General features: G+C 37.4%; 1 long non-coding RNA gene across 2 annotated transcripts; it reads left to right on the top strand.

Annotated features, from left to right (window-relative positions):
- The first annotated feature begins 16469 nt into the window (after positions 1-16469).
- LOC128138236 (uncharacterized) lies at positions 16470-71712 on the top strand. 2 transcript variants are annotated; one of them, XR_008233978.1, is made up of 5 exons: positions 16470-16562; positions 27053-27110; positions 38219-38300; positions 68157-68469; positions 71354-71712. It is a non-coding gene; the product is annotated as an uncharacterized LOC128138236 (long non-coding RNA). The 2 variants fall into 2 exon arrangements; XR_008233979.1 differs by lacking the exons at positions 68157-68469; positions 71354-71712 and adding an exon at positions 64152-64209.
- The last annotated feature ends 377 nt before the right edge of the window (positions 71713-72089 follow it).

The following is a 72089-nucleotide window of genomic DNA, read 5'->3' as shown; positions in this document are numbered from 1 at the left end:
TCAGGATATTTTTTTTCCCCACTTAGCTAAACCCTTCTGCAAAGAGTAATGTTCATGTAAGAAAAGTGCTTAATCTGAAACACTAAGAAGAAACCTTTTTCTGGACTTCCAAATTTGATTCTTTAAAAATTCTTTTCCACTGTCCTTATGAATACTTATAATTCTGGTTATAGCATAGTGATGCCTCAAAAGCCTTCTTTAATACCAGCTCCCTGCACAAATGCAAGTCATCATTTTACTTCACACATTCAGCTGTAGTAAGACAGATGAATTTTATGAAGACTACGCTCATTCATCTTAAAAGCACAGTTCAGCCCATTATTGTTATAAAGAGAAATAAACAGTACTTAGCATTTTTGTTATGGCTTATGAGCAGAACCTCTTTCTTGTTTTGGTAATTAGACAAAATCATCTTGCTTTATATTTGAAGCTTAAGCACATACAAATGTCTAGATTTTTATACCACAAAGAAATGCAGCACAATTAGCATTGCCATACCACCACTCTCTTCAAATAACAAACACAAGTAAGTTTTTAGTGAACTAAAAAATTCTGTAGTTTCAGGTTAAACAGTTGGATAAAGAATGAATCTAGGAGTTCTATGAATATTCATAAGAATATTAAATAGGGAAAAATGTACAGAAAAGGACAGCTGGCCATTTAATTTACTCTGTTCATCACTTTGACAACAACTATGTTGGCACCATGAGAAAAATCAGTACACACAGATGCAGAAAGCCAAGGAGCTTTTAAGACTTAAAGACTTTTAAGACTAATAAAAATATATTAGTGGTAACAGAGCAAATGTTCGTATTAAATCAGGTAAGATACGCTACTGCATGTGCCATGACTGAGAATTGACTGGAGATATATTTTCACCCCCACATATACCTTTTTGAAATACAGAAGGCATTCATTACTCACTGTGTTTTGGCAAGGGGGACACACATTAGCATGGAGTTTAGATTTACACCTTCTTTTCAGTGTATTTTTTTTTAAAAGTACTTGTGTTAATTGCTTAGAGGCCTTTGATAGGACTGCCACTATACAGGCTCCCAAACACAATCTCCATTTTCTTCCTTTTTATTAGCAGCTTGCTAAACATTACCATTTGACAATAAAACAGTACAGAAAACTTTCCCCAATGTTTTTGCTAGTAAGATATAGTTGTTTGATCTACATCGTTGGTTGAACCCTAGAATTCCATTCAAGTTCTCTGTCAAAGTTCTCTGCTAGCCAAAATTATAACTGTGACACTCTCTAACTTATTAAATAAAAAGACATTTGTTTTTTGTAAAGTGTCTAAGAATATTGTGATAATAGAAAGGTGCCTTATATACTTCAGTAAACTTATTTCTAAAGCTATTCATTCTTCATGTACAATAGTTGACATTCGCTAACAATGCCTAAATGCCAGATCTTTTATATCCAGTTCTGACACTGAATGCCTGTGTGTCTACAACCTTAGTGATCAACAGCTTTAAAACTTTATTGAGTTGAGACCCGGATTCTAGTTCCTGCTCATAGGATTTAATCTATTTACCCAATAACTATGTAGTGGGAAAAAAAAGCAAAAGCAATCTAGTGGCACACCCATGACCGCCTCTCATATTCACTCCATCTCAGAGTAATGCTCTTTGGTTATTTCTACTTCTCTCTCAAAATTACTAGTTGCAGTAATAAACTAATCTGCTGTTTCTCTAGGACACAGGAGTCATTAATTGAAGTCCCTTCAAAAGATGGCTGACTGAATGATTGGTGTTTCCACTGTCTGCAACTGCCCTAAGCACTAAGAGGTGCCTGCAATCACTATTACTGTCCTTTTAAAGAGAATAAGCTCCTCACTTAGGTGTTTACTCCTATAAAAAGAATGCCAGATTTCTGGCTCCTGAATGAAGAGATACTTCTAATGAGTCAGTCTTTCAAGCCCTAAAGAGATGTGAGATTTCAGACAGAACACTGTACACCTGGCATTTTCTATTGACCAGCTTGCTGCAGCCTCTCAATGAGCATGTAGTCATCTGACCATGCCTCAAAAGACAGTTTCTACATGAAGCACCGAAAGCTGAAGTGCTCTAATGAGGCAGACTAGATCATTCTCCTTAATTGCCCTGAATTAAAATGTGTGCCTGACCATACTTGGTATATCCAGAAAAATCCAGACCATATATAGCAAAGGCAGCCACTGACAAATACATATTTATTAGGAAAGAGCATCTTCAGGTCATTTGCACACTGGCTTCAGCACAGTATTGGATAAGGGGAGCAAAGACAGACAGGAAGAAAAATATCTTGTAAATCAGTATTAAAAGTGACACTATAAAGGGATAAAGGGTACCTAGTAAACAACAAAGCCATTCAGATTGTAAAGCAGATTAAATTAGTTTCCCAAACCAACATAGCAATACTTCTACCATTAATCCACAGAGTAAGTATCAATGACAGGTGGAGAGGACTACCTGACTACAGTCTATGAGCTTTTTATGTGGATATCAAGAAATTGATTCACCACATTGCTGGATTTCAACCAAACAACTGGCCTACCTAAGAAAATTCCTCACAATCAAGCATCTTTATATAAGTGAGCTACAAGATAAGATATATGTCTATTACATAAAGTGATTATTGACTATGAGAAGCTTTCAATGCAGTAGAAAATTACTTTCTATAAGAGCTCTCCAGAGCCAGTGACAAAGGTTACATTTAGCTCTTTTAACACATAGTAAAAGAGAATGAGGCTTCCACTGGCCTCCTGTATATCAAATCATCAAACAATGGAAAGAAAATTAAGTAAATACAAAACTCTTTCCATAGCTTTTCACATTCTGTCCAAAAGATAATTTCCCCCCCAAAAAAGTGCACTGGAAATAAAATTACTTGAATCTGAAATTCTCAGGCAGTATTACTTTTCTCACCAGCTACACACGTACTTCAAAGCATGAAGATTTAATGTTAGTGAAGATGCAAAATTCACTGAAGTAGTAAGAAATTAATACACCAATATCTGCTAAGTTAACTGCAAAAATAAATCAGAAGTAAAATTATTTCAATTAAAACTACAAAAAAAAAGAGATCCTTCACCAATTTAAAGACCATTATAAATTATTTACTTGAAATTTTTACCAACTTTATTACAGGAAATTAAAATATGGAGCATAAATGGGACAATAGGACAATCAGATAATTGAATCTAAAAAAACAGGTTTCAAGGTACTTATCACCTTGAACTATACAAAGGTTTTGAATTTAAATCCAAATTGGACCAAGCAGCAGGAAACCATAGATATGCTTCACAAAAAACAGACAAGACTAAAGTGTCAAAGTCCTCTTATAAGAATAGTGAATTCTTCAGCATTTAAGAACATACATGCTAACAAATGAGGAAATTCAGCTGAGCAACATTCACGTTTTACCAGCTATTCTTGCATTTTAAGGTCTCACATAAATTTTATAATTTTTTGTAGTTGCAAAGAATAGAGATATAACTCTTCAGTGTTCAGTGGGTTATATTATATACTCAAAAGTGCACACCTTAGAGCCACTTTTCAATGGAAAACTAGAGTGTTACTATTTTCCAAGTCGCTCTTTATATAAAGGGTCTTCAAGTAGAGAGTGATTTTCACTTTTTCTGATTTGCCAGCTAGTATTTTCAAAATGTTTGCATCATTTATTTGCACATACAGAGCAGGTTATAATTTCTGCATGGACAAGATAACACTCAAAGCCAGAAATAAATATGAAGGATCTTAAATTAAATTTATTCAAATATGTGGTAAGAAATATTTTACACTGGAAGGGAACCACATGATAATCTTAGTTTTAACAGCAAACCCATGGGTACTATCAAAAGAGGTGAGAATGAACTGATGTAAAAGAAAACAAGTATTAGCATCATGCCATTTTTTCCAAATACCTGATTTTTCAGACCCCTGAAAGTGATGTATTTTTAGATTGATACTGAAGCTACAGCACTGAAAGTTATTGTATGCATGCTCTCATTTACATGTTTTTAACTGTAGCTTGAACATGCATGAATATTAGCAAGATTGGGTCCTAGGATTTTTTTTTTTTTAAATCAGCTTGATACTGACAAGTGACACAAAATAAACAAGTAGAATTGAAGAATGTCCATCTTGTAAGCCACTACGTAAAATCTGAAATATCAGATTTTTATTTCAAAAGGATAGAATGCTTTTTGTGCAAAAGAAACTGATGTATTGTGCAGCTGCTAATCTTTAAATTAATACAGTTCTTTCAACTGGGAGTTGAGTTTACAAAAACATTATAGCTTACAAAAATTTACAGAAAAGTTTCATGCAAATTTTAACAAGAAAGCATTAAATTTTCCACTTAAAGAACATCTTAACGTCTTTTATTTATTTACATTTGAATACCTTAAGAGAAAATGTGAAAAAATAAAAGTTCACAAGATTAAAATAATGAAGAAAAATTATTGGTCCAGCAGAAACCCAAAACTTTAGCTTCCAGTCTGATGTAGTTTAGCATTCAGCATTTTCATAATGGATTTCAGGTCCAATATGCTAATAAAATATGTAGATATAGATAGCAACTTTTTTTAAAAAAGAGACAAATGGGCTTTTTTGTTTTCTGGGTTTGTTTTGATTTAATTATGATATACTGTTAGAAGAGAAGGATTACATATCTGGAGTAAATGTGGCATTTTTTTAACTAGAGATGGTTTCATGAAGAAGAGTCCTGAGAAAGAAACTGAAAAGAGCAAGGCATGTGATAATTATGTCAAATGTGAAGAAAAGATGTTTTCAACATAGTTTTTCACCAGCAGGCATAGCCAAAGTCCATGTCGTACACATTGACAACCCTCAAATTATATAAACCCTTAAGTTATCAGTGAGTTAAAATTAATTTATCATAAAAAGCTACTTGTGTTTAGCCATTTTCACAGCAATGACAACTATAAAATACTAAATATAGAGGACCTAACACTGTAATATTTACAATATGCAGTATATTTGGTAGCGTTTGTCAGAGTTCTGAGGAACAGAGCAAGCTGCAGTAGCAAAATCACAGAAAGTAAAGTATGTACAATTTTTACTTTGCAGTGTGTCACACACTGTCCTTGTATTTCCTTGCAAAAATTATTATACTGGATAACAGACTGATTCTTGATTTCAAGGAACTGCACGTATAATACGGTATATTATTTCTGCACACCACATAGCATAACACCTTCGAACATTTAAAAGATAGTTAATGCAGAATTTAGCCAGACAGGTTTGGTATTGTTCTCTGAAGATGGCACAAAGTGCTGTCTTCACTGAATGATGAAAGCTTTTGTTTTGTTTTGTAAAAATGAAGTTCATGATAGCAGTTTGAATGCATGATTCCCGAAACATCTTGCTTATGACATGCATTTTTCTTCCCATGAAGCAGTATTTCTCCTGTGGTTATTCAGGGCATGTAAACAAAAATTTCCTACTGACTTTTAAACTTCTATTGTGGGTCCCCTCAGAGTCCAGACTCAGCAGGCTTTAAACATGTAAAGACATTCACTGATCATCTTGTACTGAAGGAGTATTAGGGAAATGTAGGATAACTTCAGAAGTGGTTTTTTTGTTTTACTAGGGCTGAAATTGCTGGCAGTTCGGTATGCAGTATTATTTTCTACAGCTTACATTTTACTATGTATGTTTTGTCACTGTAGATATTTTACAAACATGATAGGCATTTCAAAAATGCTGTCATGTAATAAGTAAGGATATCTTCACTGCAGTGAAGAAATAGAAACAAGGTATTCAGTGAAATGTAAATTGACATTAAACTTAGAAGTAGCCTCTCAAAAGTAAGATTGAGATGGATTACGACAACAGTCATGAAATAGAGCCTTATACCTATGTACCCAGTGTGCATCTTTTCTTGGGGTAGGTTGACAAGCTTTTCACGCAGCTAACACTTCTCTTTCACTAGCTTGAAATTGGCTTTCAGAAAAGCCCCAAGCAATATGCTTCTTGTGTTATTCTGAGCAAGTGTGACCACTGAGCACAACTCTCAAGCAGATCATAATTTGTGCACTAATGAAGAAACAATTTGGGGCAATAGATTCTATTTTTAATCTTAAAAACACTGTCTAGTTACCACATCTTTTCCTCATTTCTATGCTTTCCTCTTTCTATGAGAAACATAAGAAAGAAGGGCTGATATACACAGATTTCAGAATAGATCTTTTTCCAGGCTTACAGGTTATTCACAAAAAGGATTGTCTGAGACTCAGATTTGGCTCCAAAAATATCAACTTAGGAGCATTTCTGTAAGGAGGTAAAGGACAATGAGACAGTCAGATAAAGACTCAGAGAAAAGGATAGCCACTCACAAAGCTCAGGATACAGCAGCCAGGGCTGACAACAGTGAATTCAATGCCAACTTGTAAAGGCAGGTAACTACAGTAATAGCAGAAATACAGTCACACCTGAGAAACAGATGAGACCAAAGTAGAAGAACAAGAGGGAAGACTTGCTGGGTGGGTGGAGAAAGTCATTGTAGTTGAATAAACAAAAGCAGCAATAGAAAATTTCCTTAGCAAAGAATTATTTACAATAGATAGCGGTGCACTACTAATGCTATACCAAGAGTTACTAATACATAAATAGCAAATAGGATCTTCAGTATGTGATATGGAAGCCATGAAATTCTCCATAAGGAATAGATGGTAGAATGGTGCATGCGTGAGTGGGAAAAAAAAAAATCAATAGAAAAATGAGTAAGCTTAAAGTTTAACTACATTTTCTAAAGTTCTACATAGAAATAAATATTCTTACATTAGATGTGCTGCATATGCAAGTGCATAAATCTTGACAAGACAGTGGAATTTTATGTCCATTACAAGGATAAAACAGAATCTGTACTCATTAAATGCACATGCTATCTAGCACAAGAGAATCCTGTCCTGCTCTCTAGCTGTTATGGCAGAACACGGAAGATTAAAGGTGATAATGAAACCATCACAAAACCTTCTGATTACAGAGTATGGATGATACCAAGCATGAAGCAGAAGTTCTACAAATTTTTCTTCTGGTGACGAGGCTGGCTAACGCAGATCCCACCTCCTCTTCCCTCACAGGAGGTAATCCTACCCTTACTCTGCACCCTCATTTGCACCAGCAAAACTATTTGGGGGCATTCAGGTGATTCAATATGGTTAAGAAATCTTGCCTTTTTTTTTTTTTTTTCACCACAGAATTACTCAGTTGAGATTGGTTGTGTATATAGTCCTCTAAATAATTCAACTGAGAAGGTTATTAGACAGTAGAAATGAATAGCCAAAGAGTTGGAACAATTTAACTTTTCCATCAAGAAAAATATGTGTGGAACCAAGGCTTCAAATGTCGTGTTCAGTTTTTGAAAATCAGCTGCAGATATTCAGTCAGGAAATGAAAAGATTCTATGTGAAAGCTTTATAATGAGGAAAAAAAGAAAGCTTCAGAGAAAATATCAGTTTTCCTTTCTCTAATAAAGTTTCTCATTCACTGACTGAAGATAGTGATTCTCCCTGTGATTCTTTACCATTACGACAACTAGCAGCTGAACCAAAAATTGACAGAATCCTTCACAATATTACTCTACATGACACTAGCAGCAGTGTGAAATTGAGTGTGATCACAGCCTCAGTCAATTCTACTGGTTCAGGGAATTTTCAGTTTAGGTCAATTTTATCTTCAGATCCTCATGCTCTTGAATCACAGAAGTAAAGAAAACAAAGATAGAGGAAAAGATAGTGGGACGAAAGTCTATAAAAAGGAAACAAGGGCAAAAAAAATTTAGAAATTGCTAAAAGCTCTTCCTGTCCTCCAAGAACACGAGTCCACACAGCACGCAGTAAACTCTGTGCATATAAAGAATAGTTCTCCCCCACAGGGCTTAAACCCAAAGAATCCACGTACTGTTTGAGATTCAGACACTCACTCCATGTCCTCTACCGCACATTACAAGCTCTTCAAGAAAAAACTTCACACGCAACTTAATAATTCTTACTCAAAAAAAAATTAGGGGAGTTTTTCATTAAAAAAAAAATCTTTTTTGCCCCTTGTTGACTAACTTCTTTGTCCCACGAACTTCTGACAAGGTAGTATTTTAAAGCTTTCTTTAGCTTCTCTCTTCTCATCACTCCTCCTTTTACTTCTTTATGTTAAATCCAATCCTCACTCCTTCAGTTCCTACTAAAGAATAACTACTCGTCGTCCCCCTTGATTGTTGTAACAGCTGTTGCTAGTTTGCCAATCAGTCCCATGCAATCTCCTCTCATTCTCTTTTTGTAGTTTCTTCCCCATTTTTTGCATGAGAAATCAAAGAGCATATCTGAGCAAATACTCACTAAGCTACAAGTATTGACTGGTGAATCTAAGGAAGGGTGGTAAAACCTAACCCTTATTCTACCTGTGCCTCCGTGTTGCTAATCCTAGCGATTGCTGAAGTAAGCCCTAACTAGTCAATCTTTATTTAAAAAAAAATTAAAAATCTTCATTCTAGAGCACTTGCCAACCATCTACAATTCTTTTTCGCCTGGACACATAAGCCACAATAAATCTTTTGCAAAGTGAAGTAAAATTAATTAGTCTTGCAGTTGCAAATGAACGTATTTTACTTCCTACTGCAATGGACTAGGAATACATGTGCAGTTTAGTCTGAAAAGCAGCTAAAAATCCAATTAAATTAACAGCAGCTTTTAAGTGAATGGACAGTACCTTCTTACCCATGGTACCTAATTCACAGGCTATCCTCTGCCCACACCCTAAATTAGCAGCAGATTTGCTGAAATAAAAAAAAAGGATGAATCTCTATTCACTATCACCTCTTCTCTCCAAAGCTTGATTGCCCTTTAGACCCTTAGCTAGTCCATTTTGATTCTCATCCCTGTATTTTATCCCCTTCACTGTAGCAAATAGTTAGAAATATTTAAAAATTACCTTGACGAGACTTGTATGTTCCTTGAATGTGGCCTTTTATTTCAGTGTAACATAAAATTAGGTTTAGTAATCTCTGCTGTCCAAGAACAAGTTATACCCCAATGATTCACAGGAGTTAGCACAGAACTGAAGCTGTACTATATACAGTTGCTGAGGTATGACTCGTTGCCAGCCAGAGATCCACCAAAATGAAAATTAAAGTTTTTAGTTTCCAAAAAGAAAAGTATTAAACACTTTGCTTCCATTAAAAGATTATGCTTCATATCTCCTGTTATATCAAGTTGTAGTCCTAAAAATACAAGCAGGACTCATCATCAGATTAAACATGTATGTAGTGTCTGCAGGAACAGGGCTTGAATGGGTTTTATCACTCGTAATGTTAGATGGTTGTCACTGCATAAATCAGTCCAATTTCAGAAAAATTTGTTAGCAGTTCAAATGCTTTCATCTGAAATCATACATATAATGGTCAGTCTACCATAAAGTGGAATTAGCTGCCAAGATAATGTCTCTCAGAGCTGAGTTGGAGGTGTTTCAGTCCAAACTTCAACAAGCTTCAGTCCTGCCGTGACCTAGGGGCACTGTCCACTGTCAATTAGCACACGCTTCATCCTTCCTTCTTCCTCACCCCACTTGCTCCAAAAGTGGATAAATACGAGCTCAGTCCTTGCTGGCTGGCTGCCTTTCCCCGACTGTGCCCTGCTCCCTGCCCTTGGAAATGGCTGACGTTCTTTTGAACATCATTATGGCTACATCTCAATGTTACCCTGTCCCAAGGAAGAGCAGGTTTACAATAAAAAGGTAGAGATCAGTGTGGGAACAGTACTTCAGCCAGAATGATTTGTCACATGTTTCTTCAGAGACTAAATCAATGTGATTTTTAACACTACTTTAAAGACACAATGACTCCTGAATAAACAGAAGAACTGTCAATGCATAGGTGTCTATCAGAAGGGAAAAGCAGCTTGACCGCTTCCCTTTTTGTGTTCAAAAAGCTCCTACTCCAAATATTCCATATGGGTCAAGATCACACACAGTGGCATGGCTGCGAGTCTGCCCCCTGCAGTTCTGCACTGTCAAACAGTCATCAAGATGGCATATCCTGGAATACAGCTAACCTATCTTGCTTTCTCTTCCCCTTGGAGGAAGTAAAATTTTCAGCTAGCAGAAGTCTTGGGTATTGGTGCAGACGAGGACTGGAGTAGAGAACCACCATGAGTGTGACCCTACAGATTTCTGTAAACTGTCCCTGCATTCAACTAATGAAGGGAAAGCGATGCTGCTCTCATTACAATAGAAACATGACGAACAGATTTCTCTGTGGGGGATTATTTAAGGCTTTTGCAGAAACACTTCCTATTGAACAGACAATGCTGAAATATGCTTGTTTTCTGAAAGTGTGTCTGCTTAGCCATGGAACTTATATTCAACAGGAGACCATTACGCTGTCATAACATTCGATTCCACTTACATTACCTCTTAATTAACACTGGAACATTTAGCAGCTATTAGAAGAGACATTCTCAAGAGTTCTAGATTTCAGTGGAGCTCACAGGCAGACTGCCTTTAGTGCAATAGTTTAAGATTAGAGATGCAATTTGAATTAACAAAACTAACATCATCTTTGACTCATTCGTGTTTCTAGAGGAAAAGTATTTGCAAATACTCCATCCTGATCTTTCTACGTGCTACAGTTAAAACACTTCCCATGCTTTAAAAGAGCCTTTGCAAATTATGTCTTACTTTATAATAGATGTATTGTTTGGGGTATGAGGTACTAGATAAACTAAATCTCTAAAGCAGTTTGTAAGCCAGATAGATTATCTCCATCTTGATTTTATTAAATAAAAGACCGATTTTCAGATAGAAAGCATATATAGGCACATATTAAGGTATGTAATGATGCATGTGTGTGTGCTAAACCAAGAACAGTCTTCTCTGTTTGACAAAATGTTAAACATCGAAAAACCCTAGCGCATCATTAAATTGCTAAATTCATAGCCCAGAAGTAACAGGTCCACATGTAAAACTTAGTTTCTTTACAGACCTGAAGGAACGCAATTTCAGAAGTAAGAACATATAACATAACAGAGCTGCAAGTCAAGTCTTGTATGAAATTATCTCTAGTGCACAAATAAAAGTGTAATTTAATGCTTTAGTCATTCTGATAATTTGCAGACCATGACTCTGCTAAGCCTATAGAATGTATTAGTTTATAACTTCAGTTGCTATCTTTAATACAGTAAAACACTATTATAATGTAAAAAAAAATTCTCAGCATCTATGAAGCCAACATATTTTTTTAAAAAACAAGTATTGGCTTCCAGAAGTCTTATTCAAGTATCTACCACAGGTAATAATTATTACTAGCTACACTAGAAATATCACATACTGAATTTCATAGCCTGTTCACTTCAATGCATTAACAAATATTTTGCAACTGTTTCTTAAATATTTGTTTTACCTGGAATGATTTGTAACGTATGCTGTAGCTTCAAAGTCAACCATAGGGTATTTTACTGTTATGACAGAGGCATGTGCCCAGAAGCTGACATTCCCTCATTTACCAAGCAACATGAGTATGGTAATTATACAGGATTTAAGAACTTCTTTCCCTCCTTCCCCCCCAATATTAAAATTGCATTTTCCAAGTGTAAAGTTTTTGGGTTTATCCATATTGAGCTGTGAGTTTAGTAAACACATTTCTAGATATACTACGTGTAAAACATTGGTATGTATCTTTTGGAAGTGTCAGAAGAGGAGAAAGTTACTTTCAACCTAGCAAGGACATTAAGTTTAACATTAGTATTGCAAATATTAGGGTGAAAGAAAGACTTCAAGAGGTACAATTTGGAAGCAATACAGAAGAATATGCTTAATAATGCTGGGGATTCTTCTTGCATGGATTTACCAATAAAGAGTTGGGAAAGATCAGGGGAAAAAATATGTAGATGTTATAGAAGAAAAGTATCTGTGTTGCATCAGAAGGATTTTTCAAGCAGAGTTCATTTTCTTGTAAAACTTCTGCTGGTATCATTTTGATAAAATATATGGAAAATATACAAACACAGCTCCCCAAAGCAGCTTTATACAATCCAGTATGTCATGAAAAACATTTTTCAATACTCCTTCTATTTTGGGGTTGGGGTTTTTTCCCCTCAAAAAACCCTGTATGGCATTTTATCACACTCCATGTTTTATCGAAGACACTCCACAAATCTAGATGTCAAGACATCAATGTTTTGTAAATGTTTGATAACACATTCAGCTATCTATTTATCAGCTGTGTGGAAAGTCATACTTTTGTTTTGGAGGAAATCTAATCTTAACATTAACCCCCATCTTCATTCATGCTAACATTTTTAGAGGAACCGAGGATGTCGTGGTTTAACCCCAGCCAGCAACTAAACACCACGCAGCCGCTCACTCACTCCCTCCCACCCAGTGGGATGGGGGAGAAAATCGGGAAAAGAAGCAAAACCCGTGGGTTGAGATAAGAACGGTTTAATAGAACAGAAAAAGAAGAAACTAATAATGATAATGATAACACTAATAAAATGACAACAGCAATAATGAAAGGATTGGAATGTACAAATGATGCGCAGTGCAATTGCTCACCACCCGCCGCCGACCGACACCCCGCCAGTCCCCGAGCGGCGAATCCCTGCCCCCCACTTCCCCGTTCCTATACTAGATGGGACGTCACATGGTATGGAATACACCGTTGGCCAGTTTGGGTCAGGTGCCCTGGCTGTGTCCTGTGCCAACTCCTTGTGCCCCTCCAGCTTTCTCACTGGCTGGGCATGAGAAGCTGAAAAATCCTTGACATTAGTCTAAACACTACTGAGCAACAACTGAAAACATCAGTGTGTTACCAACATTCTTCGCATACTGAACTCAAAACATAGCACTGTACCAGCTACTAGGAAGACAGTTAACTCTATCCCAGCTGAAACCAGGACAAAAAACAAAAGCTCCCTTTTTCTGATTTTTAGGAACCCTGATTTGGGAAGGCATAGAATGGAGTTCAGGTTCAGAAGTCAGCAGTAATGCTCATAAGAAATATATGAATACTTTGGCATGCAAGAATAAAGAAAGTGTTTGAGAAAGATTGGGATACAACACAAAAAGATTCCTAAGTGACAACAGTAGCATCCAACACAAGAAGAAAATAGACTAGTTTTACAATTGTGAATATAACTTTTGTGAAGCTCAGCATTTTCACTGACCTGGGAGACACACACTCCAAGCCCTTTCAGTATTTAGACCAGCATTTCAGGAGTTTATTTATTTCTGTATTTTTTTACTGCAAAGGAAGACAAAACTATGTTGATGACAAAACTTAAGATTGACTCAATAAAGCATAGGTATTTAAGAGCCCATACATACTTTACAATTTTAATTATGTGTTATTCTCTACAGTAGTTCTTAAAATAGAATATCCTATTTAATTTGTTAAATTTAATCTTTTATTTAATTACATTTCTGGCATTTTCCTTAAGTATATATCTTTGATGAAAATAGTGGGAAACATTTTCTCTGTGGAAAAAAAATACAGCAAGCGTAAGATTACATTGTTTTGCTTCTTGTTATGCCAACTTTATTATACATTACACTGAGAAGACTTTTAAAACAAAACACAAGTTTATGCAGTTACTCTACGAGTTTCTCATAGAAAATCTTCAAGTTATGCAAGAAACATGAAGGATGTGGAAAATAAAGTTTAGGAAAAAAGTTTAACCATGCAGAAGTTGATTTGTTTATCACTTTGTTATTGAAGTACAGTGTTTAAACTGGTATGTTATTACTACCAAAAAAAAAAAAAACCCAAAAAACACCTTAGCTGTTTAGTTTTTAAAGGATGACAAGAGGAGTGTTGTTACACCAACACTGATCCAGTCTTCACAATATTAAACAGTAACTATTTCCAATCAGAGTAAGTGGCATAAAGTGGCATAAAACTCAACTAGTAAGTGGTAAGTGACATAAAACTCAAGTTCAATTATCAATTCAGGCAAATGATGTCAGTAATAGATGGAAGAAGATTTCACTGGACAATATGTAAAATATTGCCTCCCCTGCGATTTGGCTTCACACAAATTTCTAAGTGTTTAGCTATATTTACCTATCAAAGGAAAAGTGACGAAAATCCAGCCTTCTCTTAGCCGATGCTCTAAAACTGTGCAAAGTCCGTCCCAGTGCTGCTGGCCAAGCTAACAAGTTAATTACCACAGCCCTTTCAGAAGTGTTACCATCATTGCAATATAATTATTAAATACTCCAACACCCTATTCGGTTCCCTGGAAGAGTGGAGCTTACTATTTTAAGAAAGCCTGCCTATTTAAATGTCATTAACTATCCAATTAGTACAGTCTGCTCCTTGCAAGCTGCAGAGTACTGGGATAATCTTTTAATTGTTAACCACTATTGAATAATTTTAGCAATTACGCTTTTATGCATTCCGTGATAATTAAGACAGACTACCCCGAGAATCTCATCTTTTTTTTTAGTGACAAACAGAACGACAATCACTGCTAGAAGAATACGTGTGTGACCAGGGGTAACGCTAACACCGAAGCACGCCGTCTCCACCTGCCTCCCGCCGCCCTCACGGGAGGGCGCGCACCCGCCAGCCGCCCGCCGCAGCCCCGCTCACCGCATCCAACTTCAGGACACGTTCCGCCCGCCCAGGCGCGGGCGCCGGGACCCCGGGGCCGCTTCGCACCCCGACTACGGGGCTCCGCTGCCAACGCTGCTTAAGCCGAGATAAATCGCCGCCGCCGCCGCTCCCCACGGCTCCACCTGCCGGGCGCCCGCGCCCCGCCGCGCAGCCTCCTCCCGCCCCGCGGGGCGCCCCCACAGCGGGGAGGGCAGAGCCGCCCGGCGCCCCAACGCGCATCTTCCGCGCAGCCGGCGGAAAACACCCCATCCGCCCCTCGTGGGGAGGCGGCAAGTTTCTCTCCTTCTGAGGAGCCGGCGTGCCTCCGGGGGCAGCTGCTAGGCACCCGCAAGGAGCCGCGCTCCACGGGCTCCCGGCAAGGCAAATCCTTGGAGGTGTTGGAAGCAAAGCGAAATTACCTGAAAGGCCAGGGGTCCGCTCGGGGACGCCGGGCGCCCCACGCCGGCGGGCGAGGCGCCCGGCCGCCCTCCCTTCCTTCCTCCCTCCCTCCGCAGGACGGTGCCTGTTGCGCGGGCCCCGCGGGCTCCCTCCAGGGCAAAAAAAAAAAACAACCCCAACACCAACTTCGCTCCGCCGGGCGCCCGCGCCGCCTCCGCGCCCGCGTTGCCAACTCTGGCGGGGGGCGAGGGGCGCCGGGAGGCGGCCCCAGGCGGCAGGAGGGGCGCACGGCTCGGACAAGCCCCCTCCCCCGAGGAGGGCTGAACTGCGCTCTGCAGAGCGGGACCCCTCCTTCCCCCCCCCCCCCCCCCAGCCGGCTTCCCTCTGCGCAAAACCAATTAACCCCGAGCACTCGCCCTCCCGCAAAAGGCAAGGCGGGGGGTGCGGGAGCCAACAGGAGTCAAAGTTTGATAAACGAGCAGTCCCGCGGTGACAGATAACTACGGAGCGGAGGCAGCCTCCGCGCCGTGCTGGGCAGAAGTGCGGAAAGGAGGCACTCACCTGTCCGTTGCCCCTCCGGCAGCCGCGGAGGGGAAGGCGGGCAGGCGAGAGACGCAGCCCCGCGCTCCTCTCCCGTCCTTCGGCCCCAGCGGCGGGGACGATGCCGGGCAGAGGGCCCGCGCCGGGCAGGCACCCCGTCAGCGGAGCAGGTGAAGTGGGGCGGTCGCAGCCGCCGGCGGCGGAAAGCAACACGTTTAGCTCTGAACTTTGCAGCTCCAGTCACAAACAAACAAATACAGCCCAGGAAGGACCTCTCGCATCCGATCCCAGCCTGCTCGGCAGCCGCTGCCTCTCTTATTGGTGCGGAGGTTATTTATTTATTTGATTTCCCCCCCCTCCCCCTCCACACGCACACGCACACCCCCCGTCCCTTCCCTTCCCTTTTCCTTCCCTTTCCCTCCCCCCTCCCCTCCCGCACGCCGCCCAGCCAGCCCCGGTCCCTCCGCGCCGCGCAGCGTGGCCGCGGCTGCTCTGCGGCCGGCGGCAGCGCCGGGTGCCGGGTGAGGGGCGGGCGCGCCGCGGGGAGGCGGGAGCGGAGGCGGGCGGGAGCGGGGTAGCGGGCGCGTCGCTGCCGGGTGAGAGTAGAGAGCGGGCGGGAGGTGCCCCCGGACGCCCCGTCCTCCGCACCGGGGTGCGGAGGCGGGAGGGCGATCCGCGCCTTGGCCCTGGCCGCCGCAGGGACGGGGCGGCCGGGCAGGGGGACGTTTGGTGACTGGAGCCGGGAAGGACGGTGGCCGGCGCGTACCGGGCGGCTGCTGCGAGGAGCCCGGGGGGCCCCGCGGCGGCGTCTTGCGGCCCCCGCCCGTGGGGAGCCCCCGCCCGTGGGGAGCCCCCGCCCGTGGGGGGCCCCGGCGGCCGCGGTGCGGCGGGAGCAGGCTTCGCCGCGGTGCGGCAGCGGCGGCGCCGGGGACGTGCGCCCGGCAGCCCCGGGCGGGAGCGGGCGGGCGTGCACAGGAGAGTATGCCTCTCTCGCCGGGTGCGCATACGGGCACGACCGTGTGTATGTAAGTGCCTCTGTCTGTGTTTACGTACGTGTGTCTCCGGTAACGTTGCACGAAGCTTGTTTTCAAGGAGACTCCAGGCTCGCTAGCCGCAGTGTACTTTGTGTGCATCGCTTTTACGTTTGGCTATAGCTTATGCGTGACCAGTGCAGAGCAAGCTTTATTTCACCTCTGTGTTACCGGCTGCTGAACGTTTGTTTGCTGTTTTTATTGCCCTTTTTCTCCCCCCGTCCCCCAATTCCATATGCAGCTCGAGCAGCACAGCAGGTCTCACCTGTCCATTCCTTAGGGCCAAGTACATCACTGCGATTATCGCAAGGAAAGGGAACATAAGTTAAAAGCTGCGGAGGTGAGACTGCATGAAGGATTCCCTTCACTGCTCCTGCAGTATCCGTCCTAGCTCAGCTTCTCATTGCAGCTGTCAGTGGAAAAAAACGTTTCTGTCCCACAGTGGCTGTTTTTATCTCGCTGTACACACACGTGACAGACAGAATATTGACATTCTTGTCTTCTCTCCCATCCCTCCCCCTTTAGAAATTAGGGTTCAAATTAGATGTCCCAGTGGTAACAGACAGAAGTGTAAAATCTGCGAAGTTCGTACAAACTCTTCCAGCTGTTATGGTGGGGGGTGGGGTGTTATTGGCTTAATTGTTTTTTCCTGGATAAAATTTCCACCCTTCTGCCCTGGCAGTAAATAGACGTTCTGGATGTTCTTTTTCACTTCCAGGGAAAAAAAAATTCTCAGAGCTCTACGATAAACAAACAAGGAAATCACAAATGTGCTTAGAGAATAAACAGTTATTCAACAGTATTACTAGGCAATAAAGCATAAATTATATCCCTATTTCTCTTCAGGTGACAAGACATAGAGATGTAAAGATTGCTTTTATCCTAAGTCGGTCAATGAATTTATGTAGATTTGTCATTTCAAACAGAGGGTACAAATCTTTCTTTGTGCAGCAACTCTGTAATTCTACCTTTGTCAACTGAAGACAATAAACCAGAAAGATTAATGTACGTTTTGTCTTCAGTAGTAAATCCTATTGTCAAATGGGGAGAACTTTTTATTCAAAGAATTGGATCAATAGTTGACTTTGTTTTGAAGCATTTATTTAAGAAGCTATTTAAAAAGAATGAAGTTCATGCTCTTAACATCCTTAAAGAAATCTCTCAAAGGCAATTATTCTATTTGCCAGTCTAGCGGTCACTGCCATGTAGCAACAAAAAGCATGAAAGCTAGATGTGGAAATCCCTTTGGGTTCAGGCAGTGCTTTCTCAATGGAAGAAGAACAGTAGGAAATTAAAAAGTGAAATGCACTTTAAAAATTCTATTTGAATGTTTTAAACAGCTTGCTTTGAATAGGTGAAGTTTCACCTCTAACCAGTAAGCTTGAAGGTCAATGAAATGCAAATGACAGATGTGTTCCATGCCTGAAAGAATGCCACCAACTTTACGTAATGTTTAGTGAGCAATATTTAAAAAGTTGACTGTCTGACTGTTATTTTAATCTGTAAACTCTCAGCATTCAGCAAGTATTTGTTCAGAAGAGCACAGAGTGTCTTCCACTGGAATAAACTACTATATTTTCAAAATATGGGAGGTTAATGTGTATACATACTTGCTAATGGTGGGTCTATAACAACACTTGTCAAAGTCAGTGAAAAGACCCTCAGTGATTTCGGTTAAACTTAGTTTGACCCTTATGCTGTAATACACTATTTCAAATTTCAACTCTTTCACAGATCTTAAAAATCAATTTATTTATGAGTAAACTGAGAGTCTCTTATTTTTATATGGATTCTAAGAAAAGGAAGCACTATCTAAAAACAGCAAAGCCCCTAAAAAGACTGATCATATACTAGCATATTATATCTGCTTCCATCAAAATTAATTCCTTAGGCAGGTAGATACACCTCAAGAGGACTTTGACTTGACTAGGTCAAGCTAATAATGAATTTAGTGGCTACTTAATATATTGACTGTTCACCTGAGTTACACAAGCAGAATATTATTCAGTGTTCTGGAGACATAGCTGAGAATTATACAGAAGGCTAGGAATAAATAGCTAAAATTAAGAAAACCAGGAGAAAAAAAAGGCATAAAACAGAAAAGAAAAAGAAAGAGAAAGCAAGGCTATGTTTTCTAAAATTTCATCTTGTGTTGTTTACTTGCCTTCATTTGGCTTCTTTCATCACTTAAATCCCTGTGATCCCACACTTGGCATTTTGGTGTTCTAAAGTGTTTCAAATTGAGATTGCTAAATAAAAAAAGTGCACCGCCCGCCCCACCCCCCACCCCACTACCACCCCTCACTCACCAGCACTGATAACAACCTTAAAACTAGCTTTCTTTTTTCTAATACAATGGTCTGTTTTCTGTCTGGACTCTTAAAATCCTACTTCTAAGGGCTTAAAGAGCTGCTAATATTACATGTAGCTGCTGATACACATCCTGTGCACTTGTACTTCAGAAATCCATCTAATGATCTCAGCAGAAAATTAAATGTATGTGTTAATATGTCCAATATTGAATGTTTCCAATATTCAAATCAGTCAAATCTGAGCAAGTTCTGTTTAAATATCAAGAGAGACAGCTCATCAGTAAGAAGTTTCTCCAAAACAAACACTGTTTTCTACCCCCAGCCATTTTATCTGTGCAGGAGGCTTTTTACAAAAAAGATGGATTTTTCTTCCACAGCTGAACAGGCAAGTTTCCACTCCTTTTTCAATTTCTTTTCAGGTAACTGAAATGCTTTTGATCACAATTTATAAATATGTCAAGCACAGCTATGAGTAAACTAGCAAGAATATATCGGACAGTTTGAGTTTTAAAATTGTGTCAAAGATCATATGCTGGTGTATGTTATAAAGAATCAATAATTCTACACGAGTGCACGTTAAATTTATGGGTGGAAAACATTTAATATATTATGAAATCTTACCTAATTATTACAGGCTTATAAAGATTCAATGAAAAGGTTTTTCAGCTCTCCAGGATTCGGAATATTTTACTACTGTGAGCATTTCAAAGGCAAGAAAAGGTAGGATTTCTCCCTGTTTTCAGACTCAATAAACAAAGCATTGCATTTACCTTAGCCTGTCCAAGGGCTACTAGAGAATTCAGTCTTTGGCCTGTTCTCCAGTTTCTGTAAACAAAGATGAATATATATAACCGACTAGGAGATGTGTGCTAATGTTGCATATTTTAAAACAAATGCATGTCAATAAACAGATCTGAAAGAGGGAAAAACCATCGTAGAGACTGGAAAAGAGAAAGAAAATCTGTAGCTTTTTACGACAGTGTTGGTACTCTCAGGCTGCTGTGTTGGAGGAAGATGATTTGCTTCCCTGTAAATTAAACCTTTATGTTGAGGTGATAGGAATACATTTGAATAATAAGTCCTGGGTCTGACCACCACTTACTTTTCCTGTTTGGTTAGGGGAAAATGATTTCTTCTAAGGAAACATACAACCACAGGCGAGGTCGATATTTTCTGGATAAAAGAGAAAGAGCAGCTGCCTTTGGTAGTGGGAGTTGTTTACAGTCGGTCTCTATTCTGGTAACTAAGAAGATCTGCATCTTCTGACCTCATCACAGTCTACAGCTTCCTGAAGGGGGGCAGCGGAGCAGAAGGTGCTGATCTCCTTTCTCTGGTGACCAGTGATAAGGCACGAGGAAATGGAATGAAGCTGCATCAGGGGAAGTTCAGGTTGGGCATTAGGAACAGGTTCTTCACTGAGAGCGTAGTTGGTCACTGGAACAGGCTCCCCAGGAAAGTAGTCACGGCACCAAGCCTGTCAGAGTTCGAGGAGCATCTGGATGATGCTCTTAGTCATGGTTTAGATTTAGGTAGTCCTACGAAGAGCAGGGAATTGGACTTGATGATCCTTATGGGTCCCTTCAAATGTGAGATAGTCTATGATTCTATTCTATGAAAGACAGGGATGTCACATGGACCGTTATCGTTACTGTAACTCTAAAACGTTCACGTATGGTCCCATGTCACCTGTGTCCCTCAGCAGCCAGGAAGAGCTTCTTCATTCATCTGTGTCAGATGCATTGGTAAATTTTTGTGTATGTCATAAAGGGAGCTGAAAAGAGTACTTTTTTGTATATTTTGAGGATGCCTGAATAGCATTCACTGCAGTGGTGTGTTGTAATTGTCATGATTCTCTGGCATTTGTTCAGAGAATAGCCCTGCCCAGGTCAGAGCTGTAGAGCTGAACCAAAAAGCTTCCGAAGTGATGTGTTTATGAGCGTGTTGATGGGTGGCCTACTGCTGCAAAACATGTCTGAAGTGCTGAAGTTCAAACTGATGTGAGCTGAATTAGAAATGTTCTGCTGATCCTGAGCAGTGTGCTTTTCCTGATTTGGAGTGAATCAATGCTTATAATCCTCTCTGTAACAGAACACCTTTCTTTTTTTTTTTTTTTTAGAGACATATTTTATTGGGAATCAAGTGTATTAAGCAATTTCCTGTCATGACTTGCTTCTGATTGGGCAGTCATGCATAACGGCAGATATTTATACTGTGTCTTGCCAGTTGAGCCTTTTCCACCATACATTGTCTTTTAAAAATATTTGGTACCATAAATGTTAAGAATAACCATATCTTCTCGTAGTGGTACTTTTTATTCAGCACTCAGGTACTTCCTGCTGGCTATGTAAATATTGACATAAAGGTATACACTTTATTAAGCAAGGCACAAAAAACATCTTGCACCTGGAAATATTAATTGATACAAAGGTCTAAGAGAAGATGAAGATAACCTTTCTAATTCCCTGGAGTAGAGAAATAACCAAAAGTGAAAGACATTTGCTATAGTTTCCAGGTTAGTCGATACAATACAATAGGACATGGTGAATGCTGACAGTTTAACTGTACTTAAATGTTTTGGGGAAGAATACAGTGAAGGGTGTAAAAACATAGACAACATCTTTGACTCGAGCTCTGTTTTGAGCCATGTAGTACCAGATGTTGGGAGAGTTTTCAAGGAAATCATCACTGTATGCTTGTCTGTGCTTAGACATCACCATACACAGCAAACAGCCTTTTGACAAGGAGGGGTATTGGGTGAGAAGCGCCTCTGACTTGGTCCAGTCTGTCTGCTCTTACATGGTTTTGGAACCTCTTCTACAGCTCATACTGGAATAAGTGATGCTCTTTCATTGTAATAGTCCTACTGAGTGCATTATAATAATATATACACCTCAGGAAAAAAAAAAAAAACCAAACCATATCTAGAAAAAGTTAGTTTCAAGGCTTCACAGGATTATGAACTTAGGAAATCAAGCAGTTGCGATGGAAACTCACTGTAATAGTAAGAACTGATGTTAACAAGCAAAATTTAAAGATGAAAGCTCATATATAATAGAGATGTCTGAAAGAGAGCTTAATTTAAAATTACTTGACTGAAGTAATACATTTCACAACTGGAATTTTGATATAATCATAGAATCATAGAATCATTTCAGTTGGAAAAGACCTTCAAGATCATCGAGTCCATCCATTAACCATGCCCCCTAAACCATGCCCTGGAGTACCCTGTCCACTCGCTTTTTGAATACCTCCAGGGATGGTGACTCAACCACTTCCCTGGGCAGCCCATTCCAATGTTTGACAACCCTCTCAGTAAAAAAATTTTTCCTAATATCTAACCTAAATCTCCCTTGCCTCAACTTGAGGCCATTTCCTCTTGTCCTATCTCCAGACACCTGACAGAAGAGACCAACACCCACCTCACTACAACCCCCTTTCAGGTAGTTGTAGAGAGCGATAAGGTCTCCCCTCAGCCTCCTCTTTTCTAGACTGAACAACCCCAGCTCCCTCAGCCGCTCCTCATAAGACTTGTGCTCCAGGCCCCTCACCAACTTGGTTGCCCTTCTCTGGACACGCTCTAGCAGCTCAATGTCTTTCCTGTAGTGAGGGGCCCAAAACTGAACACAGTACTCGAGGTGCGGCCTCACCAGTGCCGAGTACAGGGGATGATCACCTCCCTGCTCCTGCTGGCCACACTATTTCTGATACAGGCCAGGATGCTGTTGGCCACTTTGGAAACCTGGGCACACTGCTGGCTCATATTCAGCCGGCTGTCAACCACCACCCCCAGGTCTTTTTCTGCCGGGCAGCTTTCCAGCCACTCTTCCCCAAGCCTGTAGCGCTGCATGGGGTTGCCGTGACCAAAGTGCAGGACCCGGCACTTGGCCTTGTTGAACCTCATACAGTTGGCCTCAGCCCATCGATCCAGCCTGTCCAGATCTCTCTGTAGAGCCTCCCTACCCTCAAGCAGATCGACCCTGCCTCCCAACTTGGTGTCGTCTGCAAACTTTTCAAATGGATGTTATAATTTTCATTTTACTTTATTTTGTTTTGCCTTCTGAAATTATTGTACCTATTGGCTTCATATCAAGGAATTAAACCACTTCTTACACTTTTTTACATTCAGCATTCTTGATCTGAAACTAGTAAGTTTTGCAGACTTGTGGTGTGTATTGCTCCAGTGTACACAGCCAAATAGCTGCTGAACTGTTTGCAGAATTATATATGTACACAGGACCCATGTATAGAGCGAAGTTTTAAAAAACTAGATTGCCACAGAGAGGAACTACATTCTGTAATGTTCATAATGTCGACATTTAAAACCACTTTGTTTTTCAATTGCTAGTAAGCCTTTCCTTGCTTGTGGACTTCCTAGTCTGAAAGCATTTATGTACATGCTCAATTTTTTTACCTGAAATTTGATATTTAGACAATTCATTTATAGCTGTGGGGAAAAAAGATGGTTAGAATATTTACTCTTCCAAACCTGAAATGTATGATTTTTAATTTTTTTTTTTTTAAATTTCCTTCTTCCCTTCTTAAGAAAAAATGGAATTGCTATTTGGGAATTCAGTTTAGGAGATGTATAGCTAGATAGTCTACATGCACTCATTCCACTTTGGACTTTTCTGGGCTAGATAAAGATGAATTAATCATTGTAATGGAAGTTTACAGTTGCCTAGGGACCAGTGGTTTTAAGTTGCTTGTTCTTACTGTTGGTAAACAGAGGAAGGTCCTTAGCAATAATGTGGAGAACTGATACCTCAGAGAAGCTAATTTCTCAAAGTTAAACATGTTCTGAATGACATTCTTTGGAGATAAATGTGTAAGTAGATATGATATTGTGACTGAAAGGTAAATTAAAGAAGCAGCTGCTTAGTAGCTAGCCAAACAGCCACTCTACCATGATTGAGAAAAGCACCTTCTAAAAATCTAGCTTTGTTTGGTGACAATATGAGGACACCAGTTAGTTAGAAAAAACTGTATATAATATCACAGTGTAAAAAGTGGGAAGGCAAATATAGTTTGTTATGAACTAGAAGCTATGAAGTATAGTGGAAGTGAGACCAAGAACATTCCTTGGCTTCACTAAGGACAATAGAATATATATTACATTATATCATGGGAAAAAAGGAATTTCTCCTTAGATGTATATAAATGGCACTATTAAAAGTTCGAGAAAATCGAATTGCTAGTAATGACAGAAAAAAAGAAAGTGTTCAATATCTATTTCTTTTCTGTTTCTGGAAAGAAATAGGAGAGTGCACTTGTATTCCATAATGATGGTGAAGTATTTTCCAAGCAATTAGTTTCTAAGGAAAGCATTAAGCAGTATTTTTATGATGAATATTTGAAAGCAGCTGATTCAGATGAACTGAATTCAGAACTAGATATATACTGTATTCATTTTAGAGGAATCTTGGAATAATCTAGAAACTCCTGGAAGCAGTGAATGTAATGTTAAAGCTTAAAAAAAATAAAATAGAAACCCAAGCAATGTGACCTATGTTGTAAAAGAGAAGCTAATAGAATGGTGAGGTGGGTTTCTATACATAACGGTTCAAAAGCTTTGAATACAGAGTATTACTGCTAGAATTCAAGGCAGAAGGTTTTTGGAAGATAAAGTCTTGTCAAACAAATGTGAATTCTTTCTTTGAGAATGTTAAAAGTTTGGCTGATAAAAGTAAGTGCTTTTGTACAGCTGCCTGGATAGTTGTATGCTTAGAAATTAAATACATAAAGCAACACTTTCAAAATTGGGATTGTACCCTTGAAAATAATTACTCTGAAAATAATTAATAGGTCATAAAATAGATAGTTAAGTCGATATCATACACACACACACTACCGTGTTGCATCTAAAAGGGGTTTTCTCTTTATTTGTTATATGTAGAAAAAAGTAGTGGTTAGGAGAATAGAGATGAAATTGTTTACATGTATAGTATAGATAAAGATGATGAAAGAATGTTATATCAGGTCCTTATGCCCAGACAATAAAGTGAAGCTGAGAAGTAGAAAACTTACAGAAAAGAACCCTAAGTGCTTGGAAACTGGAGAAAATTTCTAATACTGAGTATTTAAAGAGATTAGTTAACTGGTAAGAGGAAAATATCAGATACTAGTGAATTTTTCAGTCTAACAGAGTAAGTCTTTCTATCTGGAGATTGCTACCAGAACTCTTTAAAATGTAAATACAGTATGTATTTTTCATGATGAGATCAACTATAAGAACAAACTCCCCAAAACAATGTAAAATTTTGCATTCCTTCAGGTACTTGAATAAAATCTGGATCTGTCTTTTAATCAGGTGCAGATTATGCTTTAACCAAATAAAACATTTAAATTTAAGTCTGAGGCAAACATAAGGGCCAGTGATATACCTGGTTCTTTCTGTCCTTGAATACTCTGATCAATGTGAATTTTAAGTATACAGTTTTAATTGTTATAAAATAAGTCTGTGTGAGTCAGGTTTGTGGAACAATGCGTTAACTCGCGTTATTTAGCACCAAATTTGCATATAACAGTTTTCCTGTAATGATATGCATAACACTAGTTCATGCTTCCCTTTCACCTTCTAATATTCCCTTAACTAATTGTTAAAGATTTTAGAAGATTCTAAACCTTTCGTATGTATAAAACCGGTCAAAGTTATGTCCATATATTCTAATATTAAATTAAAATAGGTACTAAATATTCTAATATTACATTAGAAGAGATACTAAATTATTTTATAGATATGTTAAAGTTTTAAATTGAAAGGTACTTTATTACATTTTGGAATTTTAGAGCAAGGACTTGTATTAGAGGATTATAATTTCCACTTTAATAATGTGAAAGTAAAAATTACAGTATTAGATCAGATCATCATTGTAAGATTTTTTTACTCTCATTTTCCATCAGGAAGAAATACCATGCTGGATAGTTGCATATTAAGTCCCCCACAAAGGACGTTATTTATTCTGCTGATACCTCACCCTGACTAATGAACAGCTAAGGATGCCCAATAGCCACGTGGTTTGCTTTGCCTCATTGGTATTTCTTTCTTATTCCCATCAAGATATCTTTGCCCTGCATTTTCTAAATTTCTGTTCTTCATACCATCCAACTGAGCAGTGTATCTCTCCTTATCAGTCTGAGATAACCAGCAAAAAATGGGTTTCTACCTAGACAGTCTTCTTGACTGAACTAAATAAGCTCTGATGTCCAGCCCCCATGGGTAACCTGCAGTGCTTCGGATTTTTGTATTTCGTTTTCTAATCCAACATAATCAGCCAATTTCCAAGGTTTAAACATTAATTTTCCAGTTATATTTTCCATGAGTCTTAGCAATCTGAGATCTTGCTACAAAAAAGAAATCCTTGCCATGTTTAATGTTATGTTATGATGGACTCGTAACACCTTTTTTGACCGATTTGTTCCATGTAAAATAGTGTGTCAGTTGGAAGAAGGAATTTCTGATAGTGACATCTGAGGGAAAACAAGCTGTTTTGCTCAGGAGGAAGGAAGGTGTCTTTTCTCCTTCCCTGAATGTACATGATTTTGTCTTCTGCTGAGTTTCTGCCTGTATTGCCAGAGGATTCAGCTTGCTCGTGCAAGCTCACCACTAAATAGATTACAAGGTTGACGCACAACATTTTTCCTTTCTTATGGTAACTGTGACAAACTTCATTATCCATAGTTACATCTTGCTGGTTTTATCCTGTTCTTCTATGTATATTCCTACTCTTCTACTGTGAAATTTTAATGCACTGAATTATATAAGTCAATTATGCCTTTTGTTAGACACACACATATGTAAATGTAGATACATTTATATAAATGTCTCTGTGTTTTCATTTTGTTGCCTTTCAATGTCAGTGAACCTTTCGATGTTCTTTCTAGAAAAGAACACCTGATTTCTTGTGTATAATTTGCCAGAGGACGTAAAGAAAATTAGCAGTCTTAAATCTTGCATTTAGAATTCCTTAGACACTAGAAAATGAAACTTGAAAGGTTAAAGTCACAGAAGTATATTTGGAAATGCTGCTCTGCCTGTGTGATATCTGTCGTTCTGTATGGTTTTATTGTATGCCCTCGTACTAAGAATCTTTGTCGTGTCTTCTTAAAGAAAAATGTTTCAATATGCAACCTTCAGTTCTAATCCCCTCCTGTTTGTACTCTGTCTTTTTCAAGATGGGATAGTCAGTACTGAAGTTCACATGCTGGGGGAAGAATGACATCAAAGAACATTGTAAGTTGTTGGGGTTTTTTATATATATATATATAGGTGTATATATATTACATTACTTCTCTAGAGATAATTGTTCTTTTGTTGTTTGGGGGTTTTTTTGAATGCTATAGGATTTTGCAAAGCTTTACATGCTACTAGCCAGAAATGTAACACTGGTTTTTTTTGAGCTGAGTCACTATAGATAATTATAACCATTATAACCATCCATTGTTTGTGGGTTAATTCAAATATTGGTCCTAATATATATTAGTTCACCCTTTAACATTGAATTTCATTTGTTTTCTCCACTCACCTACCATCTTGACATTACAGCTCATAGAATTCTATGTCCTTTGCAAATTTCAGTACTGCTTGACCCTGTACAGGAATAAATATATAGTAAATAACATGTCAATTAACACTCTAACCACTGGAGATAATGAAAACTGATTATTTAATTTCTCTTTTCTTTTCTCTGTCTCTTTCCAATTAACCAAGGCTTAATCCATGATAAAACTTCTCCTCTTGTCCCATAAGGAGTCCCAGGTTTTACTGTCAAGAACTTTTGAAAACAAAAAAAATCATAATTCTATTTTTATATAATTTTATATTTTTATATTGTATAATATAAAAGTATATACTTTAGCTCTCCTTAGCAGAAGATATTCCTGTTGAACTAGCAGTGTACAAATTAGGCAGAAATTAATATCTGTTTTTTAATATTTTCCTATATCATACCCTTTTAAAGCAATCATTTTTGACTGCTGGTATCTATGATTTTTGACTCATAGCTAGCATAGGATAAGTAGATTTGCTACCCTGCAGCCTTTTTCATTTTCCGTTAACTACTGCATTAGAGCTCACAGTTCAGCCAGATGAGTCCGAGGCTCCAGCAGAACTGGTGAATAACTGTATCTAGGCCTAATGAAGTACAGCTTTTCAATTTATCTGTTTGTTCCAGTATTTTCTTACCACTAATGTCCAGAAACTTTGTACATGACTTATTCCATCTTCTGGAGAAGAGTGACAAAATAAAGCATTTACCTGCTTTTTGTGATGTTGTTGTCTTCTAAAAACCAGCCATACCACCAGTTCTTTCTTAACTTTCCTTCATCCTTTATTTACACTTTCAAGAATTGTTTATGTCTTTGGTTACTTACTTTTCACGGTCTGCTTTGGAGTCCTCCTAATTTACATCTTACATTTTTAACCTGCCAGAAATTATGCTCCTTTCTAGGGAAGAAGGATTGAATAATACAAAAGAAAGATTCCAGCTGTCACTGACAGAGGAAAATAGTATATTTATGCCTTATAGCATATGGATCAGTATATTTATTCATTGATTTATAGTACTAAGGCATTCTTACCAAAAATTCAATAATTTTCTAAATTTACTTTAAATTAAGGGGGGAGGAGGGGATCTGGCTGGGGAACATCCTTCTTAATATAACTTTTCCAGGAGACATCAGAGGAATTTTTGTTTCAAATTCCACCCACTTTGTTAAGTCAGCTTCACTTTGGGATTTTTCTACAGGGAGAAGAGTAAAAGTGTGGTAAATTCATCTTTATTTGCATTAAGAAGGTAACATTATCCATATAGTATCATTATACTAAAATTCATAAGGTATCTTAAGAGCTTGTGCACAAATCTGATCCTTCCACAATTGTCCATAGATCATATGGACTGACATTTTAAAGCTTTTTTGGAAGACTTCAGAAAAACAAAAATGAAAAATGTCTGCCAGTTACATAAAAAACCTTGTGAGATATTTGCCATTTCAGTAGCAAATTGCACTTAAGGTAAGTCTCCTGTTTGCGAGGAAAAACACCTGTAAGTCAGTAATATCATGACTTTTCCTCATTTCCCCTCATCAGCCTCTTTGTATTCCTGTGCACATGTGTCTTTTCCATTGAGCTGTTCTCCATCTGTAGGACAGCGCTTGATGTACAGGAAAATAGGGATGAAAGAACATTTTGGTAAAGTTCAGAGCAAAGTGGAAATTCTGCTAATGATCATGTTAGTTCTAGAAAATATCAACATAACATAGTCCATACTTAAGGATTATGCCTTGTAGACCTTAAGAAATATATAGGACCTGATATATTCTTTAGAATCAAGGAACATAATACATAGAATATAATATATTAAATTGAATTAATGAATTGCTTAAAGTATGTATATTTTCAGACCAAGGCAAGCATTCTGTAGTCACAGAAAAGTGCAAGAAGATGACAGTATTTATGGATAATATTTGTGCATAAATTAATTGTTCTGCATTTTGCAATTCATAACTTGTTTATACAAATTACATTTTCTAGGTACATACTAGCATTTTTCTGCAGGAATGATTGTACTCATATAGTAAGATCTTTCTATGAATCAGAATCATTTAAGGTTTTCTAAAACGTATGTTTATATTTTTATATATGTAAAAATATATATGTGTTTTTATATTTCTGATGATTTTTTGATTTTGTCTTCTTGCAAAGAACTTCAACTGGAATCAAAGCAGAAAATTCATCTAAAATGTACCCAAGCTTTTGGCAAGATCCAATGCCATAGTATTGCTATTGAAAACAGTTGTATAGGATAAAAGTGTATTAACATGCAAATAAATACTTCAGATCTCCACATCCAATTTAGGTTTCCCAGTGTCACTACAAAATCCACCAGACATATATGTCATATTTAAATTGCAGGAGTGTTGTGTGTACGTCATCGACAGCATTGTTAAGCTTTTCCCCTACTAATGTTCATACAAGCTATTGAGATCAACTAGTTGAAAGTTTCGGTGTACTGGTACCCCTGTTGATTTGCACTGTTCTACAGAAGCAGGCCTTGTGGTAATACCACAATGAGAAATAGAATGTGCCATGAGAAAGATTATAAAGAAATCATGGTAGTAACAGAAATAAAAGAGCTTGTTCAGATTTAGGAGTAATTACAATGGCTGTGATTGTTCTTCACCTAGTACTGTTATCAGATCAGGAATTTATATATAAACTCTGAGAGATCTCATTTCATGTGTCTGTCCCAGTTGCTGTACACTGTTCCATACAAGTGCTTTGCATCAGTGGAGCTCAAAGCATCTGGGATACATCTTTAATACAATCAGTACTTTGGCCATGTGGCAACAGATAGCTTAGAAGTTCTGGTACTGGTAATGCTGTAGCTACATAAGAAACCCCTTGCTGTATGGTATTATGTTGATTATTTTATTTCAGTAAGTTAATTGCTTTTATCCCCTTCTGTCCTTGCCACCTTTCCACTGTGTTGAAGTCTCTGAAAAAATCTGTCATGAGCACAACGAACAAAAAATTAAAATTGAAAAGCTTAGATGTACTCTGAGACAATGGGAGTATTGCAGTGCTGAGTACTGTATGGCATATTATTAAGCGAATTCTTAAATGTATTAAAACCCAAATATTTAGAAAAAGGTACTATTGCAGATGATCATGCAAAGTATAATGAAACAATCTATCTTGCTTACTTGATTTTTTTTTTTCAAGTCATTACATGTATATGCATTTTCAAGCTAGCATGTTCACTAGTTGTTGGTCATTGTCCTATACACTGACCCTTCAACTAGCTGCTGTTCAGCATATTTCATATGCCTTTTCTTTCTTTACTCTTCATTTGGTTTTTTAAAGATGATAATAAGGAACTGTGAGTCCTTTCAAAACCTATCACATGTTGATTGGACCTGTCTATTTTTCAAGTCAAAATACATTTTAGACATCTCCAAGATACCCAGAATAAGAAGTTTGTATTAAATCTATATATTGATACCCCACTCTGTGTTTCTCATAAAGAAGAGACAAAGCTGTCACTAGCTGACCGAGTGTGCTAAAGAAATGAGAACTTGAGGGAGGAGCCATTTCAAGCTTAATCTAGACCAATGAAGTTATGTGAGTAGAAAAGAGATGCAATTTAATAAATTTGCAGAGACCATTATTGTTTCTCATACCAATGTTGTTTGTGTTCTGACTTTCAAAATGTTGCATGTTGCCTCCAAGACCTGGTGTCTGCCTCCCAGGAATTTTCCTGCATCTGTCCAAGGCTGAGATAGATTACAGAAATTAGATAATTTATTTTTATGTCAAAACAAGTATATATATTTTACATATTACATTTTCCATTTTAAAAGTGGCTAAAGGGCAAAGTTATATAAAAATCAAAATCAATAGATAAAATGCTATTGACTAAAACCTTTTTAATTTACTTTTGAATATATTTTAGACCCAATTTTGCAGCACTTACTTTTCAAAATGTATCAAAGAATCTTATCATTAAGAACATTTAAGAATTTAGAAACCATACTTAAGATTTCTGGGCAAGATTTTTTTTCTTTCCAACTGAAATTGATGTTTGTCAGGGTATTTCTTTCTTCTTTCACAGAACAGGGAACACTACACAATGTATCACATATTAAGAAGAAACAAATGTTGAGTTAAAACCCACACTTACAGGTGTTAAGACACCTTCATCTTCCTCCTCCACTTTTTACTCCTCCTCCTAGGTGAAGCTCCTCCTCTAGGTGGAGCTACAGATCTGCATGTGAGTTCATTAGGAAGGGGTTTATAATTCTTTATTAACATTTAATTTATGTCTTGCTTTCTCAATACTGTTTTCAGTGAGCCATTGTTTTTTCTCAATTACCAAGAATAGAAGATTCTTTTGAACAGTTTGGTTAAAACAGAAAAAAATGAAAAGAAGACATTTTCATGGTTCCAATTTTGGAGGACCTACAGAAAGTGAATGTCATGGTTTAACCCCAGCGAGCAAATGAGCACCACGCGGCCGCTCACTCATTCCCCCCCGCACCCAGTGGGATGGGGAGGAGAATCAAAAAAAGAAGTAAAACTCATGGGTTGAGATAAGAACGATTTAATAACTGAAGTATAATAAAATATAATACTAACAATAATAATAATAAAGTATAACAATAATTGTAATGAAAAGGAATATTAAAAAAAAAAAACAACAACAAGAAAACCCAAGAAAAGGCAAGTGATGCCCAGTACAATTGCTCACTACCCTGATGCCAGAGCAGCGATCCCCCCTCCCAGCCAACTCCCCCCAGTCTACATACTGAGCATGACGTTCTATGGTATGGAATATCCTTTGGCTAGTTCGGGTCGGCTGTCCTGGCTCTGCTCCCTCCCACCTTCTTGTACACCTGCTTGCTGGCAGAGCATGGGAAACTGAAAAATCCTTAACTTAGGATAAGCGCTTCTTAGCAACAACTAAAACATCAGTGTGTTATCAGCATTATTCTCACACTAAATCCAAAACACACTGTACCAGCTACTAAGAAGAAAATTAAATCTATCCCATCTGAAACCAGGACAGTGAAGAAGAATATTAAAGAGGTTAGACAGTAACTTTTGAAATAGAAAAAAATAGGCAACTGTGCTTAGATTTGGAAGATTATCAAGATGCAGTACTTACTATATATATATGTATTTTAGAAGCAGATAACTTCTGAGGCAAATATTTGTAGACTCTTTGTTCGGTTTAGATCTCTATATCACAATGTGAAGGATCATGTTTCTTTAATTGCTTTTCTGCTTTCTGATGTCATCAGTTTGTAGATTATAAGAAAGGCGTTATTAGATTATATTTTTCTGTTTTAATAGGATTCTTTTTTTAATGCTTTCTTTTTTAATGTGTTTGGGGTTTTTTTGTCCCTAAGTATCAAGTCTCTGTTTTAAAACTCCCCTGCACTCACAATTTAATTCCTATCCCTCCTTACCAGAAAAAATCAAAGAATAAGAAAGATTTTTTTCTCTGAACATCCCTAGGCAGCAGTAGAATATTCCCAAACACTACCTATTGAACCTGAGTTTTCTTTACTGACACCTCCCTTCTTTCCTTATAAAAAGAGAGTTTCACAGAAATTTACATACAGACATTAATTTAAATGAAATTTCAAAAATCTTCAGAGACTCTGGCTGTGGCTGGGCTGGGAGTCCTCCAGAAAGAAACATGTATTGTGTGTTCCAAGGTGATGAAACTGCTTTCAATAAAGTTAAAGGGGACAAGAAAACCTTCCTTTGGGATGGAATGGATTCTTCCATGTTTTCTTATTTTCTTTTTTTTCATCTGGTTCTTCCTACAATGAAGTATTGCCTCTTGACTACAAGAATAATAAGAAAAAAGTGAATATTTTAGCAAAAGAAAACATTTCCCCTAACCCGAAATATATTACCAGAGAACAAAATTTATGTAGAACTATGTGTCTGAGTTCGAAGGGAAGAATTATGAAGTTTCTCCTGTTGATTTTAGTTTCTGTTTATGAAATGGTATCATAGTACAGAATTCCCTTTCCCTTGATTTTTCTCTTCTGTTGCCGAGTGGGAACATATTCAGAAAGAGTAGAGAAAACATTAGGGTTTGCTTCTGAAAAGATGGTGGAATAATTTGATTACAGTAGAATTGGAAAATGAAAGCTGTTTCCAAAGGTTTGTCTAAAACATCTCCATAGATATCTTCTTTTTCGTTTTGGTAAATATTTTACAATCTTCTATTGTCTGTGTGATGCTCTGTAGTACAGAAAAAAATGTAGATTATACTTCCTCTGAAGATCATTTATACTTAACAAACACCACTTTCAACTCATGAAAGCACTTTTTCCCAAAGTGTAGCTTCAGTTTCAGAAAGCATTTTCTCCATACATTTGAAGTCAGAATAGTATCTCCTTTTCAAAACAGGAATCATAGAATCATAGAATCATTTTGGTTGGAAAAGACCTTCAAGATCATCGAGTCCAACCATTAACCATGCCCCCTAAACCATGCCCTGGAGTACCCTGTCCACTCGCTTTTTGAATACCTCCAGGGATGGTGAATATATAAATATGTATTATTATAAATACTTTTAAATAACATCCTATTTTTATAAATAACATCACAACCAATACACACTCAAATTCTTACTTTTCAGTAAGATCTGTCATAAATCTGATCAGACAAGAATTGTTCACTAGTCATTAACAGAACAGAGTTAATAAAGTGCAAAATGCCATTCCTAAAAAAAGTATCATAAGTAGCAACTTCAATAATTTATTTCTCTTCTTTGTGTAATTTAAGAAGTAAATTGCTTTATACGAGGAAAATTTTTTATAAATTTTTTTTTATCAGTTGACATGATTTTGTAATGCACTTATTTAGCTGGTCAACACGAGTCAATACAAGCTAAAGAATGCAACAATTATCTTTTATTCAAAGTATTGCAAAAATATGTTTAACACTGACATGAAACTAGGAACTGAGATTCTATTTCTGGATTTTCTATTGATTTCCTGCATGTTTTTGCGTGAATAATGGTTCTGTTCTGCAGTGAGTGCAGTCCTGCTCCTTACATCTTCTCACCTGGTTATATTGACTGTGAAATGAAAGCTGTAGTCTCTCTAACTTTTGAAAGCTGTAAAAGATCTAAATTCTGTCACCTATTGTATTTCCTCTTATGTAGTGTTTTGCAAATTGTCAAGTGCTGTAAAACAGTACTCAAAGGCATCACGATGACTCTTAAGAAGTATCCAGCAAGTACTGGATCTGGAAGTCTGAACAGATGATAGGCATTGATGAGATATACAATACTAAATGTAGCAATATTAATGTTGAGAATTTCAACACGTCTGTGTCTTTGTGTTCAGGAATTTTCAGGCACCTAAAGTTTTTCATATAAAGGAACATTTCTTTCCTAAATTGCTTAACTCCACTGAAAATAATGGGTCAAATTATAGTTAAAAGTACTGCCACACAAACTTTGCTTCCCTGCAAGAAAAATTTAGGGTTTCAGTCAGTCACTAAGTTGGTGTGACAACTCATACAATAAAAGGGAACTTTTTTAAAATTAAAAAAAGGAGAGCCATTAGACATAGATATTATTGCATCACTCAGAAAGGAGTTAGGAAATAAACTTGGATAAAAATTCTTTCTCATGAGGTATCAGTGACCTAATCTTAGAAAACAATTACTTTATTCATTTAGACTATGGAAGTTTTCTCACAGGCCTCAGAAGAATGTGTGTGGATTTTAGCTGAGTTAATCCAAGGGAAATGAAATCTTTAATCTTTTAAAAGATTATGATGTTCTTTCTTGCTCTGTAGCCACTAATATCAGGAGACAGGGGAGGTAGTTATGGCCTAGCTGATGGACATATGGTGTAGCAAAGCTCATTAGCTCTGTTGTCCTTATCAGAAAAGTTTATTGCTTAGGGGTTGATCTGTGGAGAGAGAAAAGCTGCAAGAAAATTACTGAACATTGTGTTGCATTTCTCTATGGTTTGGAGTTTCTTTCACATATGATTGGGCATCTGGCTGATGGTCACTAAAAGCCCTTGGGCTATACCAGCAGTTCCAAAAAACCCCCTACCACCCAGTCGGTAAATCACATCGATGTCACAGGAAAGATATGGTAGCAGAAGAGAGTTCTTGCAGAAGTAGGACACAGTCCAGGCTTCTGGGCAGCACTTTTCCGTTGGAAGAACTACTGGACTTTACTCCAGGCTGGCTGAAAGGCCAGCAATATCTTTTCTTCTCTGGTCACCCCAGTGAGTACAAAAAAATTTATTCAATTCCATTTGAGGAAAAGGGAAGGCAATGGCATTGCGATACAAAATGTCATTATGAAAGGCATCATAGGCTAATTAGAATTAGCTGGAATATACTGAATCCACTGCTCTGTAAACTGCCTTCTTATGATCAGATTTGTATAGTAAACTCTCATAATGTTTCAAAGGATATTGCAGTTTGCATTAACTATCTTGGAAGAAGGCACCAATAGATAATTGTAACTATCTGAGAGTTGGGCCACATTGTCTAATCATTATCATAGCCAAGGTTTTGGGGTCAGGACATCAGTTTCTATATTTGTTGTTATTTAAGGATTCTGCTGTTAGAACCATGTAGTCAATTTTCTAGATTTGTATTTGCATTTGATGAGTTTCCCATGTAGAGAGAATAAATTTTCTATGTCTCATGAACGTGCTGGAGTGTTCTAAGAACAAATGCCCAGTGCATGTTTGGAGACTGACCTTCTCATGACTACATGATCAGTATGCTAATATTTCAAATTAAGACTTAAAATTGGCAATGTGGAAGCAGTTTCACAGTGTCTCTGTATCTGAATGATGTCTAACTAGAAAAACATTTTATAGGCTTGAGAAAATTTTGCTAAGTGCAAAAATGTGAGTGCATGCTCGTGCCACTATGTTGGTTGGTTTAGTGCTTCCATTGTCTTTTAAGTTCACAGAAAAAGTAAAGGGATAGTATGCACAAGGAAAGTCATCAATAATAAATTGAATGTTATTGACTGAGTGAGCTACCAACTCAGAGTCATCAGCAAAAAGAAGCTCACTAATGAAGAAATCAGCCACACGTGTCTGCAGACTGAACAACTTGCATCAGTAAGAAACTGAATAAATGCAGCTCTGCCAATGGCACAAAGTGCTTCCATCTGCACAACAGAGACAAGATGGAAAGGAGTATGGAAACCATTTATGATATTAAAGAAATCTTGCCATTTTCCACCTCTCTAACCATCATCTTATTACAGAAGACTTACTTAAATATGTCTGAAATAAAATTTGCAGGGCATTCACATGTCTGCAAAAGCTTCAAGAGTCCCTTATAATTTACATTGTGAAAACCTTTAGTTAGGTCAATGGTCAGCAAGCAAAGACTGTAATTTAACTTGATGCTATTTGTAAAGGGTCCTGTGTGTAGTGTTACTTTCTTAATAACTCCACATTTAAGTTTTGGGAAGACAGATTACACAAAACAGAAATTGAGTTGCTTAGTTTAGGTATGCTAAGGTTTTCCTAGCATCAGAGAAGAGAAATGCCACAATAATTATCACAGTTTGCATCATGTTTATAGATTTAGAGATGTTGTTGGTGTCTTTGAATTGCTGTGAAATTGACTCTTGCTTTCAGGTAATGTGAAAAGACCATGTGATGTTCGTGTTGCTTCTTTAAATGTAATTTGCCATCAGGTCTTTTCCATACCTGTGTTGTACAAAGACAGTACGTCACTGAGTGTACTGGTTCAATATCAAGACTTTGTAAAAGAATGAACATTCTGGACTGAAAAATTAAACAAGTCATGTTTGCATTTTGAACACAGGAGATTACAGATTCCAGGCTATGACAAATTTCTGTCACTCCCATGACTGTGACTGAGGATTTTTTTCTCTACACTTCTATTGCCAGAGTATTGTACTGAGTTTATTGAGTTTACATGCTATAATAGGTAGAGAGGTATGCGCACTGTCACTCTCTTGCCCATGCAAGAAGTATATAATGCTGGTACAGAGACTGCATTGAGTAGGCTGATAATGACAAATACAGGTTGAGTTTTGAGCTTCTTTTCTTTAGTAAATGGTATTGATTTCTCTAGATTCAATGCCATTCCAGAGTTCTTTCAGGAGTGATGTTGTTTTTATGTTAATTTAAAATGTGTTTATACCTTTTTGTGACTACATTCTAAGTTAATGGACACCTACTTCCATCATGTCCAATACTGTCTTGGGCATCTCTCCTATACGTAATTTGTGCTACTATTGAATTTTATTACCTGCAACTGCTGTTTTTCTGTTTGTGTTTTCAGCTGACAATCCAAAATTCATGACAATGCTTGAAGACTGAGGTACGGTTCCTGAAAATTGACAGAGCTCAGGGTAAGTTAGAGGAATTGAATTAGAGGGAAAAATAACAGCAAGCAGTGTACTGCTTTTTAGATTTTTAGACTGAAGAAACAATCTGGGGTTTTTTACTGCAATGACACAACTATCTGAACAAATTGGGAAGCAGGGTTGTTCTGCTGAAGTCCCCCCAGAAAAAGCAAAATTTAATTTTAATTCAGGCTGGACCAAACAAAGTATCAGAGTATATCTAGCACAACTTAAAAGTAAATAAAAATACATAACATCCATTTATGTTGAATGAAATATTAATCAATTCAAAACTAAGTGATTCATTCTGATTTTCTTAAAGTTTCCTTGAAGCTTTTACAACAGCAATTGTAAAGCTGTTGTAAAGGTTTTCTAACAGCAGTTTGGCAAAACCAAATGCATTTATACATTATGTCAAGAGTTGTCTGATCTGTGTTATTTTCCCCCAAAAGATGTGAAGCAATGTGTCCATCTCTGTGCAGCTTCAGAAGAAGGACATTGAAGCAGTCTTCCGATCCAGTTACTGGATTGCTGGTGAGTTACTGCTGGTGCCCCTTCCAGATGTAGTAGAGTAACACATAATGACAATAATATATAGATAAAATGCAGTAAAGAAGCTTGCACTGTGCAGGTAGTGGATAATCTGCATACGTGCATCATATTTAAATCATATCCTAACACCTCTTTGTACATCTCTTTGTACAATATCCTTTCTATTGAAACAACAAATTAAAGGCATAGATTAACTTGCTATTATCTCCAGACACTGAGTCCTCAGTTGTATTACTCTGTTACCTACTCTTTATATTTTCTATCATTTCCAGTCCCCTGTCCTCATTCTTTTAGATTATTTCCACAAACCAAACATGCTCACTGAGAATCAGTCTCCCTCCCTTCTTCACTCTCTCTTCTTCCCTTCCTCTTTCTTTCTTGCTCCTTCTCCTCCTCCTCCTTCTTCTTCTCTTTTAGTGGAAATAAGAAAGTATGTAGACAAAATCTCAGTGGCACTGACCTATATGTTTTTTTAAAGGAAACTGGAAAAAACCCAAACATTTGAAGAAATAGCAACCAACATCCTTTGATAAAATTCAGAGTATACACGTGTTATGACAAGCTGTTCTTGTTATCAGGAGAGATAAGGGCCATGTCTAGCTCCTGTATAGCTAACAAGTGAGATTACACTTCTGCAACACACCTGAAACGGGTGGTGACATAATACACATAACGCGACGTTCATTTTAATGCTTTTCATATTAGTATCTGTTTAAATGGCTGATATGTGATCACCCAAGTTAGTGGTTCTCAAAATGTGTTCTGTGGTCCATAGAAAACCTCTTTATCACATAGTGCTGTTGTCCCCCTGCCCTCCTCCAATCCTAACCTGAAGACAGCTGAAATAGATTAGATACTTTTCTAATAATGCTTTACCAGATAGTCAGCTCTTATATATGTTGTATTTTCCAACTCTTGGTTGAACTGAGTCGGCATATGTTGTAAGCAATGGGAAGAAAGGGAGGGATTAGCATACATTTTATTAAGAAAAACTGTTTTGAGGAAGTGTGTAAACTTTCTAAGCAGGGTCACTGTCACTGCAGCTACCATGGGAGCTGGACTTCAGTTTTTGCCTTCAGACTCTGACTGTCGTAAAAATTGCAGCTCATGGCTCTGGCGGGTGATGCCAGCATAGGCACGTGCCTCCTTCTGTGTTTGATGCTGCTGTCACTTAGTAAGAACAGTTACTTTGGAACTCTGCAGGGGTACCATTTCTCCTTCTCTTTGAATAGGGGCAGTCTGTCCTCTTTGCTTCTTTCCTCTTCCCTCTCATAGGGAGAGTAGAGGCAGTGACAGTACCATGATGAAGTGTTTGGCTGTGCCAGCAGCAATTAGCTGTTCAAACAGTTGCTTCTGTTCCCTAGAGAAAAGCTAGTAAAACAGATGAAAGCATCCTGTGGGCTGGACTTGATCCATGGACTACCTGTAGAACCTGCAGAACTCATTAGCATCTCCTCTATTGCTTATATTCTGCTAGATGTAAAGGTATATCTAATTTAATTTTAAATTTTATATTCCTTTAATGAGACAGAGTGTGTTTCATAAGGACATTACTTGCAATACATATAGCAGTTTTGTCAGGGTAAAATTATGTGTGTCTTGGACATAAAGTGCTTCCTGAAGGGCTTAGTGGCATAAATATTTCTACTGCTAGAGAAAGCTGTAAGAAAGTCCACCAGTAAAAATTGAAGAATATGCTAAATAAGATCTTAAACAAGGCTGTATTCAAAAATAATAAAGTTTGATGACTTAATTTTACAAACTGCAAAGAAAGCAAGGACACCATGTTTATCTAAAGGTTCTACTTACATATGATCTGTTATTTCTAAAGACTGAAAGGCCAAATCCCAAGGACTTCAGTGGAAGTTACGTGTGGGATTCTGGCAGAATTACACTCCAGAATAGTAGTTAACTACCTTCTAAGCTCTTATAAGAGATATTAGAGGGTTAAACGCTCAGCTTGTAGCTGTAGCATTTAAACTTGAGCTTGGGAAATTTAAATTCAATAAACATCCTAGCTAAGTTCTTTTCAGAAAACAAGTCTCATGCATTTTTATGTGCTTCTGTATTATTTAATATGCTACACCTTACTTAGTCAGAGTTCTGAAAGAAAATAAAAAATACAACTGGGATAGCTTTTAGATATACTCTGCCAAATATTATTTTACCCAGGTCATGCGTAGGGTGCTATCATTAGTGTTCTCTGCTAGAAATTTTGTTGTTGTTTGTATTTTTTTGGTTTTGTGCCCTTTGTTATGACCTTGGGCCTCAATCAGCTCATTAAAAATTAAATTGCTTATTATAACCTGGCTTCGTTTTCCACTTTGATCAGAAAGCACAATAGGTTCCTTAAGTGGATTTACCCATAAAATATTCTGGTAATGAGAATAGAAAAGGCAAGTTTAATAACTTTAATATCAAAACAAAAGCTACAGAAATACCACCCAGAGGATAATAACAAGCATTTTATCTAACAAAAAGATAAAACTCCTTGCAATATGAAAAATCTATTTTCTGGCTTATTAAATGAACATCTTTAACAATTTGAAATCAGTATAATTTCCACTTCTTCCATGGGTAGTGCTCCTCTCCCATCAGCATGTGAACATTGCAGTGTTATTTCATTTGTACCACAATAATTTGAATTCAAAGGAGGAGATAAAACTGTTTAAAATCATAGAGAAATTTTGCTGAATGCTATTAATTACTAATTTTTTAACCATTGCTCAGTTTTACTATGTTCACTCATTACTTGCTATCCAGGAATACTTAGAGATTTTATCTCCTAGGCATTTGTTCACACAAAGATTTGGGAATGGGTGGTAGTACAAACATAACATAAAAATATCTGTAACGTGAAAGAAAAAACCCACTTAGTCTACACTCCTGTTTCTGACAGGGTCTAGGGGAAAGTATGAGAGTAGGAAAAAAATATATTGATACTTTTCCAGCATATTAACTTAGCTTTCTGTGACCTTTGGCACCAGTGATCTTTCTCTTGCCTGTATAACCAAATGATCTTAAAACAGAATATTACCATATAAACATAAATGTTTGATTTTTTTTTTATTATTCCCTTATCATTAGTCTCCTTTTTCAAAGTTTTCACTCATTCTGAAAGGAGATAAAATCTCTGCAACTTCAATAACCAGTCGCAAATCATGAATAATGAATAGTTCAACTAAGCAGACCACGGTTAAGTCTTGGATTGCAAATGGTTCTGAGCAGTGAAAACACACAGAAAATATTTGTAGTAAGAGGTGGGAAATAATTCATAATGGAGGGAATTGATCAACAATGACTATCAAAACCAGGAACCAGTCTGTCAAACATAACCTATGCTTGGCAGCTCTTAATGAATAAGGATCAAAACCAAATCATTGAAAATAACTTTAGGAAGAAACATGAAATAAATTTGCTCTTACTAGTAAGCCAGCTTCTGAAAATTGAATTGAAATTAAAATCAATTTTACTTTTAAATAAATACAGAAAGATGAATCATTTATTTTAGGATCTCATCATAACATTATAGCTACCAGGCAAGGGGTGGCAAGCTTAACACTTGACAGTGGTAGCTGTTTCAAGCCTGGACTACCACATATTGGGAAAATAAAGAGGCTTCAAAGCCTGTCTGCCCCAACAGAGAGGTCTTGAAGTGAGATGATAGAGAAAGTAAATGGTGACTTCTCAACTCCAGCAAAAATCCCTGAGCATACCCACATGTGGCAAAGGGCTGGGAAGGGACATTTTTTTGCTCTCATCACTCACTTGTTTCTCAGTCAAGAAGGGAGTAACAATTTTCCTTCTTTATCACCATTAGTCACCGTTCTTTTTTTGGTAAGAATATAATATGCAAAAATTGAAGATGTAAATTAAAAGACTGAGTGTGCAATACTTTTCAAGTTTATTCCTCTATATAATTTTCAGATTTTTGGAGAATGTTATACATGAGAATTTACTTACTGTCATTCAAATCTTTTGTGTTTAGAACTTTACAAGAAAAGTGCAAGACAAGGAAAATATTTCACAAGACTATTTGTCCTATTTGTAAATCTCCTTACAACTCTCTCGAAAATTATTGAAAAAGGATTTTTTCCTTTAAAGTATATTGTATTATAAAGGGTCATTTCATGATAGGTTGTATAATAAAGAGTCTTTTTATAAAAAAAAAGTTTAATACACATAAGTTTAACAAATTATTTAAGTTTAAAAACAAAGCTGCCTTATGGATGGAGTGCATTAATAGTCAGCAGCCAGCTGATAATGTAGAACATTTAGAGAGCTCTGAATTTGTCTCTCATTATTAATACTTGACTGAATTATTCAGTTTTGCAATCTACTATTCATATATATATATATATACACACACACACATTTAAATGAAGACATTTTCCGTGGAAAATCACAATGGCCTAAATCAGTCTCTGATTTCTGTAAATGGCTTGAATATATTTCCCCACACGATGTGTACACTGTGTGCAGAATAATTTTTATAATAAATCTATTAGAATCTTTCATGTGTACAAATACAGAGAATGGCAAGCTTTTTATATGTTCATATTATTTATGGTCACAGTTTGGTTTATGAGTGATTTCCTATATGATGGTGATTATGAGCACACTAGTATTTTTCAATCTTAGGCTGAATGTTGTATTAAATAATTTCTATTCAGAACAATATCCTGATATAGGTAGAGTGATTTGAAATAAGCTTTGATCCATCATTAAAAAAAAATACAGTGTTTGCATATATATTTTATCTAATGTAATGCTTTTGACTGTGTTCTATATTTGTTGTGAGCCAATCACTCATTAAGGAAAAATTATTCAGTTCTCAAATTCTCCACCACTGCCATTCACAAGTGATTAGATTAAACTAGTTTTAAAATTAGGGAAGAATTAAGGATAATAAGAAATAATAAGCAAAAAACTGTTAAAAACCAGAGGATTCAAAATGAAGATGCATATTAAAATTGATATCCATATATATACATACATGTTTCTATATTTACACGTACAAAGCTATATATATTCACATATGTATGTATGCCTGTAGAGACAAAGTAGAGGTATGCTTTAAATATATAACAAAATTAATAAAGGACTTTTATAAATATATTCAATATTAAAAAAATATGGGATAATACTAAAAAATGTTAAGTATTTTATCTGTGTATCTAAAAGAACCGTTTTCTTCTGTGTCATGGGAAATACCTAGAACTGCCTTTATGGTTTGTTCCATATATTTGATATCCTGTAATAAGTGTGCTGCTTTGCGATTTCACTGGCTTTTGTTCTCATTGTTTAGGTTTTGTAAATAAAGCTGAAGACTTTTGATATATTGCAAAACATTAGCAGTATCTGGCAGCACTTGGATTGATGGTTTCTCACACAGAATTATAGCACTCAGGTTAACTTACAGTAAACATGTAACACTTCGTAATGTCTCTATTTCAGCTGACACTAAGGTATATGCTCACACGTGTTCTGTCCATCCCAAATCAAAGCACTGTAACTGACATTTAGTATCTGAAAAGTTACTCTTGCTCAGGCATTTGTACTTTTCCCAGTATTTTCAGTTATGTAAGGGTTAGACCTTTACATTCAATTTAGCAGGTAAAAATACAAGTTAGAGTTCACGAGTAACTAGTTCCTAGTTAGTGCCTAGTGTGATTAAATAGGATTCTGGTCTGAGTTCAGAGAAGTCATGTTACCTTCATTACACCATTTGTAAACCAATCAGCTGTTTCACCTCCCTCCCCATCCCTTATCTTATACAAGATTGAAATTGGTTTATTTCTTTTCATCCAGGAAGAGGAAGTCGTCTCAAATTCTGTTCTGGTAAAACAAAGCTGTGCTCTTTTGGTATAAGGTTTGTACTTTGTTATTTTTGAGATAAGCCTTTGAAAATTTCTGTGGGTAGACCACGTTCACTTGACAGAGGGAACGTGCATTTTTAGTGTATCAGGTTGTTTTGAAAAGACCAGTGATTTGAAGTAACATCAGGAAAGGATTTGGTCTATTGAGTCAAATCAGTTTCTGATTACTTTTCTTCTTGTGGAGACTACCCTGTTGTGTTGGAATACGTCCCTGCAATGCCATTCCCATAATCAACACACCAAAGAACCAGTGGCTTGTTAAAGGGCAGGTAGCTGGACGACTGATAACTTTTTGCTCTTTCTCTTCCTCTATCTACTATCCTAATAATCACCATTAAGCATCCAGAGTCTATATATGGGAAGTGCCTTTATTTACAGGCACAACAATAGTTGCTTTCAGCTATTCTAGCACCTGAAACTGGGGTTCACAGTTGTCTGACTTTACTATGATTATCTAGAGTGTTGTGCCTTTCAAAATTATTTCCTCTGCTCCTTTCTCCCCATTTTGACACTTTTATTCTGAACCTCCAGTGAGGCTTTTTGACTTTCTGCCATACCCTGTTGCTGTACAAAAAACATAAACAAAGCTTTTTGCTTTCCCCATTATCCTCAAAATCATACAACAGAATTTAATGGGGTTTTTTTTGCCATTTCCTTTATGTGCTATTTTTAAGCTTATCTATAATCGCCGTCTACACTTTGTGGCAAAATATATCCAGAAAGATGCTAAATGTTTAAAAGACTACCATCATCATTCAGTAGAATCAAAATACCCTTTGGCAGAAAATAATAGATTATACACGATTTGTATGTGATATTGTACTGGATGGATTAGAATTTCCATGAGACCCTTTTAACATGACACAAAAAACACTGATAGCTAAAGTGCTGGAGAGCACAATCAATTTTTTTAAATAAGAAAAATATTGGCTTTGTTACTTTTCAAGGACGAAAACTTTTCAAGTGACCTCTAAGGAAGAAATCATTAGGAGAGGTTTCAGACTCTTGGAAAAACTTTCTCTCAGTCTAGGAAGAAAATTTCATTTGGAGTCAGAAGCAGAACATGGGTTCTTTTACAGTGCAATTACTTAATCAGTGCTTCTGAAGATTAGCTTGAAATACTGCATAACTGAACGGAGCTCATTCTTCCTTACAAAAACAGAGCTCCGTTCATTTAACATATATAAAATAAAGTATGTCAATCACCTTCGCTATAATGCAGTACTCTGCAGTGTCTAATTTCATTCAGTAAGAACTTTTATATAATCAGAAGATATATTGTAAATTAGATCTGAAAACACATCATTGACAAAGAACATACTTTCAAGTTCATGTTTTTAGTTACGTTATTTAATCTCTGGGAATATTTTTGGCATGTCTCTCATTTACTTAGAAATTAAGATGTTTGTTGTCCCTGGTGCCATTTCACATAACAACAGTTCAATCTAAGCGAAGGAAAAGACTTTCCACAATGTAACAGTTTCTGCAGCTTTTTTTTTTTTTCTTTATTTATTCCATCACAAAAAGGACTTGTAGTAGAAAGCTGGTATTTGTCAAATAGTAAACCTCACTGAGAGTTCTATGCTTTTTGTTTTTCTAAGGTACCAAAAATTATACTCTGTGTACTAAAACTAGGCAATTATTTTGTAAATGCATGTTTAACTTAAGGAATAATGAAAATTACTAACGGTGTTCACAGAGTGATGTAAATGTCTGCCAAGAGATCTCTGCCTTGCTATTTTTATATGATATTAAAGGGTAATGGTAACAAAATCTTGTGTAGTGATCTGCAAACTTGCATTTGTGCCTACTTAGAGGCACGTCGAGTGTTTCAGAGTCACTGGAATGAATAGAAGATTTGAAGTTCCAGGTGCCATGGAAGAGGAATCATGAGGTACCCTATTGTTTTATATCTTACCAAGTTTCCCAAAAGGTTGCAGGAAAATCCTGTGGGAAAAATCTGGGGCAATTCTTTTTATTGTTCATTCATCAGTTTTCAATTCATTGGACAAATGGATTCTATATTCATTATTTTCTCTCTTCTTTTTTTTTTTTTTTTTGATTACTAAGCTAGCCATTCACTATAGCACATTATGAAAGGTCAAATCTTTGTGGAGTGAATTCAAACCAGGGGAACCTTTTGTTGGTTCTATGATCTTTGTAACATAAACTGCTTACCACATCTGAAATAGCAGAGCTTCTTACATTGTCTACTGACAAAGTGAAACATTTTATTTAGACCTGTTTATCAATGATGATGTTTTAAATGTTTCTTAGTGTGTTGTATGGTAGAAAGTTTTCTGCAAAGTAAAATGAATATTAGCAACATAAGTGCAAGTTAGACAGCAGGAAGACAGTGAAATCTAAGGAGGATGACTAAAAAAATCCAAAGAAAGGTGTTTCATGCTATATACAGCATAGATGTAATGTTTCACATAATGAACTGATATGTGATGTTCTTCATTTTGTATTACTCTCCACATTGCTGAGTCTGTCTGTTAAAATGCAGAACAGTTAAGAAAACTATAAAAGAGCTATGGCATCCATTTCCAAAATGCTTTGGAAAATCCTGGAACACAAAAGATGCTGAACACATTTTTTAATCTTCCTTAGCATTTTTCCTTATAGTTTGCCTCTTTAAATTATGCCTTTTAGGTATTTTGGTAAGCATTTATTTCATAGTTCATATATAAGTGTGTTTGTGTATTTTACTAATAAAAGAAAAATAGAGATTTTTTTACTCTGACATACTACTTGGTTTACACTAATAGTTAAAGCAAAATATGACTTTCTATTTAAGAACTATGTTGATAGATGAGTGTAAAGTGGGGAAATGGGAAGTTAAGGTGTGTATTACTTTGTCCTCCACTTAAATTCTCAGACAATTTTCAACTTTATGATCAAGTATTTTGTCTCAGCTTGTGTTAGGTACTATATTTTTTCTTATAAAGTATATAAGACAAGCAAACCTAGTCCCTGAAATCATGTGTATGAAAAAAATAAATTATGCTAATATGCCTTAAAAATATGTTGATAAATGTATTTCCCCAAAGTATCTGTATACTACACATTGATCAGATAATGTACAATTCACAGAGTTAGTTGGTAACAGTTTTCCTTCACCCTTCCCCTTTCTCTTTTCCTCCTTCCTCCTTTCCTCTTCCACCTTCCTGTCCTGTATGCTTGACAAGACACTGCCTTCTAATTTTCTTTTTGTGAGATTCCCCCAGGCTACTGCTAATTCTGGAAGTAATAAAAAGCTTGAAATCGGAGAACTGATTTGCTTACAGTTTAACCTGCGTTGAAAGTTGTTGGCACATGGAGCAGAGCTGGTGAGATCTTTTTATTTCCTGTGAATCACCCAGAGGCAGAAATTGGTACTATGAGCATAGACTCTTTCACCCTAAGATCCTCCGTTCCATGGGGTCACAGATTTAAAGCTTCTGACCATTTACTGGAATTTTTTGTCAACTTCTAGACTGGCTAGCTCCAGCAATGGAGTGGCTGAAAAAATTGATATTGACTTCAACACCTGAATATCCCTCACTACTAGATAAGGATCTCTGAATCTGACACGCAAAACATGAGCAGTACTTTTCAAACAGGACCTTTCAGTCCAACAGGACCACCACTGACTGCTTAATTGTGGTTTTGGTTAAGAAAACACATTGTATAATGGGATTAAGCAGGTTATTAACATATTATTTAAATAGAATATATCATTCCAGTGAGTAAGCTGTTATAAGTGAATAATCATTAAAAATATTTCAAGAAATAATAGATATTTACCTATTGCTTTATTCTTCCCTGCATGACACATAATAAAGGATGCGACAACTGTTGCCTACAGTCTCTGCTTGAATGGCTTACTTTGTCTCTGTGGAAATTAGAAGAATGTCCCCTTATAAGAAATTAAAAATTTGACCTATATTTGTGCACAAATATTCAAGAAAGCAGAGTTAATTTTGTATTTGCAAGCTTAGCATTCTCTTAATGTATTTTGGGCACAGAATTAGAAAAGATTTCACATTCAGTGAATATAAACACCTTAATACACACACACTAAAGAGTAATATATCTTAAGTAATGGGAACAGGTTTTCCCAGAGAAAACCTTTGTGTTATGGGTGACTTTTGATGACTTTTTTATTACATTTTCTTGAAAACATGTGCCTTATGGTGGTAATTCAAATACTAGAACAGCTGCTTTTCAGAAGATGTAGAGGAGTATTGTTATGACTGCAAGCAGTTGCTTAAAGTTTGCTTCATTTTTTTTTCAGAGAAAAATACAATGAGTAGAGACATCAAGTGGCTATTCAGTCAGTGCATCTCTCATCCTCCTCCAAATCAAGGTCATTCATACCCCGTTCATTCCTGACAGATGTTTGTCTTACCTTTTTTTAAAAAAAACCTACAGTGTTTGAAATTCTTTCTACTTTACAGACAGTGTACTCTAGTACTTCCTTGAAAGAGTAAGAATAAAATAAGAATAAAAGTTAAAATCATAGTGTGCTGAAGAAATGTCTGCATGTCCACTTGTGTTTCAGCTGTATAACTTATTTCTGATTTCACGTTCTCCTTAAAAACAGACATTAAAAAATCCTAATCTAGCATGATTTCAGGAAGAAAAGCTTCTGCAGTTGAGACAGAGGTGATTATTTTTTGCTTAGATGGAGTAGATTTTTTGCGAAATTCCCTAAGATTTCACTGAAGTCATGATTTAATTCTTAGGACCTGAGGCAAAGGAGGTACTTAAATTCTTCACTTTTATTGGTTTCTGTGGGAGTTAGACTCCTCCTGAATGATAGGTTCCATGCAAGAATATACTGTATTTCTCACTTCTATATCTCAGCTACTGAATGCTTTGAAATATGTAAGATGGTGCATCTATATTCACAAGGGGATTGATCTAGAGTGCCTTACAGCTTAACTGAACTGGGACTAAGGTTACAAATGAAGACAGAGGGAGGAAAGCACCAAAGTCAAGTGCACTAATGTTCCCTCCTGTGGAGAACAGGCTTTCTCTTTTAACTCCAGAAAGAGATTTCCCTACCTACATAGCCTGGCTGAGAGTGGACACTAAATATGTGGCAACAGAGGACAGGAGTGACCTGAAGCAATCTGGAATTCTCTTTACAAGAATTTAAGCTGTAACTTTAAAAAAATTTCTAAGTTTCCAACTTTGCTTATAACAGGTGTTTATAATGTCTTTCTGAACATATGGATGTTTTTAAGGATTTCTCCTTAAGGACCTATCTATATGAATTACTCCCATTGCACGAGACATTTCCTAAACATTCTTGAATCACTGGATTCATCTCCATCTTTTTTCTTCAGGGGATCATTTTCTCGATGAAAATTGCATCTGTCAAAAGGAAAAAAGGAAGAATCAAACATTCTAATGGACTTTTATGTACCACACACAAATTTTTTTTAAATAGGATGGTATCTTTTTGCTACTGCTGACTTTTCTGCCAGAAATTGTAACATATCTCCTCATAAGGTGAAATTTTGTATTTCAGTTTCTAAACTCAGCTGTTATGTACAGCAAAGAACACATCTCTATTAGCCAAACAGAGTGAAAGTGCTGCAATTGCTTCTCAGAAAAACACAAAACTCAGTGTTTGAAAGGGATGTAAAAACTCCCGTATTCCTCTGCAAGGATGGGCTGTGCTCAGTACACATGAATCGTCTAAAGCCCCAAGTAAGAATGCATCACCAGTTTCTTACCACGAAGCACAGGAGAACAGGAAATGGGAGCATTTTTATCACTTCCAAATACAGAGGCGGTTTTAAAGAAGGTGTTATTACACCCCAAAATACTTAACTGTAAAGCTTTTAATCTGTGTTGAGCTGTGATCAGCTCTACTGGTAGTTTTTAATGGAAATTTTCTTATTAGTAAGTACAAAGGCCTACTGCTAAAAACAGTCAAAGCAGCCTGAACAAAGATTTTTTTGAGTTTATTACTACAAAAGAGACATTTCTCTGAGAGCAAAATCTTTCAGTAGTTTCTGTAGATTTTATTATATGAATAAAAAGTAAATTCTGTGTATACTACATTTTATATTCTCGGTCTGGAAACAAAATAGCAATTCATAAAAAGCAATTATGCACATTTTTAATATTTAAGAAATTTTGGGGTTTACTATTTGATTATCAAATCTGATATACGCTATGCTTATCTTTTTCTAAGGTAAAAGGTAGAATGGAATGCTCCTACAAATAATAGTGTAGAGCTGGACTATCATAGGCTTACCTCATAGAAATGCCTTACAGGAAAATACAGTGTAAAGTCCCCACCAAAAACCAAAGTAGACGTTACAAGATATAACTTTAAATATATATGATCACTTTGTGTGATGCAGACTTTGAGTCATTAACCATTATTTTGCTGGAACTTATGGAGCTGCTGAAACAAATGTATTTGCAGTAGCACACTAGTTACAAAGATGATGCCATGCATTCATGGGCAAAACCCTTTTTTTCTGGTTGCCTGTAGGTACATTTTTTAACTGCACAACTTCATGATTTGTAAATTAGACTTATTAGAATGAGAGCTCGGTTTAGGCAAAACTTCTAGTTCAAAGGCAGTGGAGATTAAAGCAGTGTAATAGACATAATCTGTAAGTAATATTATAGGAGTCATACTATTTTCAGAGAGCATAAATGTGCGTTGTTCCGAATCCCCCTGGAGAATTTGAAAGCAAAGCTTTTGGCTTTGGTCTGTAAGAAACTTTACCCATTCACTCAGTTTGGACTGTCTGGCTGAGAGTGGGCAGCTGAGATTGTGCACTAGAGTGCATGGGCTTACTTACGTGTGGTGGTGTGCCCCTTCTTTTCTGATATTATCATTGGTTTCTCTTACGAGGATAGAAACAAGTCACAGTTGCATTCTGCAAATGCTCATTTGTGAGCAACTCTGCAAACACATATGCAGGATCTTTCATGTATAGGGAACTGATGCAAAAAGTTTCCAGGGTGTAGATTGTCTCCACAGAACTGCTATTCCAAAAATTTCTTTACCATGGAATAAGAATTAATTTATGCATGTTTTAATGACAAAAGGGGAACACTGTTTTTATAGACAACTACTCACAACCCTATGTTGGAGATGGTTTCTATTCCTAGAGGAATAGAAATCCCATCCTTGCACTGAGTTCTCTGTGACCTTGTGGCTGCCAGGTACTTGAGAAGTCAATCAACAAGTGAAGTCATGTGGATTTCTATAGGGAGATATTTGCTTAAGAAATAAGTAAGATAAACCCCATCCCACATAAATAGCTAGTTTACTGTATTTTTTTTTTTATTCCAATAATTTTTTAAGTCACTCTCAGAATTTTAGTGACTTCAATGCTTCGTGTTCTGTCTGCACAGTTGTATATTTGTCAGTCTTATGTGGCCTAACATTCAGTCCATGAGGCAGAGGAGTTCTGGAGCTGAGCCTGGAAGATTACTGTGCGAATTACTCAGACTTGGTCAACAATTTTTTTTCTAATGTGGAACACTGAAAAGCTTTGTTGCATTAGTCTCACCCTTTTAATTTTGGCTGTTTTGCCTTTTGCCTATTTATATATATAGTAGTAACATTTAACTCTATTTCTTTTTCCTCTGTGAGTCAAGTCATAGTACCAGATTTTCTCCTTACAGGTAGGTATGTGAGAGATGATTATGAAGAACTGTGTCCAAGTCTTTATGCAGTCAGTGACCAATAACTTAGTGCTGATCTTTGTATTCCAGGGCTGTTTTTTCTCCACTTGACCACACTGTTTATGGAACCAGAGATATATAGGAGAGGCTTTAAGAGCTTTAGAACCAGTTGATACTTTGTCTTCTGAGCAGAGACTGGACTGTCAGCTGGAGGCAGTAGCCCTGAGGACTCTGTGAAGGATTCACTCAGAGTTCTCAAGAGCTTTAACTAGATTTTCTGTGCCCTGTGCCAACTATTGCTGCTTTCTCAGATCCATCGCCTTCAGTTCCCCTCCACACAGATAATTTACTTCAGTTTCATCCTCCACCTTCATCGTTTATTCTCCTCCCTCCTCAGCTTAACTTCTTTTCATCCTGAAATGGACTCATGCAAAAACAAACATATAAATATTTTAATATGGTATTAACAGGATGATTTAGGCATCATGCTGGAGTCACTTTGCGAGCTCTGGTTTTATGTTAGCTCTGTATATGTGGTTTTGATCGTGAAGTTTTCATGTGCAACAGGAACAGTCTTTTAGTTGGTATTTGTACTGCATCATTTTATGGGCATCATGTATATCAAATTGCAAGTCATTTAGGGGTGTAGATATTATGTGCAGATCTTTGATTATTTCACCTTGGAAAGCTGGCAATACTTCCAGCTTAAGTGGGCTCATCATGCTATAATAAAAGGGGATATATTATGAGGTCAAGGATTAAATGAAGTAGGGATATTGGGATAATTTTTGTGGCAAAATCTTTGACAGCAGAAGCATGTGATCACAATATGTTTGTTTATCAGCCAGGAGGAAAAAAATATGCTTCAAAATAAGAAATGCCACCAGCTGTAGCTAGAATATTTGGAAACTAACTGTTGGTATAGATAGAATTTTAATATGCTTCTTTTCTTAAACGTGCTTCTTGGTGAAAACTTTTCTTTCAGGGGTTTCAGCCAAATTTCAAAAGCTTTTTCAGATATGATAGCAGTAGAAGATATTTAATTTAATTATTTTTATGTCTGAGTTTCTGCAGATTTAAAACAATTAAATGGTAAAACTAGCATGTTAAACCCTCAAACCTGATCTAACTTTGGCTCTAATTCTCCTACCTGTTGCCTCATATGCCTCAGATAGATGGTCCTATTGACCTGAGCAGGGTGCTGGCTATTAATAAAACATTACTTCTTAAATGTATAATACTTCTTAAACAAATGATAAAATATATTTCTTAAAAATCTTTTCCTAGTCAGATATAAATCTTATACATATGAGGTCTATCATGATTTTGCGCAAATTTACCTAAACCTCTTGCATTTGAGTCTGGATAGATGTATTCCTTCTTACACATTACTCTCACAGTAGTCATGAACATTCCTTGTGTCTTCAGATAAAATCTCTCATCTGTGATTGACTTATCATTCAATTCAGTGATATGCTTCTACATCGAGATAAACAGTGTGAGATACAGGGAATCAATCAGAAACAGAAAAGTATACCACTCTAGTAATTTGGGAGCAAACTCCTTTTTATTCTAAATCCAGCAATATCAGTATTATTAAGCCAGCAATGAGTTTAATCCTTTTCATTTAGTTTGATTAATGCCTTGTGTATAAAATCTGAAAAATGGTAAGTGGTATTCATACTTGTCATGGTTTATTTTCACACATAAAACAAGCTCAGTCTTGAAGATCTCTTTAATAAATTCAAACCTGTTGTTAAAATTGCTTGTAAAAATGAAGTAGGGAAAGAATTTAGTGGTGTTTAATCTGGAAAAAAAACCCCAAAAATGTTTATGAATGCTTTCACTCTAGAAACAGGTGCCATGAACGCTACCCCACAAGAGGTAGCAGACAAATCTGTTGAAGTGAAACAAGCGTCTGCAAAACCCCCACATTTAGACTCTTCCACTTCTTTCAGAAAAACAATGTGTGCTTCAGATGCTCCTTCTAGTTATAGTTTGTCTTGTATAGGTGACTTCTTTACTTATTTGGGGGATGTAAAGCTGCTTTGGGAAACTGCCAGTGCGATTGAGCTGAAAACTGATCAACACTCAGATAGTCAAAACTCAGGTCTGCGCTGTTAATATCATACATTCCCTGGGCACTCCTTCCTTCTGTTTGCTTTTTTTTAATTATTTTTATTGCTGCTGGGGATGAGGAGCAGGCTGGAAGAGCATCCATAGCAGAACTGATGTAGCTGAGGCTCAAAAGGAAACTTTCCATTGCTTCAGAAGTTAAAAGCAAGTCTCAAGAATGGGGGGTCTGGATGCAGAGCGCGTGTGAACTCTTACTCACTGTAATGCTTTCAAGTGCTCCTCCTACTGTTCCCCTCTAGATAAGTAATTGCAGTTAATAAGAGGGAACCAATTTACTTATTTGTATCAGGAGGTAGAGTGGGATCAACACAGTAAAGTATAATTTATTGAAGGTTAAAGTATCTTTCAATTATTTATGTCGTTTTGTTCTTCACAGTACTTCTGTGATATCAACCAGTATGGGCCTTATTTCCATGTCAGAGCAACCTGAGACAGAGAGAGATGCATGCTTAGGGACATGTAGGGAGTTTGTGAATACCAGTCCCAGATTTTCAAACTCATTTCAGTATTTAAATCATTAAATCATCTTCCTCTCTTCCCCACTGATACATTTCTGAAATGTATTTTATCAGTCAAGGATCACTTGCTGACTTAACAATAGAGAGCATATCAGGTGAAACATTTTAACCATGGGTATTTAATTTCACATCAGTAAGTGGCATTACAGGAAAGAATCTGCTTCTGAAAGATAAAGCTTGCTTGTGTCTACTAATAATTTAGCAGATGGCTGACATCACTTTTTCTTGCTTTTTTAAATAATTATGTAGCCAGGTAATCACTGTATAAACTGAAGAAGGAACTAAACTGAAAGGAGATCTGAGGGATCCATGTGTACTTACTGCAATGAATCATCATTATGTGCTCTCTATAAAACCCCATCTGCTGTTGGGTTGCTAGTGCCAGCAAGTTTTATTACAAATATTACTTTTATTAAATACCTAATCCACTAGCTTCGGTATTAGCTCAAAGAATTATGGTGTAGATGTGTATATTATGCACGTTATGCAACTCAGAATATATTTATCAGGGCAGTAATATTGTATTTGAATTCATCTTAACACAGAGCAGGCAGAACAATAATGTAAGTATCTATCTTTTGGTTCACAGGGCTGAACTGAGAGTACAAGTGATACATTGCAGTTTACCAGGCATATCATTTTCACCTCAAAATTTCTAGGTGAATAAAATAATCCCTGTAAAAATTCAATCCCTGTAAAAAAAATGAACTTTAATCATCCAGGAAATATCTACTCAGTTATATCTTTGTGGGTAACGGGAGTGTAATAAAACATTATGATCTTAAACATAAAGGAGACTTTATCTGGGAAAATATCTTTAAATACTACTGAATACATACATAACACATATCACCTTTGTAGTAAAAAACACTCAGTTAACAAAAATAGTTTCTCTGAGGTCCTCCCATTTAGTTTGAATTTTTTATTTGGCATGAAAAAATATCTGATATACAGTTAATGCCAAAGTAATCATGAGGTAGAGAGAGTACTATTTCACTAAATTCCTCTGGACAGGACAGTTTGATTTAAGTATAAAACTGCATTATTAGTTTAGCCAAATTTCAGAATTGTAGTGTCTAATGGGAATTTTTATGTAGCATTCACTGTTAAGACACTGCTGCTGTCTTAACACCTAATCCACCTTTTTAAAAGTCTTGCTAAATATCTATCCCATATCTCCTTATCCATTCCTAAACCTTTTCTTTTAGGAATATTCCATGTTTCCAGTTTAGTTTCCCAAATTTTACATTGTAGCCATGTACATTCTTTTAGGACATAACTCTCTTTTTGGATGAAAAAATCAATTTTATATTTTACTTCATAGGTTCAACCTCAATTGTTGTTTTGAGGCTATATGCCCAATATTACCAGTAGGAAAGAGGATAATTCTCAACGTGTGTTAGGATCCATCAGCTGCACCACGTGTTATGCTGTGGAAAACTGAAGGAACAGTGAAATTTATGTATGTCTAGTAGAAGTTTCAGAGAATAGAATAGTAATAACTGTACAGCATTTTCACTCTCCGATACAGCTTTGAATTTTGGAGTAACGTGCTTAACTCCTGCCATTATTGTACCTGTATGGTAGGGCTGTTTGTATAGGGTTTGCAGATAAAAAGAGTATTGATAAAGAATGTGTGGTGGTCTGTCAGAATTTGGAGAGTGGCCCATTGGTCCCCAAAGTTTAGAGCTGCCATTGTAGAAAATAGCTGATCCTCACTTGCTTGTATTGAAAATGTTCCATTAAAAAACCTTCTTCAACATGAACTGGATGTCATTAACACACAATCCTATTAAACTCTGTATCATTAGAAGCCAACAGTCTTGGAAGGAATAGTATTACACTTATCTGAAATATGGTGAATGTCTTTCCTCCTAGGTGAGACACTTAGCTTACCACTAATGTGCTAAGCATTATGCTTATATTAAACATTATGCTTATACTATTTCTGCCATCTCTATTAAAACCTAGAGCTTTGTAGTCACTAGGGACTTTTCTATCTATATGATTTTCCGTATCTGTTGGCTAAATTAGAGATCCAAATGCAAAATCTAGAGCTCATAAACATTAGGTGGATTTGTGAGTGACAATCCCTGGAGGGCTTTAGGTCCATAAACTAATGAGACATAAATATAGTGGAGTAGGGAAGGGTATTTTTATCTGTGATATACAAACTAGTTCCAAACTTGTTCAGGTCATTAATGGAAAAATATATCAATTTTCCTAACATCAACATTAGCAAATTTTGCAAGATAATTAGCATCTTTAAGAATTAATACATTATGAATTGGAACTGTAATGGGAAAGTAATTTGGCATCATCTTTTAAAACTTTGTAGTCTTAACATGAGTCAAATGGGCATAGCTTTCCACTAATTATCATGGAAAGACTTACAATGGAAAGGGAGTTGTACATTCAAGTGTAAGATGAGGCATTAGCATTTTGTGACATATGGCATCCCTGTTACTGAAGTGAGAGGCATGTCACAAAAGCAATAATGATTTTGCTCTATGTGATGCCACAAGGTAGCAGTGTTGTGGTACAATCTTGATAAGTTTCTGATGCAAGTCGCTGAGCATGGGATCAGTTCTGCTCCCATCAAAATCAACAGAAGTTTTGCTGTTGACTTCTGAGGACTGTTTCCAATACAACCAGTGAAACCTCACTTCAATGATTTATGTGCAATGTACCCATAAATATCACAATCCCTACTACATAATATTTCATTGATTCATTATTGGACAAATACTGAGAGAGTTAAAAGGATAGAAAAAGATTTCTAATCAATAAAAAAAATTATAATTTCATTTTGTTTTTCTTTGTTCTTGCATTGTTCTAGTATCTGTGAAAGTGAAAATTACTACAACAAAAAGTGGAAGCATGTGATAAAAATGAGTAATATAGTAATTAAGTTCACTTTTTATTCCATCAGTCGGAATTTGAGAATATTGTTCAGGCAAGCAGTTTTCAATATATGCTTTTTTATTAGCTAATTTTTCTACTGTTGAAGGCATATGTAATCACAGATGAAGTTTTTTATTCTGAAGATCAAATATTGTGGAAGGTCAATAGTTGTCTGGTGAAAATTAAACTTTACTTCTGTACAGCTATTCTGTTAACACAAGTAGTCGTTTTTGACTAAGCAGAACAGTATTTTTCTTTCAAGACGGAGTCTTGTTTGCTGGGCTTCTGCATGTTGACGGCAATTCATTTTCACTGGAGGTGAAGGGACCCACTGCTTCAGATTCTTCCATGCTCATGAATAGTATAATGTAGAGAGAATTGTTCAGAATTATTTACACAGGGACAAGTGGATGAAAAAATGTGTTAAAGGTTTATGACTGAAATAAGGATTATTATAGTGAAAATGCTTAAGCCTGGCAATCACTATCAGTCTCTCTATCAATATATAGAGAATAAAGCTTTATAATGTGGTCTGAAGATTTTATTGGCATGAAATTAATATTGTAAACTATACATAAGTGGCAAAGTGATGACGGATTAGAGTAGGAGATTTGGACAGATGGCCCAAGCTGTCTTCTGCATGGAAATTCTCTGCACATATGGGATACAAAAGGTGACTGAGGAAGCATTTATTGATTACTTTCAAGGTTGCTTGTTAACATACCCTTATAAGAATATGTTTTCAGTTGGTCATTTTTCTGCAATACCTGACACATTTGGTCTGAAACATTCAGAAGGTGAAGGTGAAAGTCTATAAAGGTGAAATTATGTGGAAAATCATCCATACAGACCATCCTCATTTGCCAAAATGACTCATCTTTTGCTTCCAGGGACCACAGGGAAATATTAGTTTGACTAGATATCAAATAGTAATGAAATCTGAGAACTGTTTTGTCATGAAACTTTACCATATCCACTATCTACAAGTTTTGAATCACATATGGTGTCTTTCACCACCCTTGTGAAAACATGCCCTTGCCTGAATCTCAGTGCATCAAAGGAGAGTCATAGGACTCTGACATGCTAAATTCAATTAGGATTCTCTGTACCAAACATAGGCAAGGAATAAGCAACAAAAAGGGAAAGGGGTAAAAAACACTCCCTCTGCTTGCTACTGGGAGACCATTTTGGCACCAACATTGGGACCAAAATGAATCACAGAATTGTAGAATCATTTAAGTTGGAAAAGACCTTCAAGATCATTGAGTCCAACCATCATCCATGCCCACTAAACCATGTCCCGAAGTGCCTTCTCTACACACTTTTTGAATACTTCCAGGGTTTGTGACTCCACCACTTCCCTGGGCAGCCTGTTCCAATACCTGACAACCCTTTCAGTAAAGAAATTTTTCCTAATATCCAACCTAAATCTCCCTTGCCGCAACTCAAGGCCATTTCCTCTCGTCCTATCACCAGCCACCTGACAGAAGAGACCAGCACCCACCTCACTACAACCCCCCTTCAGGTAGTTGTAGAGAGCGATAAGGTCTCCCCTCAGCCTCCTCTTCTCCAGAGTAAACAGCCCCAGCTCCCTCAGCTGCTCCTCGTAAGACTTGTGCTCCAGACCCCTCACCAACTTGGTTGCTCTTCTCTGGACACGCTCCAGCAGCTCAATGTCTTTCCTGTAGTGAGGGGCCCAAAACTGAACACAGTACTCGAGGTACGGCCTCACCAGTGCCGAGTACAGGGGAACAATCACCTCCCTGCACCTGCTGGCCACACTATTTCTGATACAGGATGCCATTGGCCGTCTTGGTCACCTGGGCACACTGCCGGCTCATATTCAGCGGCCTGTTGACCACCACCCCCAGGTCCTTTTCCACCAGGCAGCTTTCCGGCCACTCTTCCCCAAGCCTGTAGCACTGCATGGGGTTGCTGTGACCGAAGTGCAGGACCCAGCGCTTGGCCTTGTTGAACTTCCTACAATTGGCCTCGGCCCATCGATCCAGCCTGTCCAGATCTCTCTGTAGAGCCTCCCTACCCTCAAGCAGATCGACCCTGCCTCCCAACTTGGTGTCGTCTGCAAACTTGCTGAGGGTGCACTCAATCCCCTCATCCAAATCATCAATAAAGATATTAAACAGAAGAGGGCCCAACACCGAGCCCTGGGGAACACCACTTGTGACCCACCGCCAACTGGATTTCACCCCATTCACCACAACCCTCTGGGCTCGGCCATCCAGCCAGTTTTTCACCCAGCAAAGAGTACACTTGTCCAAGCCATGAGCCGCCAGCTTCTCAAGGAGTATGCCATGAGAGACAGTGTCAAAGGCCTTGCTGAAGTCCAGGTAGATAACATCCACAGCCTTTCCCTCATCCACTAGGCGGGTCACCTGGTCATAGAAGGAGGTCAGGTTGGTCAAGCAGGACCTGCCTTTCATAAACCCATGCTGACCGGGCCTGATCCACTGGTTGTCCTGCACATGCCATGTGAGCGCACTCAAGATGAACTGTTCCATAATCTTCCCTGGTACCAAGGTCAAGCTAACAGGCTTGTAGTTCCCCAGATCCTCCCTCCAACCCTTCTTGTAAATGGGCGTCACATTGGCAAGCCTCCAGTCCTCTGGGACCTCCCCTGTTGAGCAGGATTGCTGATAAATGATAGAGAGTGGACAATTCCAGTTGTGTTTATAAGTCTTTTCCTGCTAGGTGAAAGGAGGGCAGTGAGGAGTGAAAGCTAAGGGTATAGGTGGATAAAAGAGAAAAACAACTGGGAAAAAATATGTGGGCAGCACAGGAAGAGAGGGTGGAGGCAACACTTGGAACAGAACTGTAAGGGGAGTTTATAAGTGACCTAGACATTAAAAGATATAGGAAATTATCAGCAAGGGAAAGGGCAGGGTAGAAAAAAATGTCTGCCCTTTGCAATGACTGAAACAGTTATCCTGTGAGAAAAAAAAACACGAATGTGGTTACACATAGGCTATGTCATGGCGCTGTGTTCTAGCTGGGGTCCAGGTCCCACAATCATTGTGACAGTTCAGAGTAGCCAGTGTGTGAACATAAAACCCTATCACATGGCAGACATGAAATGGGAACAAACACAGGTTCAAACAAAATCTGTATTCTTGGCACTTCAAACTATTGTGACTTGACTCTGCAGAGTTTCTATTTTTTTATCACAGTTGTTCTTTTCTGGATGCAATGACATATATGTTCTGTGAAAGATAATTGGATCCTCTACGTTCATCTCAGACAGATTTCCTTAAAGAGTAGGATGACTCACAGAACCATCCTAATAACTTGCCAGTGCACACCAATTCAGAGACAGGGCAGATGGCTCAAAGAAAAAAATCTGGAATTTTATCAGCAAAACTCCTGATTTTAAGTTTGAAATTCATTATCCTAATCTCCTTCGAACAGCAGTGAACTCAGTTTGTTATGTATTTTGGCTAGCTTGGGTAACAAACACAAATCAGTTTGTTCTTTGTTTTCTAGACAGAAGGATGTTGATTTTGTAATGTGGAAGAGGGAAATTAAAAGGCACAATTGTTTTAATAAATACTAAAGTAGAGTTAGCTTCTGGGTTTTTTTCTTAGATTCTATCTTGGTTTTATTTATAATTATTATTTTTGTATGTGTGTATACACATTTTTACAAAGAAATATATCACAACCAAACACACAGACAGAGTGGCAATTTTTCAACAGCTAATTATAACACTCTGAGTTTAGCACCAGTGTGGCCCAGTGCATTTAATTCACTCATGGTAGACACTTCTTCAGAAAGAGCATGTGGAGAATGTTGCTTGGTAGGGATCTTAAAAATAGTTTCATTTATAAAACTAGATTTAAAAAGAGTCATACAGTGGCCTTGTTTTTTTAATATACATATATAGCACTTACTGAAGACTCTCTATCAAATCTCGCTTGAAAAGTTGTGAACTGTGGGTTGCTGCTTTTGTCCCTCCTCAGTTATGTCACTATTTCAATTGTAGAGTCATCCCGGAATCCACTTCTGTCTGTAAACACTTCCCTATTTACTTCTGTGCAACTCATTTTTTCTTCAGTGAGCTTCCATAAATAAAATGGAGCATCACTTGTAGCCAATCAATAGAGCATTGCTGATCATGGCGGTATCTAGCTTCAGAAAGACAGGACTGCAAAAGGTTGGTTAGCTAGAATTGGTTAGCTATTAGTTAAGAGAGTAGAACTGTTGGCTGCAACAGATTATTTTACCATTTCAGACACAATGAATATGCAGATCTGATTGCTATTTGGATATGGGATCTCTGAGGCAATTCCTGCAGCTGAATAAAATAGTACTGACTTGATAGATACAAATCATTCTTGAAAGTCCTGTAAACCAGGTCCCCTGATAGACTAACATGCAAAGACTTGCTAAAAGCTTTGGATTCCTATGAAATCTGTAACAGAATTCCTGACACTTACAGACATCAGATTCCCCTGAAATTTGGGTGGTTTGGCTTTAGTGATGTACTTGAAGAACAGGCTGGATTCTGCCACAAAAGATGTGTCTCTGTGTGTGTATGAAGTTGCTAACAGAAACCTGTTCTTCTCTATTTACTGTGTTGTGATCACTATGAAAGGCAGAAGTATAATCAGAAAAATACTCTACTGAGCATAAAAAGATTTTGCTGGGAGAAGCGTAAAGGATGAGCATCTTTTTTTTATCACAGGGAAACCCTAGGATGTTGCATAGTATGGAGCAGGAAGGGATGAAAAGTATTTGCCTGGGAATCTGATATGTTCTTTTCAATTTCTAGTCTCCCTTTATTTAATCTTCTGGGGAAGTCAGTTCTTTGGAAAATGGGAAACCTGTCTCTGACAGAGCTTTGATCTTTCCCCCGTGAGAAAAGTCAACTTTTGTTTCCCAATTTTGACTGTATTCATGACTGGTAGGAGCCTGAAGTCTCTACTTACCAGAGACAACATATTTCTATCAGCTGAGAGAAAGAGGGACCCTAGCTCTGGATGATCTTTGAACTCTGGGCTCACCTTTTTCTCGTCTTCTTTCACACTTCTCTATTACTTAACTATTCAACACAAAGTAGCAATTCACTTTTACTGAGAAGCTGATTTAATTCCCTCTTTCATTCAGCCTGCCAATCTTTCCTCCAGCTCGCTGCCTAGTACCCTTATGGCCTTAATTTGAGATTGATTGTATGTAATCTCTTTGAACCTCAAGCCTAGCCTTCTGTGCTGAAGCAAGCCAATGTTCAGCAAAACTCAATGCACCTAAGCACCTTCCTCCTCAGTGCCATTCCTCTTCCTATTAGAAACCCAGGATTAATAGTTACAGAAAACCCCATACATGTTGCTGGCCTGGGTATGCAGGATCATAGGCTACAAGGAAAAGGAGCAGGAATAATACACTACTATGCAAAAACAAAACCTACCCAAGGATTGTAGCATTCCCACAGGCTGGTAAGGGCATCGAGAGAGACAGATCCTTCTATTTTTCTTTTGTAAAGAAAACCTTAGTTGCTTAAAACCTCTTTTTTCCACTGTGAAGAGAAACATCTAGTTTGTGCTGTTTGAAGCATATGCCCTGCAGGACCAGAAATCTTCTGGCAGGAGCAAGTGGGGTTGTACAGTGCAACGTAATTGGAAAAGAAGTTTTGCTGCTTAATGTAGCTAACAGTTGTACTAGTACTAAGTATGCTTAATAGACAAAACCTCAACTTGAATAATAATATTCTAACTATCTAAAATACCACCTTGCAATTTTTGTCAATACTATTACGTTTCACCTTAGTCACAAAAAAACCCCCAACCCAAAACTTTCCTGCATTTTAGAAACATGCAATTAATTTTGATGAATGCATTTTTTCACCTCCAACTGTTGGGTTATTTTAATCAGAAGTCTTGCATTGTTAGTTTTGCCAACTGGTTATGTGAAAATCTCAGTTTTCATTTTCAAAAGTATGTTTTTGTCCTCATATCTCTATAGAATAACACAAATGCACAGACAAGTTTGAAAAGGGTAGAAAAGAAATAAAGGAATTCACAATATAATAGTTAATGTTACGGTGTACATTTGATGATTTTAATTTAAACTTGTGATTTGGGGGATATGGCTTGATATTTTTTAATGGTTAATATTGGCAAGAAAATTCGTAAGACCCTGAAATAGTTCTAAAGGTAAAAAGTGACTATCTGCAGATCTCTTTTACATCTCAGCAGGCATCCTGTATGATTTTGTGAAGTGTATCAGAAATAGAAGTGTATTAATTAATTTCTGTCTTCCCCTAGAAATCTTTAAATCCACATATGAAATATCCACGAGTCCTCTTCAGTTGCTACCTAACCCTGGAGATACCATCAGCCTATTATTGTGTATTTTTTTACTGATAAAATTGCCTAACCAGTGAAATTCTGGTCCTGTGCATGCCTATGACTATGTAAGCCTGAAAAATGGGCAGGCTTTATTAAAATACATCTTACTAGGAATAAAAGAAGGTAAAAGTAGAGCTTTGGGCTTCCTGCCTGCAAACTCAAATCCCGTAGGTATTTTTAAAGAACATCTAATAGACTAATCCCAAGATACAGAATAAATGCCTTCCCATTTTAGCTAAAGGTAGGTAGATAATTCACTTGTACTTTCTTCTACCTGCCTGAAGTGATGTGAATTTGCCAATCCTGTCTTGTATGCCAATTCTAACTCCTATAATAACAATGTTATAGGACTCTCCTAACCTTGTTCACTGAAACCATTTTACTTTACAGAGAATAATTAAAGATTTACTGGGATACAGAAGAGAAGGGGGAGAAAGGGTGAACTCGCTTGCTAGCCTGTGGTAAGTGCAATGGCATGGCAAGTGAACCTAAGTTTTATTCCTTCTTTAGTTAAGGCTTGCAGATTCTAGGTTAAGCATTAGCTTGGGCTGGGAGAGGAATCTACAACTTCCCCATTGCCCCAAACACCTCAGACTACACAATATCTCATGGGTATTTTGCACCTAGCTGCCAGGGAGCAGCGAGGACAGGCTGCTCCACAGGGAATGGGCACTGGGAGCTGAACATGGTGACAGCACAGGCACAGGCAGTGGCCTTACAAGCAAAGGCAACGGTACCTGAGCCAGGTGGGAAGAGCAGGTCCAAAGGACAGTAATCAAGCTCAGCCAAAAGAACAGATTTCTGTGGAATTTTGTAATGGTAAGGCACGCCTGAGGTCAAGCTGGGGAGTCTAGCCTAAGGGTTGGGTCAGGTTTTGGATCAACAGGGTACACGGCCAGGCACGGGCATAGTTGCAGTGCACTTCCAATGTCATTCAGGCAAGGAGCAAGCAGAAAAGCCTAAGCTAAAAGCAGATGTTAGCAGAGCTGTTCATGGGGAGCCTTCGCTGAAGCTTCTCTTTCTTTCAAGGCTACCGGCTGCACTGTCTCCATGTTGGGCCTGAGCTCTGCCAGCCAAACCTCCCCAGTGATGCAGAAATGCTCTCGGGGCCCCAACATCAGATTTTTGTGAGAAGATCAACAAAACATAGCCAGGTTACTATCTCCATATTCCACTTATTTTAGACCTCTCTATATCAAAACGCCTGTATGTCCTTATCCAAAGTAATATTGATAACTTGCCAATGATATTGCTTAGCTAGCTGATAAGAGGTTGCCCTAATAGCTCTAAGAGATTATTGGTTTTTTAGATTGGAATTTAAATGGCCTAGAGCAAGGATGTATGTGTGGATGTGATGTGCTATTTAAACACTAGTTATGTTATCAGGAAACTGTGACTTGAAGGCTAGTGAAGAAATAACAGGACATTGCAACAGGTCCCCCTACACCTACTGTTATAATGTGAAGTTGTAAACCGATGAAGAAAGGTACACTGCCTGTTAGTAAATGTATAAGAATTACTCCAATATGTGGGAGGAAGGAAGCACTGACATCATCATACTCCTCCTGGCAAAAGACTTGAGATACTAATGACTTGCCACGCCCTCTTCTCCCCCCATTTCAGTACCCAGGCAGCATAGGAAGGGTGAGCATTAACACCAGAAGAAAGGGGAAGAAATACTAGAAAGTTGGTTTATATCTTTTTTACCTGTATTATTATTGGTAATGAGCTGTAATAATTGGATAATTTGGATTACAAATGCTAGATTGTTAAGATTTTATGAACAATGAACTCTTGGCTTTGTATAGAAGGTGTGTTTTTTCAGACCAAATAAATTGCATGCAGTATTTGGTCTGATATCCCTGTCCCTGAAGACTCTGTGTTGTGGTTTAACCCCAGCCAGCAACTAAGCACCACACAGCCGCTCACTCACTCCCCCCCACCCAGTGGGATGGGGGAGAAAATTGGGAAAAAGAAGTAAAACTTGTGGGTTGAGATAAGAACGGTTTAATAGAACAGAAAAGAAGAAACTACTAATGATAATGATAACACTAATAAAATGACAACAGCAATAATAAAAGGATTGGAATGTACAAATGATGCGCAGTGCAATTGCTCACCACCTGCTGACTGACACCCAGCTAGTCCCCGAGCGGCAATTCCCCGCCCCCACCCCCCAGTTCCTAAACTAGACGTGAAGTCCCATGGTATGGAATACACCATTGGCCAGTTTGGGTCAGCTGCCCTGGCAGTGTCCTGTGCCAGCTTCTTGTGCCCTTCCAGCTTTCTCGCTGGCTGGGCATGAGAAGCTGAAAAATCCTTGACTTTAGTCTAAACACTACTGAGCAACAACTGAAAACCTCAGTGTTATCAACGTTCTTCGCGTACTGAACTCAAAACATAGCACTGTACCAGCTACTAGGAAGATAGTTAACTCTATCCCAGCTGAAACCAGGACACTCTGCTAAACCTGAATGTGGCAGTTGTTACCACAAGGATGGCGTGGCTTGGAGCTGGAATAATTAATATATATAATGAAGATAACACATTTATATTCTACTTTAATTAAGCTGAAAACAACTGTGTTCATATAGACTGTAACTTATATCTGTTTTTTTTAAAGGCTTAATCTTGTGAAAGCTCAGATATGCTAATAACTGTTGCCACTGGGTTATGCTTCCTCTCTCCTCTTTGGCCTGTGTAAGGGAAGGCTAGCCTTCCATCTTCAATAGTTAAACTCAGCTGCACTCCTTGAACAAAACTTATTATAGACACTTGTTCCATCCTTGGACCTCTCTGGGCACTTGCCCTGCTTCTGAATTTAATATGGTACAAAAGAAAGTATGATGAACCCAAATTAGGGGATTATCAGTGAGCATATTTCTACATAAATTTTGGAAAGTGTGTCTTTTAAGGATGAGGTAGCTTCCTACATCTCTCTTCCTGGAAAGCAGCATCTATTTCCATTAAGATATTTTTCTTTCCTGAGTTCAAAACTTTTCAAAATAAAGAGAAATTGGATAGTCCAAGTAACCAATGCTTGCTTACTTACCAACATGTGTGTATATATATATCTATCTATATTTCCCTTTGTTGAAGATAAGAAGTGTATCATTTTCTCTCTTGTATGCGATCTGGCTTCTTGGTTCAAAGGTAGATCCCAGTAACACATTGCCTCATTATTACTTTCATGGCCACATACCTGAAATTTGGGAGGAAAAAATCTACTGAGACCCTGATCAGTACAGATTACAGATCCATAAGCTGATCTTTTCTCCTATGCTTTATAATATCAATCCAGTCCAAACACATTGAGAAAGCCAGAAGGGTAAGCACTATGTAACAATAAAGTCTGAACAGTGCAGCAAGCAACTACCTAACAGCTGATGACATGCTGGCAAAAGAAAGTTTTCAGGAGGAGGTGGAAGGAGAAAAATGAGGTGACCTTTACCATTTTTTCAAAAGTTAACATGACTAACATAATTAACATGTACATTAATCCCACTTTAAATGCACTACAATTACTACTAATACCTTTTATTATGGTAAATATATTTAAAAACTCGAATTATACACCTGTGTTTATGGGTAGAATTACCATCTATGGGCTTTAATATCATTATTATACTTTTTAATTATTACTACCAGTGTAACACTGTTAGGCAATGAAATAGTAATAGGCTTCAGGCAATGGATCTTACAGCCTTAATTAGCTATAGTGCAGAAAAAAGAAGAGTCGTAAAGTTTTGAGAGATCAAGTACTGAAATAAGTTAGTGTTAGTTAAAGTAGTCCTCAGTCGTGTTTGGAATATAGGATCAAACACTTAAATGGATCCATGGAGTCTGGTATTTTATCTGTGATGCAGTCTAGCATCATACTTTAAAGAAGGCAAAAGAATCCCCTTAGTGAACAATTATGAAATAATTTGCCTTTTGGGAAGTTTTCTTCCTTCTGTCAGTTGAACTTCTCTTGTTCCATAAAATATGAAGCTTATGTCTCTTTAGAAAAAGTGTTTAATCTTACCTAATGCAACTACAGTTGTTATCATTATCTGTATAAATGTCTAATCCTTTAAAAATGTCTAATCCTTTAAAAGCCTAAGCCCTTGGCCTCAGTGTATCTAATTAAAGGTATTAAAGTATACAGATGGCATGAGAAATGAAAGCCATAGGGCAGGTCAGCAAGGCCAATTGAAAGAAATAGTTTTGTAAATGAGGAATATATAGATGCATGATATTGCAAGTCCATAAAGGTATGTCCCCTTTTTCTACACCATATAAAATTCCTCATCCTTACAGCTATAACTTTGTCTTCGTCGTTCTCTTTTCTCTTGATTGCTTAACTTAGGCATATTCCTTTTTCCTGCCCTCCTCCTTCTTTTTCTTCTTTTTCAGGTATTGCCACAAAGAAAGCCACATTCAGTCACTCAAGCTACTTCACGAGCCTACCAAACTAAGCCCCTTTTTCTTTTTTCCAAGCACCTAAAGAGAGGGCTTGTACAACAGATTTTAAAGAGCTTTGCAAGGTTTCAAGACCAAAGCCAATTAAAGGAAGAAGCTAAGAGAAACAAGATAGTAAATTAAGATGATCCAGGTCTTTGGCAAACACAGGATCTGGAGAAAAAAGACAGAAGCCACAAGGCATTACTTTTTGTCTCCTGACTCGGAAAATGGCAATGAGCCAAAGCTTGAGGTGCTCTAAACTGGTGTGAGTTTAATAACTCTCCCATATAGCTGAAGGCCAAAGATCTGGTCCAGAGATTGTGCCTGCTATCATGTCTGCTTGTTTGTGTGTTTAAAATCCCAGTAGCATGATGGAATTGAGGAGAATACATGTGTCCTGGTCTCGGCTGGGATAGAGTTAATTTTCTTCCTAGTAGCTGGTATAGTGCTATGTTTTGGGTTCAGTATGAGAAGAATGTTGATAACACACTGATGTTTTCAGTTGTTATTGAGTAATGTTTAGTCTAAAGTCAAGGATTTTTCAGCTTCTCATGCCCAGCCAGCAGGAAGGCTGGAGGGGAACAAGAAGTTGGGAGGGGACACTGCCAGGGCAGCTGACCCAAAGTGGCCAAAGGGGTATTCCATACCATGTGATGTCATGCCCAATATATAAACTGGGGGGAGTTGGCCTGGGGGGAGGCAAATCGCTGCTCGGGAACTAACTGGGCATCGGTTGGCGGGTGGTGAGCAATTGCATTGTGTATCATTTGTTTTGTACATTCCAATCCTTTTATTAGTATTGTCATTGTATTATTGTTATCATTATCATTATTAGTTTCTTCTTTTCTGTTCTATTAAACCATTCTTATCTCAACCCACAAGTTTTACTTCTTTTTCCCAATTTTCTCCCCCATCCCACTGGGTGGGGGGGAGTGAGTGGGCAGCTACATCATGCTTAGTTAGCAGCTGGGGTTAAACCACAACAACATGGTAACTCAGGTAGTAGTGTCGTATGCTTTTTGGAATAAGGGGAATTGAATTTTTAGTCTATAGGTAGCATATAACTCATTATGGTTTGGAAAGGGAGATAAAAATGACCGTGAAGCTGTACAATGGGGTGGTTCTCTAAGGCTTTTATTACAACCAAGGGGATGATTTTGCAGCAACACACAGTATTGAGGGCATCATACCATAATGATATCCACAGAAGTACAGTGTATCTATTGAAAACCATTACCGATAGAATGATGTCATTGTGCAATTATTTCAGTTACATGGGGGTATACAGCCCCTTGGGGATGCAGAGCTGTAAGCACATAATAAGTGTTACAAATCCACTGCTTCTCCTCTGTGGAACCTACTTATTCTTGCTTCTTTCTTTATAAAAAGGTTTTATCTTTCCCACCTGGGATGAAAAAGAGATAATACTTAGAATTTAAATTTGGCCCTACAAGGTAATTAGTATAATCTGCTATGTACAAAGACTGCATTGGCAAGTCTTTGATTTTACTCATGCCCCATGATATCAAATCAACAAGTTTGTCATGCTTACTAAATGCACAGATGGACAAATACAGATTTCTGGTTGTGGAGCTTATTGACTCTTTTTTTTCTTTCTTTTTTTTTTTTTTTTTTTTTAAGAGAGACAATCCTCTGAGTCTGTTGTACTGTCCTCTAACTATTTTTCAAAATGTGATAGGGACCTGTCTAGCTAGGCACAAACTTCTCTAACCCAATGAACGTAAATTTAAAATCACATTTGGATATAAGATGCATTATAAAGGACTTTCCTGCAAAGAGAGATGGCTGTAATCAAGTACGCAGTAACAGCAGGGTTCTGGTTCTGCAGCTGGGACATTTTTATGCTTCTTCATTAAGTTGAATCTGAGAAGATGAACTCAGTAAAATTAAGTGTAGGCCACTCTTGCAAACGTTGGGGTTTTTTGAGATCACTCTGAAGACTTAGAAGGTTTGACCTTGTGTTACGCCAGTACCTGGTATATATTTTCTGAATGCATATGTAATTCTTATTCAGTATTCATTGCTGATTGCTGGATGCATACTATTCTGATGTAGAGGTTAATTGCTTTTATATAATTTACAAAATTCATGTGACTAACAGAGCTGAAGCACTGAAGACAAGTAGTAGCAGAGCAGTAACAGACACAAGCATAATGCAGTGCTTATACAATGCTTTATACAGCACTGAATGCCAAATCCCCAAGGCAAGCTTAAATTTCAAACTATTCTCTCTGACTCTGTATGGAAGGAAACTTACTTTGTGTCCCCTCTAAACTCTTTGTTTTTTAAACATACCCTCCTTCCATCAGTTGTTATGAGAAAAGCTTAATAAAACTGTCCTTGCACTAAGGCTTGAGTACTATCTCAGTGTTACTAAATGAAGAAACAGTGGTAACAGTGACTGTATCTTGAGCGTGAACATAGAGGAGCTGGAGTAGCGGCAGGAGCCTTTGCAGTCAATCTCAGAAGGACTCAGAGGACTGGACTTCAGCTTTAGTCTTCAATTAAAATAAGAAAGGTAGTGATTATAATGTCAAACTGAAATTTAAACTGAAACAGTAAGGATTTTGATATCTTAGGGTAGCATGGACAAAACAGTCATTTGGTTGGTCTGTAGACCCTCAGGAGATGGAAGGGATCTCAAGGAGCTTAAGCCATCTCTTTGTCAATAACACAGTTGCCTTTAGAGTTTGTGTTGACAAACATGAACTGCAAGAAAAAAAGATTAAAACATAAGCAGTTATAAATTTACTTCTAGTATTGAAAGTATAAATAACCGGATCCTTTTTCCACAAAATACCTCCAGATGGAGTCTCAGGATTGTTACCTCTGTCATGTTTTTAAGTTTCAAGTGTATCCCAAAGAATTATACTGTCAAATATCCCCATAATTAAGTGCATCTGTTGGAAGGCGAGAAAATAGAGATTTCTTATGCACTACTGTTGTAAGGACAACATCCTAGCTCCAACCATTGCCAGCTTTGGTTGTCTCACATGTAGCGGAAAAAAATGTAAGTAAAGCTATATATTTTTTTTAAATTACCTCCCTCATTTTGGTGTAGAGAATGGTTTTACTAAGGATGATTCTATTTTCCATAAATTTTTACTTTTTTTTTTTTTTTTTTTCAGATTCCTTGCTTAAAACTTTGACAGGACATTATTGATCATTGCCTCAGATGGAGAAATGGCCATAATTTAGGATGTTGGTTTTACAATTCTTAATGCTGGATTAGGTGGCTAGACTAAATTATCTTCAAGAAGTCCTTTCTTTTTTTTTAAAGTTTGACGACATAGTGAGTCACTCCAAGAATGCAGATATACATGTAACGGTGGCTATGAGGAAAATGAGGTAGTATTGGTATAAGTCCTCTTCCCACTACTGTAACATTTTTCATTTCCTTTTAAACACTGTATTTTGCACCCTTTTTATACATTAACCTGTGCTAAAGACTGTGTAGTTAAAACTCAACATTTTTATAAAATGTACCAGAAACCTAAGTAATAAAGCTTACATAATTGTGAGGCTAACTCTTGATGTTATTTCTAAAGCTGTGAAAGAGCTGCATCATGTAATACTACCATGTTCAAGCATCCTGGTTATATGATTTTACGACAGCTAGAGGAAGACCAAGTAGCAACACGAATTTCCTAACAAAAGGAGCATTGGGAAGGTGACAGCTGCCACCTATGAAGTGATGGAGGTATCTTGGGTGTCTTTGTCAAGCTACAGCCTAAGGCCACTCTTGTTGGAGATACAAGGAACTGTTAAAAGTACTGACAGGCATTTTAAGCAAGAAAGAATTGAGGAAAAAGTGAGGGAAAAAACCAGTGGGGAATTGTATTTGTTATTATAATTTGTTCTTAA

This window comes from Harpia harpyja, chromosome 2, assembly GCF_026419915.1.
Source record: "Harpia harpyja isolate bHarHar1 chromosome 2, bHarHar1 primary haplotype, whole genome shotgun sequence".
NCBI lineage: Eukaryota > Metazoa > Chordata > Aves > Accipitriformes > Accipitridae > Harpia > Harpia harpyja.
This window is presented reverse-complemented; position numbering and strand designations above follow the sequence as displayed.